Source organism: Galeopterus variegatus, unplaced genomic scaffold, assembly GCF_000696425.1.
Source record: "Galeopterus variegatus unplaced genomic scaffold, G_variegatus-3.0.2 Scaffold1077, whole genome shotgun sequence".
NCBI classification, from domain to species: Eukaryota; Metazoa; Chordata; class Mammalia; order Dermoptera; family Cynocephalidae; genus Galeopterus; species Galeopterus variegatus.
Genome location: NW_007727188.1, coordinates 759,138 through 831,226, shown reverse-complemented (window position 1 = coordinate 831,226; position 72,089 = coordinate 759,138).

Genomic DNA, 72,089 nt, shown 5'->3' with positions numbered 1-72,089 from the left:
CTAAAACCTCTCATCTACTCATTAAATAAATGCATTAGTAGAATATTTGAGGTTTTATTGCTTATGATTTTAAATCTACCTTATATAACATATGGAATATATATATATAACATATATAAACGCACATATATGGTCAAATCTGTGTTTCACGTCAAACATCTACTGTATGTTTCACTTGGGAGACAAGACCCATGTGTTTTGCAGAAGCTTTTAAAGCTGTTTCATTTATTTTATTAGCCTTTAATGAATGTAATTAGAACCCAAGTAATTAAATGCAATTGTGCTCAGTATGTTCCTGTTGTAAATTGCCCTAAACAATGTGCATCGTGTGAACAAATTTGTGGGATTAATCGAGGATAGATAATGTTTTTGGATAGTATTTCACACTAAACGGCCGCAGAGAGAAACAAAGAAGCTGGCGCAGTGTCATTAATCTTAGTCAACTGGCAGCTCTGGTGTAATTTGCATGACTTAGGCAGTGACACAGGATGAGGCTTGCTTGGGATGGGTGTTAGATCACTATGATACGTGTGTATTTATTCTCCTTTAGTCTCCTGATTTATAAGCAGAAAGAAGTTTGCATGTGGAAATGGATAAAAACAACAGTGTTAATAGAAGGAGTTGTACATTACCCGAATTGTTACTGGCAATATACATGTTCCTTTGTTTTCTTATTGAGTATTTCTGTTTTATGGATGTTAAAAAGACATCCGTGAATCCCTGTCAAGATAGGGGGGAAAGCAGATATATTGTGGCTGGATAGTGGGATGCCAGTAGAAGTTTGGCTTTTTTTTCTTTCATCCTTCCATATCTAATGTATGTTGATTCATTGCTTTAGGAACCTATCCCTTTCAGGAGAAGCACTTTTGAATTGCATTACAGAAAACCCTCAAACTCCACTTATGAAAATACCATTTGGAAATAAGCGCTTGGGAACATGGATAGCCAATGCAAATGCTTTCCTTTTTCATCATAAGATGTAGAATGCAACTCTGAATTACAGAAACAATTAGATAAGACATTCTAAGAAAAGCACACAAATCGAGCTTCAAATGTCATAACAGATGACAAATAAAAGGTAAATGAATTTGGGGAGTTTTGAATTGAAATGACCATGCCCTCATGACCTAACGGACATGCTAATCTCAGCTTGCACAAGTGTATCTGACATTTATGAGCAGTTGGCCCAGGCCATTGTGTTCTTTTCATTCTGATCGAGATGAAGTTGCTTTCAAAATTACCTATAATGCAGCCAAATAATTTTGAGGGCAGCACATAAAGCTATATTGTCTTTGCAAGTGCAGTCATTACACACAAGATACATTTAAATATTTGAGAGGAAATCTTATGCACAAAGAAGTGTATCAACTCTAAAGTATTAAAAGAATATTCATTAATCAATGAACTACATTTCACAGTAAATTTTAGATCGAACTTTATACAATCTTTTCTTCTGCACACACCTTCTTTATTTTGATGTTAATTTCTTCTAATTATTCAAAAATTATATAGCTTATCCCTCTAAAATTCAATTAAAACTATATACTTTAGTGAGTTTTACCCTCAGCAAAAAAAGACTTCTCTTGCCTTAGTGAATATATAGCTCTGAATAAAATTTGCTGGACCACAGAAATGTAGTCTCTTTCTCTCTTCATTCCCTTTCTTTCTCTAACATCTACGTAAACACCACGGTATGTGCATGTGAATGCATGTGTAAAAATATCTCATTTTTTGTTATTTCAAGAACACTTAAAACAACAAAATAATAAACAATTTATGAGCATAACTGACTCCTATTAATATGCCATTGACCTGTACACCCCTGTTCAACATTTAAAGACCTATGACAGCAGTATCTATTATGAGGTCAGGCATATTGATATAACATTAAAATGAATCATATTTAATATGGTGTCTAGAAATGGTTGTGTTAATGCAAAAATGTATGGTAGTACAGCTATAGTTAAAATACAGGACATTGTTAAGTCCAAATATTATACAGATGTTTTGGAATTAAAAGAAATACAAGAACAGTTTAATATTGGAGTCACGTTTATTGTTCCAGGCTGGTTGGTCATCGGGATGAGAGGAAGGAAAATGTTGCCTCTGTAGTCAACTTCTCTTTCCATGAATATTATAGTCACTGGAGGACCATTTGATTTAATAGATTAAAAGGCAGTCTTTCCAGCCCTGGAAGAAATATTATTCTAAAAAGGATGTAAACTGGTGGATTCTCGACTGGGCATTGTAACTGATCATCACATGATTCAGTCAGCGTGTTGTCTGAGTGATCACTGCCATTTCTATGTGCTCACTTGTCCAAGTCAAACATACAGAGTTGGCAGAAGTAATTTGTCCAGAGTACTCAGAGGGAAGAATTTCTACTCAGTTGCACAGTATAAATGAAAGTCTTTGCCTGGTATTATTTTGGTATGCAGTCCAGGACATGATTAGAGGCACCTATATATGCCAGTTATGCCATTAATTGCAGTGTCAAGTCCTCAATGGAATCATGATTGATGCTGCAAGGTTGCAGAATCTGACTTCCCTTAGAGCATTCAGGATCTTTTTGTACATATTGCAACATTTGGCTTTAAAATTTATATAGTAATGTATCTGTTATTACATTAAATCTCACAAATTGTTGTCTCTACAACCATAAAATTCTTCTGAAATTAAACCCCCAAAGGTTTGTACATAGAATGCAGACACTTGAAAGAACAAATTTATTTTTTAAAAATCAGAGTTGCATCTACATTAAGACTTATTATGGAGACTTTAAAAACTGTAGACATAATTAAAGCTATCGAAGCATCTGTACTATAAAACTCCTGTTAAGATACTAAGATAAAGAGATAACCCCATAAGAGTTCATGCATTATAAATAAGTGGATTTGTTTGTAAGCGATCACATTTTTAGGAAAAAGTTATTCTGAAATCCATTATTATGTGTGTTCTCTGTAGCTCCTTAAACTTTCTTCTCCTTAATATTTCTGTCTACTAAATAGGTAAAAATTTCTTCAAAATAATTTAGAAGAATGTGTATGAGAATGTGTCCTTCTGGGTGATGTATGGTGGGAGATGCCTTGAACTAAGACTAAAACTGGGGTTCAAATGTTACCTTTGTTGTGTACAAGATGTGTGATCTTAGGCAACTCTTATATTTTCTTATATATCATGAAGGAATGGTAAGACTGAGTCTAAAATAAATTTTTGGACAGGGCATTTTAGCTGGACTCAGAGCCTGAGACTTTGATGCTGTATGTGTGGAAGATGCATAATTTCTCCCCTAACATGCCTATTGCATTTAGAGCTCCAATGCTTTTAAGAGAAACTGAGCAGTATATTAGAGAGGGTAGGACATCTGTGGTGACCAAAAGAGAAAAGCACATAACAGCCGAACACTAAAGGGGTTTGTCAGACCTTGGTAGGTGTTCAGGGAAGCAGGACAGCTCTTCTCCACATGGTTATTCAGGGACCCAGGCTCCTTTTAACTTGTGGCTCTATCATCTGTAATGTCCTCACCGGAACACTAAAGGGGTTTGTCAGACCTTGGTAGGTGTTCAGGGAAGCAGGACAGCTCTTCTCCACAGGGTTATTCAGGGACCCAGGCTCCTTTTAACTTGTGGCTCTATCATCTGTAATGTCCTCACCGTCATCTGAAACTGGCCAGCAAAGGCAAATAGCATGAAGGACAGGACTAAGCCTTCATTACTTCTGCTCAAATTCCACTGGTGAGAACTTGGTCATGAGATCAAACCCTACTTCAAGGAAGGCTGAGAAATGTTGTCTAGCTATATGCTTGAAGAAAAATTAAATGGATTTTAATGGGTAACAATGATCTCTGCATCAAGAAATACTCTTTTCCTACATATCTTTGTACCTGTATTTTCAAATTTACATAGGGATAGAGCAATCTTTTGAATAAAAAGGCACCTTGGATCTGAGCCTGTCGTTCTCTATCCCCAAATGAGTTTAAAGATATTAAAACACATCTAATGAACTGTGGATGCTCAGATCAAGACTGTATTTCAGAAAGGACAAAGACTCTTTCAGAGAAACCTCTGTGAGGAACTCCGATCCAGAAGCCAGAAGTTCTTGCTGTGGGACTCATTCTTACAGGTCTTTACTGGAGCAACTTTTTCCATTTCACATCTGTAGCCCTGGTACTCATGGCATGGCCATGGCACCAATTGGCTGGGTCTAGGTCATTTTTTGATAACAGGCATAAATTGTCTAAATTTAGTCATGCCATGGACCTGTTGGTATAAAGTGAATGGGAAATGGACTCAGGGATCTTGTAATTGGGAGTATTAATGTACATTAATATCACTTGAAACCACACACAAATAAGTGTTGGGTATACATGTTACCATAATAAACCATTATGTAACTGCAAAAAATGTAAATTTTCAGCAAATTATTTGCAATAATGGTGTTTAGCAACACAAGATTTAAAAAATGTGATTTAAGCAACATTTTATAATTTAAGGTGTGTGTGTGCTTGTGTGTGTGACTGTACTGAAAGCTTGTATGAAATTGGTCTCCAGTTTATATGTGAGCCATGTTTTAAAAGTTTGTTACTGCTATGCCACAGCATGAGAGGTAATAAACATTTGCACCTTGCTCTATACATAAGAGTTGCTAAAAAGTAAAAACTCTCTTTTATTGAGCAGCTATTATGCACAAATCACTTTAGATGTATCCTCTCAGGTAAGCCTCTATGCATGTTTATGAAGTAAAGATGAGTACTCTTGTTTTACAGACAAGGAAATAAGCTGAGATATTCAGTAAACACACAAGGTGCCATAGCTGTGAAGCAGCAGAGCCAGGATTCAAATTCTGTCAATGAGATTTTGAAGTCTGCACTTATAACTACATTGCAATGTGGGCTGTTTAATGAATATTGACTTGCATGAGGCCAGGACTGGCTTCCCAGAGAAGGAGACTGAGTCTGGCAGATGCTGTAGGACTAGCTGGGCAAGTGATCAAGTCCGGTAGTGGCCACAGGCCCAGGCAGGCAATACAGAGTAGCGGAAAGGTAGTTACGATGAGATCCAGGCGGAAACACAGCAAGCTTCTTAACCTCTCTGGGCATTAGTGCCCTCATGCAATGGGGATAAGAGGACTATCTGTCTATTAAGGATAAGAGGTTAAATGAATTCTGGGACAATGCTTATTATTAAATAATATTAATCCCCCTTCATGTTCTGTAACTTTCTGATGTAAGACTCTTATGAATTTACAGAGGGGTTTGAGAATTCTAAGGAGGAATGCTAGGCAGAAGTATCATCAAAATTACATTCTAGGACAGTTCTCTGTTTCAGGTAAAACAAAGCCAAATTGGATGGAGATGGAGGTGGTAGTGGACACGGTGGTGGTCCAGCACAGCTGGCCAGGTGTAGGAATCACAATCTCTTTGGGTTGTGATTTCTGGCAGGAGATTTGCACAGAGAAGTAAGAGCAAAGATAGCATCAAGCAAACAAGGCAGGGTCCTGGTATTAGTAGCACCAGGGAAAGCTCCTTGAGTTCCTATAATCCATTGAAGGCTGGAAGCAAATACTTTCCCTTTATCCCTAGGGTACTCTGGTCTTCTTTGGTTAGGTCCACCCTTGAAGCATACACCTAACAGTTGTTTAAGTGCCTATGTCTGTTAAGGAAGTTCCTGATGCAAGAAAAAGACTGCCATTTTTATTAACTTAGGAACACTTAAGACCTATCTGAAATCAAGGCCACATCATCTCCGCGGACTAGAGCTTTGATGGTGTTCATTCCCCATATGAATCCTGTGAGAAGTGAATCCTGAAACTCTGCATTTTCTTTGCTCCTTTATCTTCCTGGAACATGATCAGGAGTCCCAGCAACATAAACACTGACAAACAAGATTGTTCTTTGTCTTCCTCTTTTATGTTTTCTGGAGCATGTGGGCTGCCCTGGGCCCAAAGACACTAACTGGAAAGAGGGTCAGAAGCTTACAGGAGAATTTTGCCCTAAGTGAAGGCAAATTTAGAACACATTTTTGCAGCGAGAAAATAATTTGCATGGTGGTTTTAGTCCCAGGTGATCTCTATAAAACCTATTTGACATACAATCCAGCTTAATGATCGTTTCCCATAATGTTTCTGTCCTGAGTTCCTTACCACCAATGAGGGACAGCAGTGACAGAAGAACCAACTTCCCTTCCCCACCAGCCTCTAGTAAGTAGAACTCTCTCTGCAGCTCTGGTTGGGGAGGGGGCATTTACCCCACACCTTGATTTTCCTGGCATTTTGGGGAGAGTCCTTTCCTACTTCCTCTCATCCCCGAGGGAGAAGCAGTAACAACTTCACAGTGGCCAATTGTGTGGCAGCCATTTCTTTGAAAGGGACAATCAAGAAATCAAGCCTTTCTTTGAAAGGGACAAAAGTATAGAATTCCTCTTTTCAGTACTATTTGACCTTTTTTTTTTTGTTTTTGGTGGCTGGCCAGTATGTGGGTCCGAACCCTTTACTTTGATGTTATCAGCATCGTGCCATAACCAGCTGAGCTAACTGGACAGCTCAGTCCTGTTGAAACTTTTACGCAATATAGTCCACCTTGGGTATAAGAATAAATCAGTATTGTTACTTAAAAATAAGAAAATGACTAGAAGGGAAAGGGAAGCGGAAGGGGGTTAGTGAGAAATAGGTAAAGGGCAACACAAAAATGAATACATTGTATAATGATAAATATAGTAATTATCCTGATTTGAGCATCACATTTTGCACACAGATATTGATATTCAGTGCTGTATCCCACAGATATGTACAATCATGTTTCAATAAGAAAAGAGATAATGTTTTAGTGGCTTGAAGCAATAATTTTGTTATTGTTTGGGTGAGGGAGGTGGTTCTTTTGAGTTAGTTGCTTTGAACTTGGAGAAGTTTGTCAATTATGTTTCAATAAGAAAAGAGATAAAGTTTTAGTGGCTTGAAGCAATAATTTTGTTGTTGTTTGGGTGAGGGAGGTGGTTCTTTTGAGTTAGTTGCTTTGAACTTGGAGAAGTTTGTCAGTAATGGCAGGTTACTTCATGGCCATCAGCCCTTCCTTCTTACAGCTTTCTCTTTTCTTTCTTGACTTGCATAACCCACAGTCCTGATTTTCCTTTTATTACGCAGAACATTATATCTTGGACTCATGTCTAAGCATATATTCTTCTTAGCATTAAGTACTGTGGTTCCTCAAGGCTTTTACAATTATCCTTTTTTTCCGTGTTCCTTCCTGGTGATTTTGTCCACCCCCACGTTACTAAATGCCTTTTTATAACCAAATGTCTCCTATGTTCGTATTTCCTGCTCAAGCGTGTCTTCTAGGCTCAATATCCATATGCCAAACTGTCTACTTACTCTGCTTTCTCAAGTGGTTGTATCAAAAGCACTTCAAACTGAAAGCATCCAACATAATTCAGAATCCGGTCTCCCCCCGGGACCTGTTCCCTCTCCAGTGTCCCCTATCTCAGCGAACCTGTAACCGGTGGGAATAAACAATCAGAGGTCATCCTTGACACCTCGATTTCCCTCACCCTTTATATCTGATTCATCCCTGAGTTCTGTCAATCCGCCCTCCTAAAGATTTCTCAGATCTCCCACTTCTTCCCCTCTCTGTCATCAACCTTCTTATAAATACATACTCTGCCAGCCCTCGCTTCCACCACCAAATCTTACGTAATCATTATTTTTCCACATTAAAGTCAGAATGGACTTTTTGAAGCCCACATCTTCTCAGGACTCTACTCCACTCAGAACCTTTTCACTGCTCATGAGATGAAAAGAAATACCCTAACCAGGTACGTAATCATTATTTTTCCACATTAAAGTCAGACTGGACTTTTTGAAGCCCACATCTTCTCAAGACTCTACTCCACTCAGAACCTTTTCACTGCTCATGAGATGAAAAGAAATACCCTAACCAGGGTTTCCAAGGCTCTGTGTGATCCGGCACCAACCCCACTTCTAGCCTCATCTTGTACCATTTGCCTTCGGTCTTGTTACTCATGGCACACACTGTCTTTTTTATATTTAAGAAGTTCCATTTTTCCACCTGCCTCAGAATATTCTCAAACATAGAATTCCCTCTTTCTCCAGCTCACTCTTTGCCTAATTATCTCCTATTTACTCTTAACATCATGGTTTAAATAACGCTTTCTCATGGAAGTCTTTGTGATATCCTAGTTTAGATACAGTCTCTATAAACTGTATATTCTTTGGTGACAGACATAATATCTATTTGGCTCATCTATTGTGTTTCTAGGAAGAATGGAGTAAGGTAACTGGCGTAAAGTAGTTACTCAATAAATACCTATTGAGAGGACAAAAGTGCTCTGACCAGGATTATCTTCAGCTTTCATAGTTGCATTAATCCTGTAGAGCAAAAGAATAACTTTGTCTTCAAAAGATGCATATCTTTTACTTATTGTCTTCTCTGGAATCATCTTTTTTATATTTTCTTTGACTATTTCTGTATCTTGAAGATTTTTTTTCTTTCAGTTGGTGCATGAACATGCATGTGCTGTGGAGTCTTCATTCAGCATTATTCCTTAAATTTTAGCTGTCTCACCACCATTTTCATCTCAGTTATTATTTCACAGCTTTCTGAAACATCTTCCAGCAGAAGTTCTGTCTAAGTCAGTCTTCACATAACACGATAGCACTCATCTTTCACCCCATGGTACACTTCTTAAATTCATTTAACTGCTTCTAACACATTTACTTCTACCGCAAGCTGTGTGGGAGTATCAAAGATAGTCACTCAAGCAAGTGCATTTCCGACTAGTCATTTTGTGCCCATCACCTTGAATGACTGGATGCTGCTTTTGTTGAAAGGCTGGAGGCATGTGGTGTTTGGTGACAGAATTTTCAGTTTTATGCTAGACCATGCCAGGCAGCAGATGGCATGGGTCATCACAAAATTTATCTTTGATGCTGTTTCATTGTTTGTTAATATCACCATAATATTTGTGAAATGGTTCACTATTATGCTCATTTTTCTGTTTCTTTATTATAAAATCTGTAAATCCCTAGGACGCTCACACAGAGCAAGAATTTATTTCCTCACAGTGTCACTGGTACAATTCCTACTCCATACCTTTTTTCTTTTTTCTGTCAAGGCCTTGAAGAGCATAGCTGGAAAACAAAACAAACAAACAAAAAATACCCAAAACACAAAACCTTGTAATAGATGAGTATCTATCTATCTATTATCTATGTCTGTCTGTCTATCATCATCATCACCATCTAGGATCTCCTCTGCCATTTATTTAGGACAACCCCACCCCTGTTTCTTACTTCCTATTTGTCTGGAACTAACCCTGTGCTCAGTCCTCAGAGAGCATGGTCTAAAGGAATCAATCAATGGGTTTAATGCCCTTGACCACAGACATTGGTTCAAGTAATTTACAGAGCTCTATTCAAGACAATAACGGCGAAGACCAGAATTTTTATTTTTAAAAAAACGTTGGGAAATAGATGGTGTTTGTGTGTTTTGAGAGGTTTGCTGCGAGGAGAGAATTTGGGTCTGGGAGCTGCTCCACTCCTCTTGTCACCACAGCTGAATAGTATGCTTGAGGATGGAGCCCAGACAGAAAGAGGTAGAGCCAAGAAGTGGAGTGAACTCAAGTCCTCATTTTATCATGTGAAGACCTTGTTTTACCAGAGTCAGTTTTACCTCTGGACTTCTCCATGTACGTTTCTTTTGTTTTTTGGTTAAGCCAGTTTGAATTTCTCCCCTATTGCAACCAAAAGAGTCATGGCTACTGTGTTCCTTTTTTTCTTAAGCTAACATGGTTGCTTCCCTAAGGATACCGAGGGAGAAAATACATTCTAGCTGTCAAATCTGTCATAGAGGGAAGCAAGTTTCCTAGAAGATTGTCTAGACCTAGGCAGGGATCAAGTGCTGTACCAGATGGCCGTTTTAGGTTCCCATCAATTCCTGAGAATCTATGATACCAAGGCTTGCACTATTATAATCTTATATATTAGAATGAAGTATCTTGATGACTAGCTTTAGAATATTGCAATGGAGTAGAAACCTAAAGTTTATGGTATCTAAAAAGTCCTGTCATTTTGGCTTTTTCCCTAATTTTATTTCAACAACCATATTCTTCTTTTGGTCTACTTCTTCCTTTTTATTTGGACAATTTCAGTATCATGATCTCATGAAGATGTTACCAGTACCACTCTTGGGCTCTCTGGGTGTCTAGGGTAGTGCAGTTGAATCCATGGGTTTTGTAGCTGTAGTGGATTGAGTTATGTCCCCTCAAAACTCACTGAAACTTGAATTGTATCCACCAAGTTTTATGTATTTGAAACTTAGCCCCAACTGTAACTGTTAAGAGGGTGGGAAATCCACTTATGGTAATTGAAGGGTGGAGCCTTACAGAGGTGATTGGATTGTAGGACCGTGAATGAATTAAAAATGGTGGTCAGGGGTGTGGTTCTGAGGGCTTTAAAAGGAGAGCAAAGTCTGCCTTTTGCTCTCTCTCTCTGCTCTCTCTGCTTCCACTGTCTTGCAATGTGAGACCGCTAGGTCACTGTCGCCACCGCTAGATGGACTTTGGACTTCCCAGCATTAGAAGCTGTAAGCAACAAATTTCATTTTCTTTATAAACCACCCAGTTTCAGGTATTTTGTGCTCTCTCTGCTTCCACTGTCTTGCAATGTGAGACCACTAGGTCACTGTCGCCACCGCTAGATGGACTTTGGACTTCCCAGCGTTAGAAGCTGTAAGCAACAAATTTCATTTTCTTTATAAACCACCCAGTTTCAGGTATTTTGTTATAAGCGACAAAAACAGACTAATATAGTAGCACACTGCTTACATAGCCACATCTTCTTTTAAAGAATTTTAAATCTTAAGAGTATTATAACATTACAGCACCCTTATTTACCATTTAAAGAGCATCTTTGTATTCTAAATTTAAAAGTCATAATGCTCATTAAGGAACATGTTCATCAAAGTTAAAACAAAACACTTATAATCCTTTTACCCAGTAATAGCCACTACTGAAATTTTTTCTACATTTAAATCCAGTACTGTTTGCTATGAGAATAAAACATTATATTTTACTATACATGCAGTTTTTCCTGCTTTTTACACTTAACATTTTATTGTAAATATTTTCCCACATTACAAGCTATTCAGAATTTTAATGGCTGTGTGATTTCCCCTCTCATGTGTTCCACACGTGCTTGGCCAGCACCTTACATTGCACACTACATAAGGCATTTGGTTAGCTCTCAACTAATTTTGTTTAAGAGGTGTTTGTCCACCATCAGTTCACAATTACTCTTTTCAAGTAATTAAATTTGTGCTCAAAATTTTAAAAAAGATGTGTATTTTGTAAGAATTGCTCTCCTAAGCACTCATTTGTTATCAATTTATTTGTTTATATTTTTTGAGTGGCTACTATGGGCACTGCCTTTTGTTTCCAGAGATATTTTACAGACCTAGAAAATTATGCTTTAGAACATTTGTATAATGAGAGCTAAATTTCACACTTGCAAAATTACAAAAAGCTGTGTAAAGATTCAAAGGTCTTTGAAGCCATCTTTGGTTCCACTTACTCGTCATTATTTAATCAGAAAAAGAGTCTTATTGGAACGCATGTGGTGTAAATAGTTCAAAAGATATTTGGATGTCTTCATGACAGAGGGTTTTCTTACACTTCAGTCCTTAAAACACTGCATTTTATTTTTCCACAGCTATGCACTTTTTTTGGAGGTGGTATGTCATTTTCTTTAAACGAGAAATTAACCATTTTTTTTGTCTTTTCATGGGAAAATTTTCTTTTGTATGGAATTATTCTGGTTTGCAGTAAGTAATATATGTGTCTGTAAAAGCAATATGCATGTTTCTGAAAGTTCCATCACACAAGAGAGAACTTGTCTTTTCTGCTGATTTGAATGGAATTGAATTTTACAAGAACAGGTCTATGCACAACCTGGAAATCTCAAAACCCTGTATGAAATGAAAGTGCTGCTTATCCCACCATTTGTCTGCTGAAGAGGCTCAACTGGAGAATGAAGGATAATGACAAAGAACATTTGAACTCAGCTCAACACTTCTGAGCTGTCCCGCATTTATTGAAGGTAAGTGGAACGCAGTTGATTTCATTCTATAGGGAGCTTTATTACTTCTTTATTTATGAGCATAAATTACTATGAATTTAAACTTCAGGTTTGGGGTTTGATACATTCTCAGACTAAAATAAATATTTTCTCTCCCCTAAAAAGTTTCTTTTGCATACTATTTGAAGACTTATGAATTACAGATGCTAAACTAAAAAATAAACGGTGAGACAAGCCCCTTAAAACCCCTAGAGAAATTTTGACTACTCTGAGATATGACTGTATAGAACTTGTTTCTTTTTCATCTGGTATCACTGAAATGAAAATGTTACAAAAACCTGACTGCACTGGCACTAAATTAACATTTGTTAATAGGAAAAATATACTTTCTTACTTTTCTTTCTCTCATCCTTTTAAACTGCTGCTCCTGGACTTATAATGGGCAGTTTAAAAGAAATCCACTTGGCAACCTCACCTGGGGTACTATAAAATGCTGTCCTCATGACCAAAATCCCTTTTATTCTCAGTGGTACTCACCTGGCCCCTGTTGGAAGATAATAAGACCTCTCTATATATTCATTTAGAAGCTAAATTTTGCCCTGATGTTACATTTTATATTGATTATCAATTAACTTTTAACTTGCAGCTAAGCTTAAGTACTTTTTACACATAGGGAATACAGCACACACTGAATTTTTTAAGTAGACACTTCCTTGAGGGCAACATTTCTATCCAGTTGTGTATATCATATGAGCCTTTTATGACATCTTCAGTTTGTGGACAAGTATATTCAATGTCATTAGTCCAACTCCATTTATTATGCTGTAAAGTTTACTTTCACCACTTAAAATGCTGTTCTCAATATCTAGGCATTTAATGTTGAATACCATGCTATCATTGAGAAATCAAATCTTAGTTCTAGGTTCTACATTGAGAGCATGTACTTTCATCACTGGCAGGCTGAAAGACTTTCTTCAAATCAATTAATCACACTATGTATAATATTATTTGAATATAAAGCAATATTATTCTATTTTATAGAGACCTCAAGTCTTTTCTTAGGATCATTACTACCTTTCTAGATTCTCACTGACATCTGCCTCAATTTTAGGCCAACTGCACAGTGTTTTAAGTTTTAGCTTACAGAGTATTCTTATCTCATGGTCTAAAATTAGTGGTAACTCAATTTGGGAACATTTTTTGTTTACTAGTTGTGTCTCTTAACAGCAATGAAATAATGACTAATAAACAGTTAAAAATTTTTGAGTGCTTACAATGTGTTGGTACAGTACTGTTTTTAAAACACGCCATCTCATCTAAGTCTTGCAGCTCTGTAAAATAGAACATGCAAGTAACTTATCCAGGGCCACACTGCTATTAAGTCATGAAGTCAGAATTCAGGTACCAACTGTGGGACAGCAGAGTCCAAGTTCCTTATTGATAGTCTATAACTACTAATGTACCAAGTATATCTACTCATTTATAATTTTTGAAATAATTCTTCATTTCCAAAAAGGATTTGATGCAGCTTACCATGAAACATCAACATATAAGTCACTTAAAAGTAAGATGAAACAAGGGGTCATAAACATTGAAAAATGGAGGTGAGATGATTACAATTAAAAACTAATAAACCTACGCTAAGCTGATTATTGCAAAAGAATAGTAAATTTAGGAAAGCTTCCCACAGACAAAAAAAAAAAAAAGAAAAAGGAGATGGGTTATATGGCTCTGATTAAATAAAGAGAAATATTTAGATGTTCTTCAGTAGGGACAAACTTTAAACTTTGTTTTAATACTAAAATCCAACAATTTATAATATGAATCTGTCCTTCTCTCCTTCCTTCCTTCATTCAACAACTATTTATTGAATGCCTTTTATGGCCCTCATATACTGCTAGTCACTGGGGACTCAATGGTGAGCAAAATAGTTTTCTGCTCATATGGACAGTGCAGTAGTGGAGGAAATAGCCATTAATCCTTTTATTAGTTTGTAATTACAAATTGAGATCATTGCTATGTAGAAAGAAGCACAGTTTATGAGGCCACATTACAAAAGAACGTGACCTAAACTTCAAGTTTAGGAGAGCTTCCCCCAAAGATGTGATGTTAGAGTTGGTCTTAAGGATAAGCAGAAGTTATCTAGGGTTTTTCTTTCCAATTGCTGTCCATAGACCAGCAGCACTGGCACCAGCTGGGAGCTTCTCAGAGACACTTGTCTCAGGCTTCAGTTTAGACCCACTAAATCAGAATCTGCACTTTAACAAACTCCTTAGGTAACTCCTTTGAGCAAAGAAGTTTGAGAGGCACTGATCTAAGGGAAGGGGTGAGATGGAATAAAGGGAGTCATGTGTTCAAGGCTCTGGGGCAGGAAGGAGAAGTGAGGAACTGCAGCTTGAGCAATGTGTCTGGAGTTGAGTAAGAGGAGGGGGATTGGCATGAAGGGATAATGGAGATCTTTGCACACTGGGCCCATGAGGCAGGGCTCTTTGGCCTGAAAGACATGAGGATCTTTGAGGATTTCTAAGCAGAGGAAGAACATCATCGGATTTGTATTTGGAAAACAACACTCTTGCAGTATGTAGACCAAATATAGAGAGTATTCAGAATAGAAGCAGAGGGCCATTTAGGTGGCCATTCTGGTAGATATAATAAAAGATGATAGTGTGGAAACAACCAGAAGTAGAGAGATGTGAGAGATACTTAAAGATTTAAATGAATTGGCCTTAATAATGGATTTATTACGTTGGTGAAGTAGAGTGACAGGTCCAGGATTTTTCCTAAATTTGAAACTTGCCTCTTCTGAATGAATGAAGCTGCTGATATAGAGAATCCCTCACAATCAGATCTGTAGAGAAAATAATTATTTGGGTCTTAGGCATGTTGAATTTCATGTGCTTTTGAGGCAGTGAAGATATCAAAGAGATTGTTAGAAAACTGAATTCAGGCTGGGCTAGATTGGAGATATAAATTTGGGAATGAGATTAAATAACACATTGGATAATTAATTTAGGGAAGATGAAAAAACATTTTTCATAATACCATGTCTTGTATGGAATTCCAATAACACTTGCTAATTTAATGAAAGCATTTTTTAGAATGCCAAATTAATATAGTCCAACTTCATTATTTTCTATTGCTTAAATTAGATTCTGGAATAAAGTGTAGAGAATCTGAGGGAAATGGATAGTCAACATGTTTTTTAACACTTTCTCAAATACTGCTTGTCTTGACCCTGCTTTGGCAGAAGTTGGATGGAATTCATTTAAAATTTGAATTCCATGTGCCTTAAGCATGGGTGTTATATGTTGTCGATTACCTCGTCTACAATACTATTTAGATTGCTGTTTGCTGAAGTGAGGGTGTATATTTTAGATTTCATATTTTCAGGTGGCAAAACTGGTAATCTGTTATGAAAAATTAATGAACCTAATATATTTCTCAGTCAAATATAGTGTCAAAAAGGAAAAAAAAAACAAATATAGTGTCATCCTACTTCAATACAGAGAAGGGCTACAGGAGTGCACCTGAGCTATGTTAAGCTAATTTTTAGAATATCTTTGATTCTGCTCAAATAACTGGAGAAATCTATGTTTGCGTATTCACAGTGTGGAAGAAACAATCTAAGAAATTTAAGTGTAGATTTTATCAATTAACTATATTAGCCATGAAAATATAAATGTGGCTCTTATAAAATAAGTCTCCCAGTACAAAATATACTCTGAAGAGGCTGAATAAATTAATCCACTGGGTGGGGATGGAGCTCGAATCAGGGGTAATTATAAAAATATTTAACAAATGGTATGGTATGGGCACAAACCAATAAGAAAAGATATCAGTCGTATTGCTGAAGGTGTGCCTTGGAAAACCTGTTGCTATAAAAGGCATTACTTGATTTAGCTTGGGTGGGAATATTTTGGAAATAAGGAACCAGGGTGGTAGGAGCACGAACAGTGCTGGGATGGGAGTAAGAGCATTGGTTAGTGGTTAGTGTTTAATGATTATGAAGGGCAGTATTTTGTTGTTTTAATAATCAATATGGCCATTCTGTTACCTACTAGCTGAATACCACCCTGTCTAGAATTATACATTTGAATAAGGAATGATGAAACCAGTAATCTTTAATTTGAGCATGGTTAATGTTCTGCTCTTATTTTTGATAATAGGTACATCTGCTTTTTAAGCCCATACATAATAAAATTTTGTAATCAATAATGGAAGAAATGACTCCCCTACATTGTCATTTGCAGGAGGACGGTAATGCCATGCATCCTAATGGAATGGTTCATTTACAAGTAAGAAAAGAGGGGAAAGGGCAAAATACAGACCAGTTGTGTATCATTGTAATTGGAATACGATCTGCCAAATGACTATTTGAACCTCCTTTGATTCTGGGTAGGGTTTTATGGTACGGGCTCTGAGAAAGCATTAAGTCAGGGATTGTAGCTGAAGTTATGTGACTTGGAGGACAAGGCAGCACAGCTTGAAATGATCCTACAATAGACTGCTGACTTTCCTGACCACCCACTGTCCTGTGGCTGAAAGAACAAGAGTCAAATAATCAAGAAAACACCATCAGCTGGATTCAGGGACGTGAGAAAGTCCAGCTTTCTCTTCCCTGATACTGATGTGCTTCTGAGAACTCACACACTTTCTACCTACTCCATCCTTTTTTCTATGTTCTGTATTCTTGACTGTGTTTCTTACATAATTTTGTGGGTTCAGCTCAGATTCTGAACTGCAATTTATTTCTCTTTGTTGATTAAAACAGTCTCTGATCATTTTGCCCATGTGACGGTGTAAGCCTGTGTCTATCACTCCAAACTCTGCCTGTGCCCTGATCAGTCCTATCAAACCACTTTTCCTAGACTCTTGTCTTAATTACTACTTTGCTACTTCTCCCACCTTTGGGAAGTATCTGTTATAAATGATTCTGTAATATTTTGCATCACCTTTTAAATATTAATTTAATGCCGACTTTAAAGATTATGCTTGTTTGAATTATAGTCTTTTCTAAAATGGCCAGATTCATTCATTCTGAAAATTTGATTTGACTGGTTCATAAATAAAAATGCACTGAATTCTAATTCCCAGAAGCATATATTGGTAAGTGGCATAACATATGATTATCACATCAATTGTAGTTTAGTGTTTTTCTTTCATTTGTTTGATGAGTGGTGTGGGTTCCATGAAGAAGGATAATCTCAGGATAGAGGATTAAGAAAAAAGCAGAATATTATTCTACTTGTTGCACTGAAAAAGATTGGAGGAGTTTGGCTATTTTTTTCCAGTCCATCTTATTTACAATAATAGATAGTAATGATCATACTTACTGAGTGCTTATATGCATATATGTATTTAAAAATATAAACATGTCTTGACTAACATTTGGGAGGTGGTACCCAGGTATACTTTGGTCACCCTCTGGTTACAGTGCTAAGTGTACTTTTAGCATGATCACAAATTAATCAACACTTCAATGTTAGAGTCAATAATATTGACTCACACACTCATCAATAACCTCATAATTTTAATTTCAGACTTCAAGGTTTTAAGATGTGTTTGTTATCATGGGGACTTTTTTTCATTCTTTATTTTTTCCTTTTTGTCTTTTTTTACTGACCGGTAATGGGTTCGCAACCCTCAGTGTTGCGCCTGCACCGCACTCAGCCAGTGAGCGGGAACTGGTCTCCACAGTTTGTTATCATGGGGACTTTTTTTCATTCTTTTTTTTTTCCTTTTTGTCTTTTTTTACTGACCGGTAATGGGTTCGCAACCCTCAGTGTTGCGCCTGCACCGCGCTCAGCCAGTGAGCGGGAACTGGTCTCCACATGGGATCCGAACCCTGGGCGGGAGCGCCCCTGCACTCCCAAGTGGTGCACTCTCCAGTGCGCCACCGGGCCGGCCCCTTCATTCTTTTTTTTTTTTAAGTTAATAAAACTTTAAAAGAGAAAATATACTGTTTCTTGAGAATCAGGAGATAAGAATAATTTCATATGTAACTATATGTAAAATTTAATCTTGGAAGGATTATTCCATTTGTATAGTACATAGTAGGAAATCATGACCTTCAAATAACCTCAAAATTGGCTTAAATTTTACCCTCATCCTCCAAAGAATGGGAATGACCCGAAAGATTCTCTCATTTAATACAGATGTACGAGCCATTTGTTGTTACTAATCTCTTGGAGGGGTGGCTTTAATATTGTCAAATAGTCAATTCAGTTTTGGCTTTAGAGAAAAAAAAAAAAAAAAAAACCTCATGTAAAATCAAAGTGTCAGAAATGTGTGCATACTTTCAATGGGACATTATGTGTTATTTCTCTTACTGTTAGAAACATTTGAGATATAGTCTAATTTATAGCATCCTTAATTCTTGTCAGCTGTAAAAATCCTGTTGTTTCACTTTCCAGATAATTTTCTGTATGAAACTTTCTTTCCTTTGTCTTCTAATAAATATGCCCTTTCTAATTCCTTTTTCTCTTAGAATAAAAAGACTAAAAGGACTACTTTGGTAATTAAAAGTCAGTTTTAAATAACCTCAGAAGATTGTTTCTAGATATCAAAACATCTTTATGGTCCCATTTCTATGGCAAGAAAGACAAGCGACTGGGATCCTGCACATTTTACTGTAGTCTACATTAATTACCTTCTATTAAAAAATGACAAAGACTTTTTTGAAAGAGAATCTGGCACTCTTTCCACAGAAATGATGGCAGACACCCTACTTTGCTGATTTCTTGACACTTCTAATTACCTGTATTCATTTGAAATCGTTTCCTTTGTAGAGAGTTATTGGCATGATTTTCTGAGAACAAGAGGAAAATGGAAAACATTTTAGCAAGTTAAGGGAAAAAAAATCAACAGTATCATTGTTTGCTGCTTTTGTTGAAACTACCTACACAAGTCATTTGAGGGACATGCAGGTAAATGAAAGGTTATACTTTGCCCTGCACGTTGTTACTGGTATTTGTAATGTCAATAACTGTAGAAGGTTGTCAGGAAACTGGAGAGATAAAGGTCAATAGCAATGACAAATATATCATTGTATGTGTTTGAATATGCAATATCAGCCTAATCTGCCAGTAGAGGCTTTCACACCCTGGGAATATCAATCAGGTGCTATATGAAACCCACCTATTGTTCCCCAATCTCCTAGAATGTAATAGGGAGCTCTAACTAGAGACTGAAAACCCATCAGAGAATTTTTGGTGGAGGGGAATGGTGATATTGTGGTCATTCGTGGATATGTATATTAATGCTCACTATGTCTTTTATAGGCTGGATTTAAAAAAATTAAAAGTTATCTGGTTTCTCAGATTGCTTCATTGGTGGGAAATTTAAACATTTTTCTTCCCTTTTTTTTGTCTTTTTTCGTGTCCGGCAACAGATCGCAACCCTCAGTGTCGTGCCCGTATCGGACCGGGACCGGCAACAGGACTGCAACCCTCGGTGTTGCGCCTGCACCCTGCTCAGCCAGTGAGCGGGAACCGGTCTGTATGTGGGATCTGAACCCTCGGCGGGAGTGCCGCCACGTCTGTATGTGGGATCCGAACCCTCCCAAGAGGCGCACTGTAGCAGTGCGCCACCGGGCCGGCCCCTAAACATTTTTCTTTTCACCAAAATAGAAGACACAATTCAGCCTTGTATATCATTGCAATGAGGTTGATGCCAGAGCCTTTCGGTGTTATAAACTAAATTAAATATTAACCATGCCTTTCATACAATCTGGACAAAAATTTAGTTGGGTTAATGGTGAACTCTTACATCAAGTCCTGCCTCCTGTTGATTTTGACACTTTAGAAGGTATGGCCATTTGTATTCAATAATAAATTATTTACAAATGAAATGCACAATAGGTTACTTAAATTGTCTCCACTAAGAACAGACTTGTTAAAATACATTTTCTTGGAGCCAAACTGAAGGATTTAGATTCAGTAGAAAAATGCATCTGTCGTCCTTTTAGTAAATTTTACTGAAGAAATCATTTAAAACCTTTTGGGAAAAGAAAACTAGAAATAAAATTGCAGGAGATCTTTTAAATGAACGTGCTTGTACTTGGTCTTGAAGAACACCTGCAGGATATAAAGGCAGTGTGTTTGAAATATAGAGGGATCATATTTTATGGGTATTACTTTTTAATTTTTGCATCTGTTGGTATATTCTACATTGAAATAAAATATTTTGGAAGATCTACTCTTCCCAAGATATTCTGCATTTTGGGGGTATTATACCCTTTTTCCCTAACCTTGACCCAATGCATAAGTCATCCTCCTCAAACACACACACAGACCACATAGAAAGAGAGGTGGAAAAGAGATTTGCTACTGAAGATTGTACAGAGTGACAGGAAAAAGAGCAGTAAACTCAGTAGCACCCTGAGGTGACAATATAAGAGAAAAGGCTGGAGGGGACAGAGAGGGCCTGAGGAGAAAATAGATGGAGAGAAAGATAGAAATGATTTAGAGAGGGGAAAATAAAGAAGGGACATAATGAAGGTAAATATAAATATAATTTAACATAATAAATATATTTGTTACATTGGAAAAGTGAGACACTGAACCCAGAGAAAGAGAGAGAAAAGGTAGAGTGTAGAGAATGAGAGAGAAAAGGATCCTTACCAGAAAGCTGATCAGAAGAGAAAGTGTTCGAGGGAAAGAAGCAGAAATAGCAAAGGGTTCCTGATGTTTTCTAGCCAAGGGATCAGTCCATTCAAGGGACAATAAGTCAGAGGCTCAGTGTCACCTTTCCTCTGCATACGCCACATGAAATGACCTGTTTAGAAGCTGAATGCCATATCTTTCATTGCAGTGAATCTACAGTGTTCTTGTACATTTCTTTTACTTTTATATATGCTATAGAATTCATTATGGAGATTTTTACATTTCATTTTTTCTAAGGCTGTAATTGTTTCCAGAGAAATAATAATTTTAAAAGTACTCAGACAAAAACTCTTAACGATTTAAGTAGAACATTTCACGTTTGGATTATTTCATTTTTCACTGGTTTCTGTTTGTATTTAGTTAGTTTTTGATTGCATTTCTGACCGCAGATAAGATTCCTACCTAAGGAAACAGTCTGGCTTAATTCACCATGTGCCAAGTGACAGCTATAATACTATCCCAAAGTTTTATTTATTTTTCTTTTTATTTTTTGTAAATCGAATTTATATAAACAGAAATGGAAGGTAGTATTTTCTTCATGAAGTTAACTGAAGGGTTTAAGAAACAGTAGAAGGGCTCATATGCACTAAACATATGTTAAATAGAGGTGACTTTTCTTTGCGATTTCAGCAATTTGGGTGCAGATGCTGGAAACAATAGAGTCCTGAACTGTCTTTGCAAGAGTGTCTGCTCTTTATAGGCCAATGTCTGGGTGAGAATAAAATTTTGAAGGTTTATTTTTTTTCATTTCATCTCTCCTCTCCCCTCCCCTCTTTTTTTTTTTGGTAAAAATGAGTTTGGACATAAACGAATAATACAGTGCAAGCACTTTCATAATATTTTTTGTGATCTCTTTTGCAAAACATTTGTGATATAGCATGAATAACAAATGATTACCATTTTGCACAAAGTAGTACTATTCTTTTATATTAGATGATTGATATTAAAGATCAGTTTATTAAATCATAATTTTTTATTAAATTTATACAATTTTACAATTTTTTCCCTTTGTTTTCACAGTGTAATATTTAGGCAATAACAGAATTACATAGTGACTTTTGCTTTTCTCTCTCCTTTCCTTTGTTCATTGTTATTACTGGTCATTTTGGTCATCAGTGGCCCATAATGGAACTACTCAGAATTTGTAGAATTTTTCCATAGCTTTTTCTCTCCAGACTAGAAACCGAATATACTTTCTAAGCAGAATAACCTATTCTGCAAGGTGAATGTGGCGAAAGAGTACTGTAATCTGCAGGAATTAGGGATGAGAGAGATTAAATATAATTTTATTCATATCTATCTTCTCTATCTCTCTATGTAGATGGATAAAGCATTAGGTATGACAGAGGGTGCAGTTGTGAGGAAAATCATAAATCTCAGGCCCTTTCTGAGGTAAGAAAAGGGTGAAGGCCAATGCTTCCAGTTTTTTAGAAGTTAACTTATGCTTACATATACATACCAACAGCCTCTCTTCTCTTTCTCTCGCACATGCCACATTAACTAAGTCTTCCTGTTTGAAAGAAAAACTTATCTAGTTTTTAGTGTAACATTAATTTTTCCCTTCTTTAAAACTCAGTAATCTTATTTATTAAGAGTCTGCTTGAGGAAATTAAATAGATCTAAGATTATTTTAATTATTTTTTCATTTAAAGAAATTGTTGAGATTTTGATAACTGTCCAAGATTTTGTAGTCTGAATTTAAGCAAGAGAGAACAACCAGAATAAAAAGGAATAGTTAGAGGGGCATGTTAAAAAAAATTAGAGTGAGGGTTATTGGAAGAAAGCAAAAGCAATTCACTGGTGAAGAGAAAAAATACCTTTAATTATAAAGAAGGAAAGTTTTGTTCAATTATAAGGAAGAAAAAAGATACAGAAGGCCACAGTGGATCACAAGATAGTTATGCATTAGAAACATAACCCTGTCGTTCAAATACAAAATACTGACAGATAGCTGCTGAAGAATTTAGGAAATATAAATAATCAGCCATATTATATACATTCTTAATCTGTTCGTAGTTATCCTATTGTGTCCTTTAGGATCCTAATACTTATGCCAAATGTGCAGAATTGGAATAGGTATAGAGGAAGCAAAAAAAAAAGTTTTGGGAAATAGTCCCAGTGAAACAAGGGTAGAGGTGCTGGTCTTGTTTAGTCTGGAGAAGAAAAGACTTGGAGGGAATTAATAGCAGTCTTCAAGTTCGTGAAGGAACACAGTCCTCTGCAGGTAGAGGTGAACAGCTGGACTCTGTTTCCTCTGAGGACAGTACAAGACAGCAGCGTCTTAAATGCAGTAGATGGGATTTAGGCAAGCTGTTAAGAAGATCTTTACATCAGTGAAAATACAGGGAGAGGATGTTCAAGTTTTAGAATGTGTTGAATTATTATTATTATTATTATTATTATTTTTTTTTTTTTTAGAGTCAGCTACTCCAAATTGCAGAATAAAAAGAAAGAAGGAAACAAAGAATGAATAATTGTGATCTAGGGATAAAACCCATCTGGGATGAAAGAAATACTAAATTCTAGAAGTGTGTAAGAGTCAGAATTCTTGACCAGAAAGGAAAAGACATTACAGGAAAAAGAAGGGGGGTTAAACAGGTAAAGATAAAACAATTAAAATATTGAGGGTATGACAGGTATTTAGAAAAAATATACAATTTTAATCAAAATTTTGTTTTGGTGATGGAAGAAGAATTCTAAATATTCATGTGAACAATATATACCAGCCACTAGTAATTAAAAAAAATTCAGAGGTATTGTCATTCTTAAATATTAAAAATAGGACCAACAAACAGATTTGCCATATTTTTGCCCAGTTTTGCAAAAACAAAAACAAAAACAAAAAAAGGGAAAATGAAGTAAATAACTTCTCAAATCTTTTCCAACCTTTTGATTTTATGACACTGGGGAAAACTGTGATTGTGTGGTAAGTAAATGGTATATATACACCACACAAAACAAGAATAAAGAATGTATAGAATTCAAGAAGCAGTACTGTAACGGTAGGCAGAACTCAGAAAAATGATTGCAAAAGTAATCGACATCCTTATCATGAAAGATATTAACTGAGTATTTAGTGATCTAGGTATTATGCAGATCAAACAAAGGAATGTGATCTATGAATTTAAGGAACTGGAAGTCTAAGATTGGTTATCATTAGATGAGAATGTTGCACTATAGGTAAATTGCCTGGGATTGAAAAACCTATTGCTTTTAAAATGATGCTTAGGTACATAAGTATAGAAGCATAAATGACCATTTCAGCAAGCTGGATTGTTAAAGGATGTGCATTAGCTTTTAAAATAATTAAAGAGGTTAAAATTTCCAGTCTGCTTGAACTACGATTGCCACTCCGACCAATAATCAGAATTGTACTTAAAGATTACAAATATATTATATTGTGGGCCTGTGTAAGCAACTTGATTCCTAGATTACTTAAGTTGTATCAATTTTCTAGTTACTTTTATTTCTTCAGTCACTCCACCTATTTGAAAGTGGAAGGAATGGACTCTGCTTATGTCTAGCTCTGTTGAACAAATTCTCAATATTTCACAGCTGTGTTTTGTCACTGATAGATTCAGTCTAATGTGTTTTGCAATGCACTATTTTTTTCTGATGTTTGAAACTTTTCTTCACTCTAAAAAGCAGAAAGTAAAATAGTCCATATTTGAATTTATTTTGCCAAGATAAAAGTTATGTATATTTTATAACATTCTGGTACACAGAGCTTAGGAATCTAAAAATAAATCTTTGAAAATATTTTTTTACTGCTTTTTAAAAATGTACTTACAAATACATCACTTGTAAAATAATTTTGGTTTGGAAATACATCTTAGTGTCTCTCTCTCATTCTCGACAAAGAAAAGCCTTTTGTTCTGGTCTCTCTGGCACTACCTCATTCTGTGACTTTCTGCTGTCCCCTAGTGGCATGTTAATCTTCTTGACTACTGTATGATTGCCCCTGGAATCAATTCTCTACTCTTCTGTGCTTTCTTGTGACTCTCATTAGCAGACATTTAAAATACTATTAAACAACCCATGAGCTTCCTTTTAGAAGCAATAACCCTGTTCTTTAGCCCAAACAGTTTTCCATTTTTGAATTCTTACCTGAGTAAACGTATCCAGGGAATGGATGCTATGTATATACATTTTATTATCCCACCACAGTAAACATTTCAGGTTTTCAGCATTCTAACACAAAACTGATGAAAGCAAAATGTTATCAGTTTTGACTGTTCTATACATAACATACGGTAGCTAATAGGTAATTTTTGACAGGTTAGACTATTTATGTCAATAGGTTTACAAACAAAATTTGTACTTTTCCTTTTTCATTGCTTTTCAAAGTCCTGGTTGGTTACTATCATTGTAATATTTACTCTTTCAATGGTGACATTTTTATAAAATATTTAAAAAGACACAATAACACTATATACATTTAAAACATTAGATGTAATTTCTTTGTGTAAAAGACAGACTCACATCGACATTTACCAGGATGATTAAAATAATGTTCTTAGATTTTTCTGTATGTTGTCTTCCTTTCTACATGAATCAGAACTTTTGAAATTTAAAGATAGATTGATTATTTTATCTCCCTTCTCTGTTTTATGTGCTTGAGTTACAATGTTTAGCTCTATTACAGGGCTGATAAAATTTTCAGTATAGCATTCTAGTTTTCTGGATTAGTCATTTCAAAATGTATGTAATGAAAATGGAATGTGAGAATTTGTCAAAAACCACATTTTCGTTTTTTGAAATATAATTTTAACTGGTAAAGAGTTACTATAAACCTGGAGTACACAATTCTTTTAAAAGATGGCTAAAAACAAACCAAGAAGAATTTACAAGAAAAAAAGGTCTGATGAAACCTAGTCCATTAACTGAACATTACAGAAATCTGAGATGTATACTGAACTAATGATTTCTTGGCACTGTCTTGTTTGGCACTTGTCATGGTTTTGACAATTATCACATGAATAGCAACACTTTTTTCTTTCTGAACTCAGGGTGAAGGGATTTGGGAGGGGGTGAGGGTGAGAAGGAGGCTCAAAGCCCTGGAAACTCCTATTTCTTAGTAATTTAAGTGTACAGTTTGGCCATGTGGAAGAAAAAGAACTAAGCTGTAAGATTCTGTTAAATGACAGTATTCTTGCTTCTTCAAAGAAAAGTTGATGTAGTTTTTGAACTGCCTCTCTTCTAAAAGGTCAGATTGCTGCCCAATTTAGTCATTTTTTCTGTTTATACATGCCTCCGTTGGGATAAGATATCAAAAAACAAAGCCCTAGATTGCAATCAATCTTGGCTTAAGTGCAAAGTCATCCAGCCAATCCAAGAAATCCTATTGACTATCATGAGGAAAGGGAAAAGGAAGAATTTAAACCTCCTAAACTTTATCTCAGGAGAAAAAATAAACCACTTTTCTTGTTTTTCTCGACAAATGAAAGAACTCACGCCCCCTCCTTCAATTTTGTCCCGCCATCCAGTTTCTCAAATTCAAATTACATGGCTTTCTAAAAATACATCCTCCATCAAACATTGTAATTTACAGGAGCTATTTTTCACACAGAAATGTCTGATTTTTTTAGTTGTCTATTCAGACTGTAAATGTTCTAAAAATATTCTTCTGGAGTTATTTTTAAAGCCTCACGGTATGTTGGATAATAAATATTGTTGCTGTGTTACTGGAAACATTGGAAACAACATCTTTGACAGGTTAATAGGACTGAGAATTCCATTTGAAATTTTAATTAATTTCATTTTAGATAAATGTTAATTCTATCAAAATCTTAATTCTAATGACTAAATGGGAAAAAATTCGTTTGCTATTATAGATTCTATGTAGTTAATTATCTTGTAGATTATGTGGAAAATAAGAACAGGAAAAAGTTTCCCTTTAAAAAAATTAAATCTAGAGACACTAATTCGTTTGCTATTATAGATTCTATGTAGTTAATTATCTTGTAAATTATGTGGAAAATAAGAACAGGAAAAAGTTTCCCTTTAAAAAAATTAAATCTAGAGACACTCTTAATAAATCCTCTCTGAAGTAATATAGCATTATCAGTGGCCTATTCTCTACAGAATTAGTTTTTCCAAAACAAATAATAAAGCTGAGCAGTCCTACTTTTTACAACTCTGGAGACTATCTAAACAAAATGAACAGATTTATAGGGCTATTTTTAGTGTGTGTCACTTGCATTACAGTTTACATTTGCTTTTGAACCTTATTTGACATTCTTGGTAGAAAAATACAGGCAGAACACTCATTAAGATCCTTAATAAAGGACAGTCTCCATAGGGCAGTTACCAAAAAACCAAAGTTGAGGCATGCTTAAGAATGTTCTTTTAGATTTTATATTCTGCTGCTTCGTTTTCATTTGTCTAAATAGTAGAGCCCTGAACCAAAATGCAGATTTAGAGGTACTGTTTATGAAAATGGTTAGACATTGATAAAGTGTACTAATAATATCTGAAGCGAAAGCACATTTTTGTTGGTAGAAATGTTCACATGGCAACAGGTAAATACTGCTATGCCTAAATAACTATTATTTTTTCATAAATTGCATATTCACATTAGAGTGAAAATTAACTTGCTGGAGAAGTATAGTACAATGTTGTGATTTTCTGCAAACTGTTCTTCCATGCATAAAAAATGCATGGAGAACCTTATGTAATGTTATGAAATATGTCATCACACATAGATTTATGGAAAAACCATGTTATATTTCAAAATATAGATGTGAGGATTAAATGTTTGCATTTTGTCTAAACCAAGTTTCTCTAGCAGTTTGTTCCATGTGAAGAGAAAGGCCAGTGCCTTCTGCTGTGAAGGGGATGCATCTCACGCTTATACCAAAAAGGAATAAAGAATTCATCTCCTTTTGTTTATTCTGAAAAGATATTATATCAAGAGGAAAATGATAGATAAAGCCAGATACATATTTAATCCCGTTCTCATGTCTTTTTCTTCTATGTAAAGGGGAACACTTTGATAAGGTTAAACTGTGCAGGAAACCTAAATTGACACCCTGTTCAATGCCTGGTGGACTTTCATATTAATCGTGTTCATGTAAAACTCCCTGGTAAGGAAATGCCTTAGCTGTAGACATCATTTAGCTGAGCCTTACAAACAGAGTTCAAACTCAAAGGTAAGAAAACACAAGAATTTTACACCAACCACTCTGATAAGATTATGTTTTCAAAGCAAAAACATGTCTACAAAGTGTTGTGGTGTGGAAATGTCCGATTAAACACTTAAGAAAACATGCTTTCCTACACAGCAGCGTCTTTATTTGCATAAAATAATTCCTTGGAACAACAGAAAAAGCAACTTGCACAACTATTGGAGCTTTTAAAAGTCACTGTCCCACATTGAAACCTGAAAAAGATATTTCTATAAAATTAAGGCTTCACAGATTGCTCTTGATGAACTTCAATAAACAGAAAAGTGAAAATGATACATTTGGATTAATAAAGAGTAATATTTATTGTAAGTGCTGAAAAAAATATAAATTAAGGCACTTCGTGAGATTTCAAATAGACGAGTCATCTAAGAAAATATTTCTATATCTTGATGAGTGTTTTTAACTAGTTAAAGATATTACTACAGCTACCTTAAAACCACATTGTAAACAATGCATCTGATTAAAAGGTTGTTGGAAATTTTTTTTAATTTGAAGCTTTCAATCATCCTATTTCTTTGACTTTGCAGGGTAAAGGAATTGCATTTCTATAGTAAATTTATCAATTANTTGAAACCTGAAAAAGATATTTCTATAAAATTAAGGCTTCACAGATTGCTCTTGATGAACTTAAATAAACAGAAAAGTGAAAATGATACATTTGGATTAATAAAGAGTAATATTTATTGTAAGTGCTGAAAAAAATATAAATTAAGGCACTTCGTGAGATTTCAAATAGACGAGTCATCTAAGAAAATATTTCTATATCTTGATGAGTGTTTTTAACTAGTTAAAGATATTACTACAGCTACCTTAAAACCACATTGTAAACAATGCATCTGATTAAAAGGTTGTTGGAAATTTTTTTTAATTTGAAGCTTTCAATCATCCTATTTCTTTGACTTTGCAGGGTAAAGGAATTGCATTTCTATAGTAAATTTATCAATTACTAATTAGTTTGGTGGTGAGTGCCTAATTTGGGCTTCTGTATAATATAGAGCCAATTTCAATTTCTTCTAGACCTGGTTTATCCTGGCCTGTTTAACATATGAATTAAGTCCAAATATCTTCCAAAATTCAATGCTGTTCTTATTCCTGCCAAAATAATAAAAAATAATTTATTGTTGTAATCTCGATTTATGGTTTAGTTAGGGAGAGTGAAAATATGACCTCTGAAGGAATCCCCATTGCCCCTTAAATTCCAGTTTGCTTTACAATGGGTTTGTGTGCTGGTGAAAGTTGGTGCAGCTAACACTTAATATGTCGATTTAAAAATGAGCTGCTTTTGATTTTTAAATAATATTTAAGCAAGAGAAAAAGAAAACCCTCTTCAAATAAATTATTTATTCCTTGTAACTTTAAAAACAAACAAACAAAAAAAAGATAAAACTAGTCATAAGATAAATATATTGCAAATAGGGACAGATGAGGCATTTTTCAAAATTAAACTGCTATGACAAGCAGTTGTAAGGCAGTCTGTTTTCTTATTTTTTTTTGGGGGGGGGAGGGAGGAAACTAAAGGTATTATAATTGAAAATGCATATCCACAGTAACTAAAATCTTCTTTTAAGATATTCTTTTTTTAAATCAAATTTTAAGTTAAATTTTTTTCTCAAATAGATGTACAATGTTTTATAATTTTGGTGATCTTTGCTTTTCAGTTTTTCTGGTTTTATTTCAAATGTTTACAATATCACTTTATGTGTTATATATTTTTGTTCATAAAGCCATCTCTAAATGATAGTTATTTATGTAAATAATAGAACAAAGCATGAAAATATGGCTTCTCTACTCCATTATTGAAGTGGAATATAATCATTAGCCAGGGCTGTGATTTAATAGCAACATTTTGAAAAATAGCCCAAATAGATAGATGTCGAATTAACCAAGAATGGGACTATTAACATTATTTCCAAAAAATGAATACCATTAGGATTTTTTAGCTGTAAGTAATTGTTATGAAGAAAATAGAAGGTTGCATCTTTTTAAAAAAAAAACAATAACATAGTCTAGATGTTAAAAAGATTCAGTACTTAACTTGGATTTGTGAAAATCGTCATTAAGGGACTGTTCATGATTGTAATAAAGTCACATGATGAAAATCGTCATTAAGGGACTGTTCATGATTGTAATAAAGTCACATGATTAACCCTGAATTTAGACATCGATGATGCAGCAATAGACAACGCTGTGACTGACTTAAACTGTTTGTCTCTGTCTTTTGTAATTTGAAAAATGTGTTTGTGTATCAGCTTCCTCACTGTCTGCAAAGATGACTCACTTCTAAAGCAAAGAAGTTTACTTTATCCCAATTCTTCTAATGTTTTCACTTTGTTACTCAAGTCAGAGACAAAGAATATTTTCTCAGGCGTTGATGTGTTACCTTTTGTGGTTAATAGGAATTTATCAAATAGAGGTCCTGCAGGTTGAAATGTGTATAAAAATCAGTTTTGATTTCCAAAAACCAAGTACAGTGAAAGCAGAAGGAATTTCAATCATTTTATTATGTGGTTCATATATCTAGGTGTACTTTTAATTAAACATTGGTCTATAAATAAGCAAGTAACAGAAGTTGGCAAAGAAGCAGTTGATCTAAATCATGACAGTTGCTCATTTATCTTTGTCCTAACTAGACAATAGGAAATGACACTATGCTGTTATTTTCTATGCATTAAGATTTCCTTCTTAAACAAACGCAGTTGAGGTGGTTTGTTTTCCGACAGCCCAGCATGCACTGCCAGTGGCCAGAGTTTTGTCTCGTCTTCATCCAGAGGAGGATTAATCTTGGTGATGGTGCAAACAAAATGTATGTCTGGGGTCAAAGTGCAGACTGCCTTTTGGGATCTGCATTACATTAATGTCATTTTTGGGTTCCTGACGTTAATCAAAACCAACACCATAAAGCGTCACTTAGCTAATTTGTGTATTATTGTCAATGTTACCATTAATTATGCGTTTGTGAGGAAAAAGAGGATTAATGAGATGTCACAGGTAATTTACAATGATCAGGCTCCCCAGGACATTAAGAAAACACTAGCTGGGTAAGATTACCATGCAATCATAATAGTATGCAAGAAGCAAAAGTCTTTGTTAAGGCAGCACACTAATATTGTCCATTATTATCAAAATCCTTCTTCACTAGAGTAATTCCTCACTTTTAAATATGTCGTTCAAATTAAATGTTTGTGTTGGCTTAAAACATCAGACAGTAATGTATTAATCGTGAGACTTTTGTTGAGGTGTCTTTCTCTCTAGTTCTGAGAATAAACTATTGTTTCTCTTGAAAGTAGGCAGAGTTGCAGAGGAGTGGTTCTTTATTGTGCCCCGTGAACTCGAGTTCACGTTTGATATCCCTATGAGACCATTTTAGGTGGTTTGGGAGGTTGAATTTAAATCAGACTGATAACAAGTTCTCTTACATCACTACATTTTCTCCAGCCTACTCTCACTCAGAGTCATGTAAATAAATGCCTTTTGCTTTTTCTCATTTCATTTCTTGAATTCCGTGAGGAGGGATAGAATAACCTAATGTAAGAATTACATCAGCACAATACATGAGGGGCAGAAGCACTGAAGTCTAGTCCTGTACTGTGGTCTGAAAGGTCACGGAGAAACAGGAGCTCTGTTGCCCACTCACTGTGCCACGTGGTAAGTTGAGGATCTGCTCAAAGAACAATGTGGAGCTCCAAGGGGGAAATCAGAGAGTGGTCGGTTCGTCTGAGATTGGAGAATCAAGCCTGATGTAAGTACTCACTAGGAACCTGAGAACCTGCTAGCAGAGCTTCTGAGAGCTGAGTCAAAGAGAAGCTGGAGCTGGGCACCCGGAAGCACTTTGAAGACAGAAACATGACAACTGATGAGAAAGCAGCTACTAAATCTGTGACATTAATTTATTTAACAGATATTTGTTGATCTCCCATCATGCACTAAGTAATGTGACAGGGACAAGGATACCCTGAGCAGCAAAACCAGACATGATCCCATGGAATTCAGAGCTCAGGGCCTTGGTAGCTCTATCAGATTGCCTTCTGAAGTGATACTGTGCTGTAGGGTGGGGAATACATTGGAGGAGGGTCAGAGTGAATCATGGAAGACTGTGTAGAAGGAGTTTGAGGAGACCCATCATTTGCTATTTTAATTTAAATTTTCATGAACTCATTTTAGTTTTGTCTTGGCCTTATATTTATTTATTCGAGGAATTATATGATAAAAATTCAGAATTATGTATCTGCTTTCACACACCAATGTGCAATCTAGATTTGAATCACAGCTCTGGGACACCTTGAATAAGTTATTTAATCTTACTCTATGTCAGTATCTACATCTGTGAAGAGGAGGTGATAAAACTTACCCAACATGGTCATGAGCGTTAAATGAGATAATGAACATAAATCACATAGCACAAGGCTCATCACACAGTGATGGTTAAATAAGTCAGTGGTTTCCAATCTTAAATGTGTATTAGAAGCACCTGTGGAACTTCACTAACTAGAGCTGCCTGGGCCATACTCCAAACTTGTTGAATCTGAGTACCTGAGTGTGATTCAGTGTATAGCTTAGATGAAAATCACTGTAATAAAGATTAAATAGTTGTTTATTATTAGCAATTGTTATTAACATTAATATTACAGTGAAACATCTAACAAAATTTTATCTGATGCCATAGTCTACAGGCTATATATGTGGGATTATGAATTTTATCATCTTCTTATACATGTGATTGTAATGTTCAGGGCCATATGATTTGAACTGTGGTATATAAAAATCTATAAAATAATATTACATTGCAATTACTGCTTTCGTGTGTGTGTGTGTGTGCAGATCTATTTCCCTGGGGTGACTGCAGAAGTTTGAGATGGCTGGTGTTATATGAAAGTTGTATTTAAGAAAAATTGTCCATGTACTAGAATAAGGTCAAACCACAAGTGAGCTGAACTTCACCATCTATTAACAAATGAAAATAAAACATTTATTATATTGTCCACTCTCACTTTTTTATATTTATGGTGTATTGCAAGAAGATTTCCCTGTTGGGATAAAATTTCACAAGCAGAGAAAGGAGGGAGAAGTTTAAATAAAAATGTTTTATTATTGATTTGGCATTGTTGGGGCTGACCGTACAGATTGTGGAAATAATATGGTTTATTTATTTTTTTATTGGCTCTGCAAGTAATGACTTAGCATAGCTATTAATTTATCTTGTAACTAACCTTTGAACTACTTTCTGAGTTGGTTTTTTTCCAGAAAGCAGTATACTTAAAAAAATAAACACTGAAAGATTTTTAATAGCATTAAGTGTTCTGAAGGAGAAGATCTTAAAGAGATCTGTTTTCCTCTGATCTATGGCATTTTATGGATTTAGAGATTTTTACTTTATTATCATGGTTCTTGTAGTGACAAAAACCTTGCTCTGACTAAAATTAGGGATCTACTCATTTACTCTGAAATTAAATGGCCAATGTGCTTTATCTATTCTCCACAATGGTACAACATGAAGAAAATCTTTATCAAAACATTCTGAATGAAAAGTAATTTATCAAGGGATTAGATATTATACATAAAAGATAATCATTCCTGATTTTTTAAAAATGTGAATGATGATGTGTGGAACTGTGTATAAGATCCACTAAAATTATTATTCAAGATATAAGATATGCGTATATGTTCATAAGTTATATATAAATGCATTATAATGATCAGAGGAGACCAGGATTACTAAGGTATCTAAGTGAAAAGTAAAAAGTTGCTTAGGTGATCACAAAAATTTCTCTTCGACATAATCATAAGCAAACTTCTCAAGATTAGGAAGCTTTCATTTTCATGTCAAGAAAGCTGAGTAATTATCATAGCATTTCTATCTTTCCACCTGCTGGCCAAAACATCCTATAAACTTCCAGATCATTATGCTCTTATATTGTCAATTAAGTGACACCAAACCCATAATATTCTTAAGACATATAAACCACACACGATCAACATTTCCAAAACAAGAATCCTTTCACTTATGACGTATAAACCACACACGATCAACATTTCCAAAACAAGAATCCTTTCAACACCACAAGTCCCCTAAAAAAGGGGGTGTCCTCATGTTAAATACCTTTGGAAAATAATGCACTTATATTTTCCTCTTTGGGATTCATAATGTGCATTGACATATTAAATGCTCATGTTGTAAATAAATATTTAAAACATATATTTAGTTATTTAATCCATTTTGACTTGATTTTAGTATATGGTGAGAAGTTCAGGTCTAGCTTCATTCTCCTACACATGAATGTCCAATTTTCCCAGCACCATTTACTGAAGAGGCAGTCTCTTCTCCAAAGTGTAGACTTGGTGTCTTTGTCAATGACCAGATGGCTGTAGGTGTATGGGTTGATTTCTGGATTCTCTATTCTGTTCCATTGGTCCATGTGTAATTTTTATACCAGTACCATGCTGTTTGGGTACTATAGCTTTGTAGTAAAGTTTTAAGTCAGGTAGTGTTATGCCTCCAGCTTTATTTATTTATTTATTGCTTAGAATTACTTTGGCTATTCATGGTCTTTTGTTATTCTACATGAAGTAAGGATTGTTATTTTTTTTCATTTCTGAGAAAAATGTCATTGGAATTTAGAGGGGGATTGCATTGAATCTGTAGATCACTTCAGGTAGTATGTGTTGGGTCCGCCCGAACAGCCCTAGCCTCGTTCCTATTGGTGGGCGAGCAAATGGCCCGGATTCCTCTTTCCCTCCTGTCCCCTTTTGAAGGAGACTGGGGAAGAGAGCTGTGAAGAGAGGTGAGCACACCGCTGGCCCCAAACAGCCAGGTTAAAGGACACTCAGACCTGGCAGGGGTTCTGTCAGGCAGTTCCTTTTATTCTCACACAAGCACTTGCTTTTAAAGGCAAATGGGGAAGGGAGGTTTTTACATAATCTTATCAGCTTAAAGGTCAAGGGCATGCATCCTGTCTCAATGCCTAGCTATTGCAACCACGCAGTTTTCATGAACGTGGAAGCGCATATTTGGCCCATAAGGGCTAAGGCAAGGTTCCCGCAGACACTCCCACCCTACTTCCTCCTGGTGCCATCTTAGGCTGCCACATTAATATGCCCTTGTGGGCCCATAATGGCGCCGCTTGTAATGTCACTTTAGGTGGCATTAGTAAGGCCCGACAAGTATGGAAATTTTCATAATGTTAATTCTTCCAATTCAAGAGCATGGGATATCTTTCCCTTCTCTTGTGTCCTCTTTAATTTCTCTCAACAGTGGTTTGTAGTTCTTGTCATGGAGACTTTTCACATCCTTTTTTAACTTTATTCATAGGTATTTTATTTTTTTGGTAACTATTGTAAATGGGCTAGCTTTCCCAACTTCTTTTTCTGTTAGTTCATTGTTGGAGTATAGAAATGCTACTGATTTTTGTGTGTTGATTTTATAACCTGCAACTTTGCTGAAATCATTTATAAACTCTAAGAGTTTTTTTGTAGAGTCTTTAGGCTACTCTCTGTACAGGATCATAACTTCTGCAAACAGGGACAGTTTGACTTCATCTTTTCCAATCTGGATGCCCTTTATTTCCTTCTCTTCCCTGATTGCTCTGGCTAGTACTTCCAACACTATGTTGAATAGGAGTCTCAAGAGTGAACATCCTTGTCTTGTTCCTGTTCTTAAGGGAAAAGCTTAAACTTTTCCCCATTCAGGATGATATTTGAGTGGGTTTGTCTTATGTGGCTTTAATTGTGTTGAGATACTTTCCTTCTATACCCAACTTACAGAGAGTCTTTATCATGAACAAATATTGAATTTTGTCAAATGTTATTTCAGCATCTGTAGAGATTATCACGTGGGTTTGCCTTTCATATTGTTGATGTGTATCACATTTATTGATTTGTGTATGATGAACCAACCTTGCATCTCTGGGATGAATCCCACTTGATCATGGTATATAATTTTATGTATGTTTTGCTATATTCTATGAGCTAGTATTTTATTGAGGATTTTTGTGTTTATATTCATCAAAGACATTGGCCTGTAGTTTTATTTTTTAGTTGCATTTTTGTCTGGTTTGGGTATGAGGATGATGCTGGTCTCATAGAATGAATTTGGGAGAATGGCCTTTGTATCAATTTTTTGGAATAGTTTGAAGAGAATTGGTATTAATTCCTCTTTAAAGATTTGGTAGAATTCAGCAGTACAGCCATCTGGTCTGGGGCTTTTCTTTGTTGGGAGACTGCTAATTACTGCTTCAATCTGTTTCTTGTTATTGGTCTATTCAGGTTTTCTGTCTTCCTGTTTCAGTCTTGGTAATTCGTATGTGTCAGAAACTTATCCATTTCCTTCAGGTTTTCAAATTTGTTGGCATGTAGTTGTTTATAATAGTCTCTAGTAATTTTTTTGTATTTCTGTGGTATCAGTTAATGTCTCCTCCTTCATTTCTGATGTTTATTATCTGGGTCTTCTCTCTTCTTCTTTAATAGTTAGCCTTGCTAATGGTTTGTCTATTTTGTTTTTCTTCTCAAAAACCAACTTTTTTTTCATTGATATTTTGTATCATTTTTGGGGGGTCTCTATTTCATTTAATTCTGCCCTGATCTTAATTATTTCTTTCTATCCACTAATTTTGCAGTGGATTGTTTTTATTTTCCTAATTCTTTGTGATATAGCATTAGGTTATTTATTTGAAAACTTTCTATTCTTTGGAAGTAAGCATTTATTGCAATAAGCTTTCCTCTTAGCACTGGTTTTGCTGTATCTCATAGTTTTTGGTATGATGTGCTTTTATTTTCTTTAGTGTTAAAATTTTTTTAATTTTCCTGTTTAATTTTTTCTTGGACCCATGCGTCATTCAGGAACACATTGTGTAATTTCCACATGTTTGTATAGTTTCGAGATATAGCATTAGGTTATTTATTTGAAAACTTTCTATTCTTTGGAAGTAAGCATTTATTGCAATAAGCTTTCCTCTTAGCACTGATTTTGCTGTATCTCATAGTTTTTGGTATGATGTGCTTTTATTTTCTTTAGTGTTAAATTTTTTTTAATTTTCCTGTTTAATTTCTTCTTGGACCCATGCGTCATTCAGGAACACATTGTGTAATTTCCACATGTTTGTATAGTTTCCAGGGGTTTATTTGTTACTGATTTCTAGTTTTAATCCATTGTGGTCTGAAAAAATACTCAAAATGATTTCAAGTTTTTAAAATTTGTTGAGACTTGATTTGTGACGTAACATGTGGTCTATCCCAGAGAATGTTCAATGTGCTAAGAAGAATGTATATTCTGTATCTGTTGGAAGAAATGTTCTGTATATGTCTGTCAAGTCCAATTGGTCTAAAGTGTAGTTTAAATCCTGTGTTTCTCTATTTGATTATGTTGCCATGATGATCTGTCCAATGCTGAGAGAGGTGTGTTCAGCTCCTCAACTATTATTGTTTTGGGATCTGTCTCTTTCTTTAGGTCTAATAGTGTTTGCTTTATATATGAGGGTGCTCTGGCGTTGAGTGCATTAATTTTATGATTGTTATGTCTTCTTAATGAATAGATCCCTTTATCGTTATACAATTGCATTCTTTGTCTACTTTTATAGTTTTTGGTTTAAGGACTATTTTATCTGATATAAGAATAGCTACTCCTCTCATTTTTGGTTTCCATTTGCATGGTATAATTTATCGTTATACAATGGCATTCTTTGTCTACTTTTATAGTTTTTGGTTTAAGGTCTATTTTATCTGATATAAGAATAGCTACTCCTCTCATTTTTGGTTTCCATTTGCATGGTATATGTTTTTCCATCCCTTCACTATTAGTCTATATGTGTTTTTATGGGTGAGGTGAATCTCTTGTAGACAGCATATAGTTGGGTCTAGCTTTTTAATCCAATCAGTCAGTTTGTGTCTTTTGAGTGGGGAATTTAATCCATTTACATTTAGGGTTGCTATTGAGAGGTATTGTCTTACTTCTGTCATTTAATTGCTTTTTCTATGGTTGATTTAAATATCTTTTGTTACTTTCTTCCCCTTTTATTGTTTGTCTTTGGTTTTCATTGGTTTTTTTGAGGAGGCATGGTACAGTTTCTTTTTCTTTTTTGTTTGCATATCTGCTCTACCAGTGGTGTTCATTCTTTTAGTGTATTCATGGTGGTGATTATCATTTTTTGGGTTCCAGTTACAGGACTCCCTTAAGGATTTATTGTAGAGCTGGTCATGTGATGGTGAACTCTTACAGTTTTATTTATCAGGGAAATACACTATTTCCTCTTTGTTTCTGACGAATAGCCTTGCTCAGTGTAGTATTCTTGGATAGCAGATTTTTCTTTTAGTACTTTGAATATATCATCCCATTCTCTTCTGGCCTGTAGGGCTTCTGCTGAGAAGTCTGCTGTTAGTCTGATGGGGACTCCCTTATAGCTAACTTGATGCTTTTCTCTTGCTCTTTTTGCATCTCCTTGTCTTTAACTTTCGGCAGTTTGACTACAATGTGCCTCTGAGAGCACCTTTTTTGTATTAAATCTGGGGACTTTTGAGCCTTCTGGATCTGGAAGACTGTACCTCAACCAATACCTGCAAAGTTTTCTGCTATTATTTCATTGAATATATTTTCAATGCCTTTCTCCTCCCCCTTTGGAATACCCATGATTTGGCTGTTTGTGCACTTCGGTTGGTCTGCTATCTCTCGAAGATCTTTTTCATTTTTAAAAATTCTTTTCTTTTTCTTTTTTTGGTTGTTTGGGTTATTTCAAAAAACTGTGTTCAAGACCAGAAATTCTTTTTTCCACTTGTTCTAGCCTGCTGTTTATGCTATCAATTGTAGTTTTTATTTCATTGAGTGAATCTTCAGTTCCAGGAGTTCTGTTACATTCTTTTTTATGGAATTTGTCACTTCGTAAATTTCCTCCTTGAAGTCTTTGATTGTTTTTCTCATTTTACTGTGTTATCTGAGTTTTCTTGTATCTCACTAAGTTTTTTAAGATTATTACTCAAAATTCCTCTTCAGTCATTTCAAGTGTTTCTGCTCTATGGGGTCTGGTACTTGAGAATTATTTTATTCCTTTGGTGATGTCATATTTCCTTGTTTTTCATATTTCTAGTCTCCCTGCATTGATTTCCAATCATCCTATTGAGCAGTTGCTTCTTGTATTACTCTGAAGTTGGCTTTGAGGAGAGAGATATCCTCCAGTAGATGTGTTTAATATTGACGGTTGAGTAGGCTGTAAGTATTGGTTCCAGGTAGACTAAGTAGTGTAGACTCTGTGGGTACTTCTGCTGTATTCAATGTCTGAGTTGTGTGTGAGTGCCTCTATGGTGTAGGCACTGGGGCACTTAGTGATTACTTACTAAGGTTAATTAGGACGTTGAGGATGTGGGCTAGCTCTCAAGGTCTCGGGTGAAGTGCCTGGGTTCCTTGTCACTCTTTGGCTAGAGTGGGTTACCCCAGGTGGACATGTTGGCTTCCTGGCTAGTGTCCCATGACCTTAATGGGTGAACTGGAGTACACTGGATCTCCTCAGCTTGAATGAGTGATCCTGGGAAAGGTTTCTCTTTCCTTGTTCCTATGCCAAGGCTTCTCCTGGGTCTTTGCTTCCCTTGGTTGGGGGATGAGTTGGTGGTGGCTGGAAAATTTCTTCTGTACATTATTTGGATATCCTCGGTTTCTGTATTATTGGGGTTCTCTGTGTGTGACTCTCCCTGGATGGTGTTGGAAAAATTCAAGGTTAATTCTTGCAGTAGCTTGTTTTGCCTTTAGATCAGAACCTGCTTATTGAATCAGCTTTACTGATAATCAACTGCTCACACATCCACTTTTGTAAATGTACTTGCTTATTGCAATAACTACTGCAATAGCTACATGAATGCTGAGAAATGAAACATATTACTGTACTAGCTACATGAATGCTGAGAAAGTGGAACCTAAAACCTGGAGGACTTTGCCTATATAAACCCTGTGAAACTTAAACTCAGGGCTCAGGTTTGGGAAGCGCTAGCTCATCTGGGCCCACTGGCATAATAAAGTACCTGATTCTCCAACCCTCTGAGTGCTGACCACTACTCTGTTGAAGTCTGTTCCATAACATTTTTGGTGCACTGGTCAGGAAGTGATTGGACTGGCCCCTTGAGCCCCAGTTTGGATATGTAGCATGGCTGGATTGGTGATGCTATGGAGGACTGAGGGAGGTGCCACCTGGCTATTTTGTTGGGGCTTCAGTTCCATTGGGACCTTGCCAATCCTATGCCTGCTTGACCAGACTCAGCAGACGGAAGGACCAACCAGAACCCCCCCTGCCTTCTGCAGGACAGGTAGGCACTCTCCCTCATCAGTTCAGTACAGGCCCACCTTCAGGAAGAAGGGGAGCTTGATCACCTCCCAGAAGGGTCTCCTTGAGAGCCTGATTGATCCCTGAGTGTTTGTGCAGACCATGTAGTAAGGTCCATCTGATTGGGGCCCTTCTGTGGTGGGGTCCTTCTGTTCGGCTCAGGTCATGGTTTGGGGGAGGAAAATGTTTAACCTCTGAGTGATTGTGTGAGTGAGTGTGTGATATTTGTGGCACCAAGATTTCCAAGTCACGGTGTCTGAGTGGGTTCTAACCTGCTGTTCTGTGGTCACATCATGTAGCATAATGGTGATTCCAGATCAGGCCTGGGGGTTTTATGGGTACACCTTAGATAAGATGGACCTAAAGCCTCAAGGGATGCAGCCAGATGGATGCCTATGTGGTCTTCCCTTTCCTCTGGGAGAGGGTGAGCTCCCTACTCTTTCTCTGCTTGCACCTCTGCTGCAGGGAGGGATGTGGGAGGGGTCCCACATGTAGTGGAGGGAAAGGCCTTTGTTTATGTCTGAGTGCCCTCTAGTGCCTCCAAAACAGAGGCAAACATATCTTTTCAGACCTATGTGATGTTTATTTGACTCCTGAGGAGTGACACGCCCTTTCGTGCTGCTTACTCTGGGAGATCCATTGCCCATTCTGCCATAGAGTTCCCCTCCCCATGCATGAGTTCCATACATCCCCGGGGGTGAAGCCCCCACTCAGCCACTAAGGAGGGAACCCCCCCTTATGCTTAAATCTATCTCCTCTTTTAATAAATCATTGCTTGCTTTACTGCTGGGTACATTTTTCATTTCTGTGACTTTGGAATCCAAGAGCCTAATTTAATTACTGGTGAAAGTTGGAAAGCTTTGGGCACCAGAGAAAAATTAGCTGCAAGAGTCAAGTGGCCACTAGGACTATTTTGCTACCAGGTCTCTGCTGCTGGTAAGTCCCTCCTGGAGTCCCCAACCTAAATTCTGACAAGGCAATGCTTTATTCTCTTTTACTCTCCTTTCTTCCCCTTTTCTTCCTCTTTAAAATGATGCCCAGAAAACTCTGGATGCTATGTGAGTTGGAATGGCCCACCTTTGGTCTTGGGTGGCCTTAAGAAAGGACCCTAGACCTCCCCAAATTTCAAGCAGTTTATACAGTTTATAAGGTTATAACAAGGGATGCTGGCCACCCAGACCAGTTCCCACATATAGACTGTGCTCCAAATTGCCCGAGAAATGCCCCTATGGATCCAGTTCTGCATCCACAAAGGACAATGTGGGACCCTAGACCTCCCCAAATTTCAAACAGTTTATACAGTTTATAAGGTTATAACAAGGGATGCTGGCCACCCAGACCAGTTCCCACATATAGACTGCTCCAAATTGCCCGAGAAATGCCCCTATGGATCCAGTTCTGCATCCACAAAGGACAATGTAAGGTCCTAGCAGCCCAGTTGTTCAAGCCCAAACCCCTTCAACTAGGTCAAAATCCCAAGCTCATCTTGCAAGGAGATGCAGAGGAAGAACTCTTGCCACCAGCATATCTCACTACTTTGGGGACACTTGGCCCCAGACACCCCTTGCCAGACAGCCTCCCAGCTTCAGTTCCATCGGCTCTGCTGGCATCATCACCTGAGAATCCTGAGAGTCCAGAGGGTCCTGAGCTGGCGGGAAGGTGACTCCACTCCACCCAACAGGTTTCAGCCCCCCAGATGCCCCTACAGGAGACCTGAGACCCAGAGCAGATCAATCCAGATGGCAGCATAGAGCCAGGGAACCCCCTTTACTACTATCAGCCCTTTACAACAACAGACCTCCTAAATTGGAAACACCATACTCTGTCATATTCAGAAAATCCCCAGGCTCTCATTATTCTCTTGGAGTCTATTTTCCTCCCCATCAGCCCACTTGGGAAGACTGTCATCAGCTACTCCCTACCCTCTTCAACACCGAGGGATGGTGATGCATCCTGGCAAGAGCCAGAGGGTGGTTGTAAGCACAGGCACTTGCTGATGCCCTGGATCCTGAGAACCGGGCAAGAGAAGCTGCACCAGACACTGTGCTGAACTGAGACTTCAATGACAAAGAATGGAGAAATCAACTTCACTGATATAGAGAGGTCCTCTTCCAAGGGCTGAGAGTGGGGGCCAGGAAACCCACTAATAGGTCCAAGAAGACCATTATGACCCAGAAACCAGATGAGCCACCTGTGGAATTTTATGAAGGGCTATGTGAGGCCTTCTGGATCTACACATCATTTGATTCCAAGGCAGCTGAGAACCAATGGATGGTCAACACAACCTTTGTGGCCCAGTCCTGTGCTGACATCTGTTGCAAGCTTCAAAAGCTGGAAGGGTTTGCTGGGATGAATGCCATGCAGCTCCTGGAGGTGGCCAACAAGGTATTCATTAATCAAGACTGAGAGGCCCAGAAGGAAGTGGATAGATACTTGAGACAGAGGGTGGCACTCTTGGCAGCAGCACTCAATCCAGACTGGACCCCAGCTGAGGAGGAGGATGGGTGCCCTTACAGTCCAACAAGTGTGCTTTCTGTAGAGAGTTTGGCCATTGGAAAAATGAGTGCCCCCAAAGGGGGGAGAACACCCATCCAACATTCCAAGATGGGACACAGTCTGAAAAGAAAAAGTATGAGCCTGAACCAGAGAGCTAAGAGTTCCAGAACCTCATTTGCCTTGCAGGGATAGACTCAGATTAGGGGAGACTGGGCTCCCTGTTCCTGGGCCCCCAGGAGCCTATGGTCAAAATGACAGTAGGGGGCCCACCAATGACTTTCATGGTGGACACTGTAGCAGAACACTCTGTAGTCACCAGCCCAGTGGCTCCATTCTCAGGCCAAAAAGTCACCATTATTGGTGCTACAGGGACACAAGCAGACCATCTATTCTTCAGGGCCTGGGATTGCCACCTTGGGGGTCACGGGGAATTCATAAATTCCTATATCTGCCTGACCAGTACCCCTACTAGGAAGAGATTTGCTGGGAAAACCAGGGGTACAAATAACCTTCACACCTGGGGAGTGGCTTGTTTAACCTTAAAGAACCAAAAAACCTTAGTGATGGCTGTAATGGTGCCCTGGGAAGAGGAATGGTGCCTATACACCAAAGCCAAGATTTGCTGGGAAAACCAGGGGTACAAATAACCTTCACACCTGGGGAGTGGCTTGTTTAACCTTAAAGAATCAAAAGACCTTAGTGATGGCTGTAATGGTGCCCTGGGAAGAGGAATGGTGCCTATACACCAAAGCCAAAGAAGACACAAACACAGGACCATCAGACCTGCTCAGAGATTGCTTCTTTAGACACTTTCCCTCCATCTAGGCAGAATTGGGACCCCTGGGTATGGCAAAGAACCATGCCCCTATAATGACAGAGCTGAAACCAGGGGCCATACTGGTCAAGATAAAACAGTACCTTGTCCCTTGGGAAGCCCAACTAGGAAACCAAGAACACATCCACCTGTTACAAGAAGCAGGGATCCTGTTGGAATGTCAGTTGCCTTGGAATACACCACTCCTGCTGGTCAAAAAGCCCAGCGGGAAGGGGTACAGTCCAGTCCAGGATCGGCACACTCTGAACAAGGCAGCTGTCACTTTCCACCCTATGGTGCCCAATCCTTACACATTTCTGAGGCTGCTCCCTGTACAGGCTAGATGGTTCTCTTATCTTAACATCCAAGATGCTTTCTTCTCCCTGACTGCCAACCAGAAGTCAGCTGCTGTTTGCCTTTGAATGGTAGAATCCCTGCACAGGGAGAAAATCTCAATTGACCTGGACTAGATTGCCACAGGTGTTCAAAAACTTATCTACACTCTTTGGAGAAATGCTAGCCTCAGATTTAGCTCCCTTCCCAGGAGAGAGGTTGAATTGCCCCCTGCTTCAATATGTTGACAACATCCTCCTGGCTAGTCCCATACAGAAAAACTGCTAGGAAAGAACAAGAACCCTACTGAGCCTTCTTTCTGAATTAGGATATAAAGTGTCCTGGGAAAAAGCTCAGATATGTCAACAGAAGGTCAAATACCTAGGGTACAACATCTCTGAAGGATGCTGCTTGCTGGGAATAGAAAGAAAACAAGCCGTTTGAGCCATACCTCAACCAGACACCAAGAGGAAAGTCCAGGAGTTCCTCAGGGCTGCCAGCATCTGCCATATCTGGATACTGGGATACTTGGAAAAGGCTAAATCTCTGTATTGTTTGAGCCATACCTCAACCAGACACCAAGAGGAAAGTCCAGGAGTTCCTCGGGGCTGCCAGCATCTGCCATATCTGGATACTGGGATACTTGGAAAAGGCTAAATCTCTGTATGAGGTAATCAAAGGAGCTGAGAGGAACCCCTAGAGTGGGGTCCAAAACAAGAACATGCATCTTTAGAAATCAAAACTCTGTTAAGGCAGGCTCCTGTCCTGAAGAAGACACCAAAAGGGGACTGATAAGATCATGCTGGTGCCAGAGATGGCACAACTAAAGTACACCAAGGAAGAGACACAACGAGCAGAAAAAGAAGGTGGAATTGAAACCCTCAAAGGATGGTGGAAGCTAGCAGACCATAGACTAATGATTCCTCAATGACTGGCCTACTGACTACTCCTGGAGTATCACCAACTGAGTTATTGGAGAAAACATGGCCCTGGAAACCATGCTGAGTTGCTACTATTTCATTCCATGATTGGCTTCCCTTTGCACCCACATCAGCTCCCAATGCTCAAACTGTATTCAAAACAATGCCAAGCAAGGACCCTCGCCAGCCCCCAGAGTCCAGCCAGTTGGGACATCGCCCTTTGAGGATCTGGTAATAGATTTCACCAAAGGAAAGTCCTGCAGGCACTACAAGTAATTGTTAGTAATGATATGTACATTCACCGGATGGACAGAGGGAACTGCCCATGCACTCTGAGCAAGACTGGGAGGTCACTAAGACACTTTTAAGGGAAATTGTCCCAAGATACTGACTCCCTCTACCAATGGGTCAGACAATGGGCCAGCATTTGTTGCAGAGGTCATTCAAGGACTGGCCAAAATGCTGGGGATATGATGGAAGCTTCACACAACATATTGGCCACAGAGCTCAGGGAAAGTGGAATGCATGACCCAGACCCTAAAGACTGCTTTAGTCAGCTTTGCTAGGATATGGGGCTACACTGGGTAGATATGCTTCCCTTAGCCTTGTTGCTGGTCCAGTGTATGATGGGGCCAACAGGATATTCCCCTTTTGAGATCATGTATGGGAGACCAACCCTGCTTATAGCTAGACTGCAGAGGGATCCTCACCAGTTGAAACATCACAGTACTTACAGTCACTGGCCAGGACTCTCCAACAGATAACTAAGACAGTTTTGGAACAAGCTCCCATTCCTTTAGGAAGTTGGACACATCAGTTCCAACATGGTGACACAGTATGGGTAAAAGACTGGAAAAAGGCTCCCTTAAAGCCAGCTTGGACAGGGACACACATAGTTGTACTAATTACCCCTACTGCAGTTAAAGTTGCAGGCTTAATCCCCTGTATCCATCATATGCAGGTGAAGCAGGTGGCTTCTCCTGAAGATACCACCTCATGATCCATGAAGGCTGACTCCTCTGAACTGCTCAAGGTCCAGTCCCAGAGATGCCCTGCCAATTGTCACCACCCTGCTCTGGTCACACTGGAAGTTGACCAGCCTGCACATGGCTGAAGCCTGAGGATTTCACTGCCATGGGACATAACAAGTGTATTGATTTATTTTTATGAAATGATAAGCACATGTCACCCCTTGCCTTTAGTTTTTGTCATATTGCTTGCCTTGCTATTTGTCATAAGACTGACAGCAGTTGCTCCCAAAGATTGGAATAGAATAGAAAAGCTATTACTAGCTTTCCTTTATCTCCTGTCAACAGGGTGTTTCTTAGGCATCTCATGGTGGCAATGTGCCTTTTAAATTAACACTTTCTTTGCTCCATTTGCCTGTTGAGACTGTTAGGTATCATTTTAGGATTAATGATATTTTTCTTTGCCTTGTTTATCATTGTGTAAATCATATTATCATCCTTGTTAGTATAGCCAGGAGCACCAAAACAGGCTATATTTCCCTTCTCCCACAAAGCACGGATTTAAGTTACTATTGTTCTTGATCCTGACTATCTGGAAATCTGAGGAGAGTCTCCCCTGACACCGTTAATGGTCCTGTTCATTTTAGGCATCTGCCTGATTGTACCCTGCCTACTTCCTTTGTTGATGCATAGCATTCATGCCACCATAGAAACTTTGGTCAAGAAAAAACAGCCAGTAGTCTGCTAGCTCTAACAGACTATGTCTCCCTCAAACCACTCTTAGACCCCGACAGTGATGTTGAATGAGATGATGATCATTCCAATGTTTAGAGAGAGCATCAAAGGAAGGAAATGTTGAAAAAATTCAAAATTAATTCTTTCAGTAGCTTGCTTTGCCTTTAGAACAGAACCTGCTTATTGTATCAGCTTGACTGATAATCAACTGCTTGCACTCCTGCTTTTGTAAATATGCTTGCTTATCACAATGATTACTGCAATAGCTACATGAATGCTGAGAAATGAAACATATTACTGTACTAGCTACATGAATGCTAAGAAGGTGAAACCTAAAACCCGGAAGAGTTTGCCTGTATAAACCTTATGAGACCTAAACTCAGGGCTCAGATTTTGGAAGCACTAGCTCATCTGGGCCCGCTGGTGTAATAAGTACCTGACTCTGCAACCCTCTGAGTGCCAACTGCTTCTTTGTTGAAGTCCATTCTGTAACAAAGGCTCACTGTACAGGGGTTGAAACTCCCCCTGTGAGTTGTATCACTGTGGTGTGGGTCTGTACCTCTTTCTGGTGTCTCCATTTATGTCCCTTGTGTCAATGAGTGGTAGCAGTGGAGGGTCCTGCCCTTGCCCGGTCTGACTGATACTTTGGAGGTGGTCACAGCACTGGCAGTGGCAGAAGCAGTGGTGCAGGTGATAGCATCTTGGGCCCCACACCCAGATGAGCTGACCCTTCATTGTCAGCCGGCTGTCCTGCCTGCTGCCAGTCTGGCTGATGTGGTGGCATGTGTGGGAGCTCTGTGCCCAGTCAATCCAGCTGATGTGATGGCTATGGCAGCAGCAGCCACACTGTACACAACTATAGCAGCGGTCCCAAGAGTAGCAGAACCAGCTGGTGAGGTGGCTTGGGCAGGGGTCCTGTGCATGGCCATGCTGACTGGTGCAGTAATGTGGGCAGGGACCCTGTGTGTGGCTGGCTTGGTCAGAGCTATAATACAGGTTTGGATGGCTACTGGCAGCAACAGTGGCTGGAGCTGTGCTGCAGGTGACAGCAGAATGGGATGGGGCAAAACTCACAGTGGGAAGGTGGGTAATGGTCCTGGGTCCTGACAATGTCACTGGCAAGTGCCATGCTGGTAGTGGTGGGCTTGATTTGCTCTTCTGTGAGAGAAATGTGCCCCAGGTTTCTCTAGTCTGCCATCTTCCCACAATTCTCCTACACATTTTGATGGCAAGCTTGGAGATCTTAAACTTGGTGGTGCTTCTGTTGCCACTTCTCAAGATATGACTTTTGGCAAATGATATAGTAAGGGATGTGGAAGCCTTTCTGAAAATACGCCAACCAGAAAACTTTCCCTCAATAGCTGAATGAATACCAGTGAAAATAATCTAAATGGCTACCTATAAACAACTATTTAGTGGGGACAATGCTCTTGTAGCATATGTCCCAGGGTTATTGAAGACTTAGATCATTTTGGCCACTGGCACAACTCCACTGAGATTGGTAGATAAAAAAACAACAACAACAACAACAAAATCCCGGCTCCCAAACAATAAATTACTGGTTATTTCCACTATGAGAAAATGGTCTGATTTTAAGGACATGGTCTGCACCCAATTTATCTTTATAGTTTAAGAATTTAACATTCCCAGCACACAATAAGCATGAGCTCAATAAATGTTTTTGGATGAATGAGTATTTAACTTGTAAGGTGATCTGAAGTAATACAATCACAAGCAGTAAGGGAAAAACATGTATTAAGAATATATTAAGACTACATTTTAAACCATATAGCAAAATTGTGATGACCAGGTACACACGAAATCAGACAGGTCAGCTTGAGAGCTTTATGTACATTGATCAAAAAATTGGACAGTGTTCTCTTTTTCAAATAACTGGCCTTGATTCTGAGAGGCAGAAACAATATAAGTTCCCATAGATAGTGACTATAACAGCAAATTAAAGAGCAACACTAATGAGTCTATAACGTGATAAAGACCATTTTTTTACCTGTTAGTCTTTTCCATATATGTAAAAATTGACTAGTTCCATCTTTAATAATGAAAACCCACAATTAAGCAAATATGTCCATATCCTTTATGCTTCACGAAGGCCTATGTCAGTAGGAATGAAAAGACTTTCAAGCATACACATTCCCTTTCTAACTATATGGCCTGTTCATACAGAAATCTCTTTATTTCAGAACTTTGTGAGTAAATAGTTATTCCATGCTGGAAGGATTTCACTTGTGAAATGTATTCAGATGGAGGCAGAGATACCAGCAACACCTAAAATATAAAAAGCTGGTGCAGAAAACGGTGTATGAGGCCCTCAGACACTCTGTTCATCTCCAAGGAGCTATAATCACTGGGCTTTCCTTACCCTATATGCATTAATCAGTTTTTGTTGCTTATAACAGAACATGTGAAACAGGGTAATTTATTTATTTATTTTTGGAGGCAGGCTGGTAGTGAAACTGGGTAATTTATAAAGAAAAGAGGTTGATTTCTTACAGTGTTGGAGGCTGGGAAGTCCAAAGTTGAGGGAGTGCATCTGCCGAGGACCATCTTGGTGGTAGCTCCCTGCAGAGTGCCAAGGCAGCTCAGCGTATCACATGGCAAAGGGGGTAAGAGCATCAGCGTGTGTTAATGTGCTCACTTGCTATTCTTATAAAGTCATCTGTGCTACTCCTGTGACAAGTCACTTATCCATTAACCTATGAATAGATTAATCCATTCATAGATTCAATCACTTCCTAAAGGCTCTCTCAACACTGCCACATTGGGAATCAAACTTCCACATGAGCTTTGGAGGGGACAAATATTCAGACCATAGTATTGTGTAAATTGTCCTGTATTTTTGTCACCTCAGATTCTTCCCTACCCTTCCTCACCCCAACCCCCATTCTGGATGCTGGCCAGTCTTCATGTTTGTTCTGTTTTGTATTATTTTAAATTCCATTTGGGGGTTCTGATTCTGATTTCCAACAGCTCCCTTATTTGATAGATTGGTTTTGTATTATTGACCATGAATTGAACTCAGATTTGCTTAACCCCACGATGACTTTTCGCCATGAAAGATTCTCGTGCTTCTCCCTGCAGAGACTCACTCATCTACCCGTATAGTATTTTTCAGAAGCAAAGATGAAGGAAGACATTGAAACATTCTTTCCTATCTTGTCCCTCTGTGTCATCACTCTTCCTGCCCCTTGTCTTCCTCCCTTCTCCCCTCAGTCTCCTCCTTCTTCTTCCTCATATTCTTCTTCAAATCACTAGGCTCCAAGCTCATTTAATTTTAGGTTCTTCAAGTGAATACATCTGTTCTAATGATCAGTTGAAAGATCACAGTACAAAAGATGGACACAAGGAAGAAAAATTGTTAACCAAGAAAGAGATGGAGTTCTGAATATTATTCTTTTCTCCTCTGTTTTCTCAATTTAGCTCTTTCTTTCTGCATCTGGATCTCCATGCATGCATTGCTAAAGATCACAGTACAAAAGATGGACACAAGGAAGAAAAATTGTTAACCAAGAAAGAGATGAAGTTCTGAATATTATTCTTTTTTCCTCTGTTTTCTCAATTTAGCTCTTTCTTTCTGCATCTGGATCTCCATGCATGCATTGCTAAATGCACTATCCTTCAGGTCATAGTTTAAAAGCCATTTCTCAGAGACATCATCCCTTACCTTCCAGACATAGATCCCCCTTTACCTGGTCTCATTACCCTCTAAAGATAGAATGTCTTCAATTTAATTAACAATCTAGATGTAAGTAAAACACTGGGATCAAATGCTATCCATCCAGAAATTTTGTACCATTCCCTGGCAATTAGAAATGTGTGACAAACTCCTGTGGTACAGGAAGATCTTTGTGGAAGGCAGCCTGTAAAATGGCTCCTTAAGATCCCAACCTCCTGGAATACATACCCTTGAGTAATGGGCCCTATTCACCTCCAGTGTGAGAGGGACTTCGTGACTCACTTCTGATGACCAGAATATTGCAAAAGTGATGAGATGGCACTTTCAGGATTCAGTTATGAAGAGACTGTGACCTTCATCTTTCTGGTTCTCTCATGCTCCCTCTCTCTCTGAACCCTTATCCTGACAGAAGAGAGCTGCCATTTTGTGAGCAGCCCTGTGGACAGGACAACATGGCAAAGAACTGGTGCTCTGGCCAATGGACAGCAAAGACCTGACGGCCACCACCAGCCACTCACCAGTGAGTGAGCTTGAAAGCAGATTTCCTCCAGTTTAGCCTTGAGATGCAGTTCTAATGACACTTTGTAACATTGTGAGAAACCTTGAGCTAGAGGACCCACTAGCCAAGCCTGGATTTCTAACCACAGAACCAATGAGATAATACATGTTTTTTAAGCCACTAAGTTTACTTTTGTAGTAAATTTTTTATGCAGCCATAGATAACTAATACAGGTAACTTTGGTACATGGAAGGTGCTACTGTAATTGGGTAAGGCTTTAAGGATATTGAGGAGTGTGTTAGAGAAAGCCTAAAATTTTCTAAGTATCACCGGAACAATTTCGTCTCATCTCCTATATATTAGAACTAACAAGAAAGTTTTAACAATAAACTCTAGAGTTACATTTGACAGTGTTCTCACCAAAAATACTGAGATTAAAGTGTCTTACATATTGTGGATATGCAGGCTAGTGAATATCTGTAATTTAACATGGTAGTGGCCTTTTATATGCTTAATTTCCATCCTCTCAGACATATAATGTATACCACACAGTGGATGTGTATGGTGATTTGATATGGGACAGAATGCTCTTCTACAGCTTTTTATGAGGTTCTGAATTCTCCCATTAACTTTTTATAGGTACCTGCCTCAATCTGTGCCTGTGAATAAATGATCACACTTTCTTTTTTCTCTTGCAGAAGCAATGCATGACCATCCCACTTCAAACCTTGGTTCCGTTTGCTAAGAAATTCCTACTATAAAAATATTCTTGGGTTGTGCATAACTTTCTGAAGCTTCTGACTATCTGAATGTAGTGCAAAGATAAATTCCCTTTTACAAGTCTTGAATTAAATCTATTTAGTATTTTTGCATTACATAAATCCGAAAAACATTTGTTACCTACCCTGAAGGAATTCTTTCTCATGCTTAATGGAGAAAGGGATACTCATGGTTAAAGTGCCTAAAGACATTTGAGTTGAGACAGCTAAGAGTATAGTATTGTGTTGTTCTTTAGATGGCATTCCCTTGAAAATGAATATAATTAAGTCTTTTCACATGTTATCAGATAATGTGCCTGTATATATCTGTATCTGTAATCTATAGATATACAGTATTCAGTTCTCATTTCATTGTACAGAGTAAGAAAAAAATGCAAGACCAATCAATCTATATTTTAAAATAATGTTTTATCTAAATTTAGACGTGTTTAGATAAGGCATATTTATTCAGTATGACCTTTCCTTTCCCATGTCACCTGCGAAACAGGGTTTTGGCACATCCTTCAATTAAGACCCAATGGGAAAATGTTCTTGGTTGCACTGGCATGTGATTACTTAAGAGTATTGAAGCAATTTAGTAGTGATATGGCCTAGCCTCCTAGAATCAATCATTTTGGTATCCATCACCACCTAGGACTTATATACATACTTTAAAAGTTACCTTTATAAATGAAAATTACCTACATGGCAAATCTTAGATGCAATTAAGGTAGTGTGCTCTTTCGGTGGTGTGCTTTGAAGAAAAGTCTCTGATATCTTCTTCCATGTCATGCCAAAGAATCCCAAATTCCAAAACTTTGTGTAAACTTAAGGGTCTTTTAAGAAGCTATACAATCAGATTAAATCGTAACTCTAAGAGGACTTAACCAGTAGCTAGTTTGTTAGCAACGATTAATTAATCTATTTGAATAACTGCTATTCATCGTTATGCAGCAGCAGAAGGGCCTTGGTATGACACAGACTAGGTCAGGTTTGACGGCAATGGTTAGAACCAACAAATTGATCCCTCTATCCCCACTCTCTGTAGACAAGAGCACTGATAATCTAGGAATAGGGTAACAAAGGGGAGCAGGATGGTACCAAAAAAGTGTCATGACAAGGTCCTGAAGACACATTTTATTTTTATGAATCTGCCTAGGACTGGAATTTGTTACATTTTCCCTTTTTTATTAAGTATAAATAACTCGTAGACAAAGATTGCATAATAAATTTGTAAAAAAAGTTCTTATTTTCTTAATAACCTAATTATAATGAAGAAATATTATTTTTTCAAATGATTCTGATGATAGTTTTTAGGAGCATATTCTATGATGTTACTATTTGAATCTTTATAATTTTTTAATGGACATTAGGTACATAAATGGGGTACCCATAATTCTTGGTCATCATTTGTTCATCCGTTAACTCTGTGGTGGAGCGTGATGATTTGCATTTTGAGCAAGTTCACAGGAGATGCTGATGCTGCTGATTTGGGAACCATACTTTGAGAACTACTGGTATATTAAAATCATTTTTTTGAAGTGCTATATGCCCAAAACCTCACATTAGTCTCATAGGATAAAGCACCTTTAGAGATGGGTTTGGAAACTGATCTTGAGTGTGCCCATGGCCAATAATCAGGCTAATAATCCAATAATCTTTTAATTATAGAAGAAAAAAATATTGATTTCTTTCCTTAAAATCTATTTGCAAACTTAAATTAATACTTGCCTTTCTTGTATACTGGCCAAGGGTATTTTCTGAAATTCAAAAATAAACAAGTTTTCAGGTAGTTTCATTCATTTTTGTGTTGGAACACATTCTACTTTAAGTTCTACTTACTGGTATACCTCAATTTACCTAATAGATGTGACTTTGATAGATTGCATGTAGGCCACAGTTCTGTATACCAAATAATATTTTAAATGCACCACAGGAGCTACCTGTTAAAAAAACCCTTATGTTAAAAATCCTTTTGGATTGTGCATAATGATCCTACAATTTATAACCTCTGGGAATTTAGGATTCTGCATATAATTTTTTTGAACAACAGCATACATGCACAAGAGATACAGCACTATTTTATAGATGAACCAGGAAGGCATGCTGTAAAGGAAATGATAACTTTCCTTAGACATACATGTTCAATTTTAATGGCAAAAGTTGTACATTTTCGTTGTACGTCATGCACAACTTCAGCCTGCCTATCTTTTTCCAGCTCATAAATGCTACCGATTTGCATATGCTAGGCTGCTTCAGTATCCCCATAAACCTCTCTTAGAAGAAACAGTGCGTCCATCAAAACAAGTCTTTAAAAATATTTACCAAGCTGTAATAAACAACACTTCTCAAATGTGCTGTACATATAAAAAAAAAACCTCTTGAGGGGCAATGCCAGTTTTATTTTTACTCATTAGGTATGCACCTTTGCCAACATTAGTAAATGATGTGGTCAACATAGCTATGACAATAAAGCTTTAAAAAAAATCTGAGGAGGCGATCTGTATTCTCCTTCCTGGTTATTCAGGTATATAAAAATATCATTTTTTTAAAAAAACTGTTCCTGGCAGACAGGGAGATATTTATATTTGGCACTGTGAATGAGGATCTATAGTTAAGTAAATGGAAATGTACCAGATCAAATTATATTGTCTTTAGCAAATAATAGCAGTGTCAGCCCCTTGGTACTGACTAGATTGTTCAATCAATACATTTATTAACTTAATTTACTTAAAGTAAAAATTGAAATAGCATAATGAAAATTTTGGCTGGAATTGGAAATGGGTTTCTTCAGCACCAGGACTGAGGACTACATGGAAACCTGCACAGCATTAGGCTAGAGGCAGCTGTGAGCCTACAGGAATCTTCCTGTTTGGGAAATCTGTTTGCCGACTGATCCACGCCACAAAAGCAAAAGAAATAGAGACGAAGACGAACAGAAGGAAGAAACCTAATACGAATTAAAGGCAAATCATAGGAATAACCACAAGTGAAAAATTTCTGATAGTTTGCTTTCCGTGAGTACACACTGTTTCAGTTATGGGTGTCTTAAAAATTTCTCATCTCTTTTCATTATCCATAAAAGTATTTCCTATGTATTTTTCCCACTTGTTTATTTCCTGCCTGTCTTTCTTCTTTCTCATTTTTTTCTCTCTTCTCTCTTTCTCTACCTTTCTCTTTCCTGTCTTGACTTTCTTCTTTCTTTTCCTTACTAGCTCCCTCTCTGCACCTCTTTCTTATTTATTTTCTCTGCCCTTATGCCAAGCATTTCCTAGGTACTGAACAGATAAAACAAATGATTTGCTGGTTTCTGTCCTAGATTCCCTCAGAGAAGAATAATGGGAAATATACAATAGTAATAAAGTAGAGGCACCATAAACGAGCTAGGGGATTAATATAATAATCTGACTTTCAACATGTGGCAGATTCACTGACTTAACCTCTTAGCTCTATTCATTCTTACACAAAGTGGGCTTCACCCTTTACATGTAGTACCTGCTCAATAGACTCCTAATATCTCTTCATCATTTTCCCTTCCAGTCCATGCTTCCCAGCATTGCTGTTGTCAGCATTCTTTTTTTTTTCCATTAAATTTTTATTTTGTCAATATACAATGTATATGATTATTATGGCCCATCACCGACGCCTAAATTTTTTTTTTTCCTTTTTTTGTCTTTTTTACTGACCGGTAATGGGATCGCAACCCTCGGTGTTGTGCCCGCACCGCGCTCAGCCAGTGAATGGGAACCGGTCTCCACGTGGGATCCGAACCCTCGGTGGGAGCGCCTACGCACTCCCAAGCGACGCACTCTCCAGTGCGCCACCGGGCTGAGCATTCTTATCATATTTCTTACCAATTTAAAATCCTTAATTTCACTCAATTCATTCATTCATTCATTCATTCATTCATATATTTACCCGGTGATGAATGTATTGCTCCCTACTGCCTGCAGGAGGAAGCAAAAAACCCTTAACTTGGCAAATAAGTCCATCACCCTCTAGTCCACCCCAGCTTTCATCTATATGCCTTGCATGTGGTGTGGTGGCTTTCTCCCTTCAGTCTTTCCCCTTCTTATTCATTCTTTAAGAATTAGCCCAGACTTACTTTTTTCTCTGAAGCCTTTTCTGAGTTCTTGCTCATCTTGGAAGAGTTAGGTGCTTCTTGCTCCTGAAACTTAAAAAAAATTTTTTTTAAAAAATTTTTATGCTTCTTTTAAAGCCTACACTTGCCCTCAGTATAAGGTGGCTATTTTATTTTGTTTTATTTTTCAAAATAATTTTTTCATCATAAAGTGTATATTGTAACATTTCTGGAAAATGCAGAAAAGTTGAATAAAAGAAAGGATAATTCATAGTTTCACTATCTGAAGACGATTGTTAATATTTGAATCTGTTTTCTTCACAATCTTTTTCTATGCATAAATTTTATAATTTATTGTATCACTTTTAAGGTAAAAAGTCTCTATCACAGAGATTTGATAAATTTGAGTCTATATTTCCCTTTCTATGGTTTATTTCTCTTTCCTTATTTTTTAATTTTTAATTTTTATAATTGTTTGGTAATATTCAGTCTTTATATACAGCTAATATTTATTTTGAATTTAATTATAATCTCCAAAGAACTAAACAATAACCTCAAAAACAAATACTGAATTTTTCTTCATTGTCTGGACATTATGCTACATTCTTCAAGTGGGTTGCTTGGAATCCTCACATAGCCCTGCAAGACATGTATTTTCATGTTTATTTTATAGATGAGGGTGCTGAAACTCTGATAAGTTAAATCAGTCTTCAGAGATCTAACAAGTTGTAGTGATGAAATTGGACTCAACTTTTGTGCTAATGTTAGTATTTATGTTCTCTAGTTCACTAGGAAGCCTAAATGTGGGATTAATCTTCTTTCTTTATTTCCTTTTAAAACTGTATTTTTGATTCTTGCCTTATCTTTTGTATGATTACCATTAGGAAGATTTTAAGTTTTTTAAAATATCAAAATACAATTCTGATTGGATTTTGTATGATAAATACATATAGATTATTTTGGGAAAAATGGTAGTTTTATTATGTGTTATCTTCTACCCTGGAATATAGTCTGTCTTTTATATATTTCAGTAATGTTTTCATAGTTTTACTCATTTAGGTTCAGCATATCTCTCAATAAGGTTATGAATTGCTGTAGTCTGAATGTTTGTGTCCTCCCAAAATTCATATACTGAAATCCTAACCCTCAAAGTGATAGCATTTGGAGGTGGGCCTTTTGGGTGGGAGGTGATTAGGTCATGAAGTCTGAGCCTTCATCAGTGGGATTAGTGCTCTTATAAAGCAGGCCCTAGAAAAGCTGCCTTGCTCTTCCATCATGTGAGGACACAAGAAGAAGTTCCCATTCGTGGACCAGGAAATGGGCCCTCACCAGACACTGAATCTGTTGGTGCCTTCATCTTGGACTTCCCAGCCTCCAGAACCAAGAGAAAGAAATCTTTCTTGTTTATGAGCTACCCAGTTTATGATATTTTGTTAGCATCCCTAATGGACTTAGACATTAATTTTTTGTTGTAATTGCAAAGGATGCATTTTTCATTATATCTTCTAACTAGTTATTGCTTACCTATGAGAAGGTATTGACTTTAAAAATACTCTATACATGCTGAAGTTTTAAGGATGAACTATTGAAATGTCTGCAACTTTCTCCCAAATGACTTAGTCCAAAAATAAAAGAGAGAGAGAGAGAGAGAGAAAGATATACAAACATACAGACACATAGATAAAATGAGAGTAAAAGCAAATGTGGCAAAATTTTAACAACTGATGAATCTTAGTTTAAAAAAATTGCAGGTGTTCATTGTACGACTCTTTCAACTCTCTTGTAGATGTAAAAGTTTCTAAAATAAGGGCTGGCTGATTATCTCGGTTGATTAGGGTGCTGTCTTGTAACAACAAGGTCAAGGCTTCAGATCCCCATACTGGCCTGTCACCAGAAAAAAAAAAAATCCAAAATAAACAGCTGGAAAAAAAATCTTATCTCTCATTATTTTGTTGAGCTGTCTTATTAATTCTAACTTTTTTTTGTTGATTCTTTTGAGTGGTGAGGTTCGAGGTATACAATCATGTTGATTGCAAATTATCACTATTTTGTCTTATCTTTTCTAATAGTAACATCTCATTACTGCTTTATATCTTCCTGAAATTAGCCAAAATTTCAAGAACAATGTTAAATAAAAATTCCAGATACAATTATGGTGTTATTATTGCCATGTTTAATAGTCATGACTCTAAATTTAGTTTCCCTTTTAGGTATAAGATTAATATCCATCTATCATTATTATTATTATTTATTTTGTTAAGAAAGTATTTCTATACTTTGTTCCCAATAAATTTTTAATCTGCATTACTGGTGAATTTCATCAATGTATTGAATAATACATTCTTTTATAATATTACCAATATTTAATTTTTACTGGTTTCTCTTACCAGAGACTAGCAAATGGTCCCAGTAAAATTCCAGGGATATGGTAAATGCACAACAATATTTGTTAAATGAGTAAGAAGCAAGGAGTAGAGAATGATTACAATGAAGAAAAGGGGGATCAAAAATAATCTGCATCTGTCACTCACAGTGCTGCCATAGTTTTGATTTAAAATCGATTTGTTTGACTAGAATTCTGAATATTCAGAATCAGTTACATTGAAGATTGAAGGTGACTTTTCCTCCTAATCCTGTGCTAAAAAAAATAAAGATCTAGGGTTTCTTAGACCACAGAGAAGGGCTGCAGGTCAATCTTGTTCCTCTTGTCCTGTGCTAATGTATGGTATATCGTGACCCTAAAAGTAAACCGTAGGTTGTGAAGAGAAACTTAATGTCATAGTGTTTTAAGTGTTCTGAAACAGGCAACTTAAGGCTCAAAAGAAAAAGCACCATCATTAAGATTAATGTCATTTGTTTTAATCACAGTGATAATGGGAATATGTAATTATGTCTTCCATAAAAATGCTTTTAAATGCTTTAAGATGTTTAACAATACCTTCTCAACAGTTTTTAGTTTGCTTCATGAAAGACTGAAGGGCAGTCAGCTACAGGGAGCTGAAACACAACGTGGCAAATAAGAAAGAGCTTCGACTTTGAGCTGGGCTGTGCAGGTTACTACCTCCGAGGTCATGGGAAAGCAGCTCAACTCCTCTGAGCTTCTAGTTCTAACCACTTCACAGAATTTCATGAAAATTAAAAGTGATGATAACTGTGTAAATGCTGGCACATAGTAGGTACTCAATACATGTAGTTTATTGCCTTAACTTTTCTTCTTTTCTTCATGTATGATGTTACTTCAAAAAGTTCATGGAACAGTGGAAATAAAAGAATATGAATCTTTCCATGAACTTTTTGAAGCCCCCTTGTACAGCTTCTTCACGGTGTGTACATGCTTGTTTACCCTGTCGTAGATATTTAGGTTGAGTGAGGGTTTTTATTGGATCTTCTCTTTATTTAAAGCTCTGCAGTTCTTTTTAACACCAAGTTTCTATAATTTAGTTATATTTTATATCCCTTAATTCTTATTTTTCCATGTTCTTCACACATATATCAGTTAAGGAGTGCATCTTTTCCTCTACTGATTTATTTTCAATGCAGGCACATATTATTGGAATGGAATGAATGTTCCCTTTACCTCAGCTAGAAACTTATTATTGTGGTTTGGGTTTCAAGTGCCCATTAGAAATAAATCTGAGTTTTGGATGAACCTGATAAGGTGGATCTTGTCCAAAGATATCAAATATGATCTCCTTTCCATGAGATGGGGCAGGTGGTGTCTCAGAGGCCTGGTCTGGGCAATGATTTGGAATTTGGAGCCAAAGAAGGCGGATGCAATTAGCAGAAGCAAATCTTAGGGGTTTCCAAGGTCAGTACACAAGGTAAACAGTCTGGGAACAGTTGCCAAAACCAAATGGAATAAAACAAGGAGGTTGAACCAATTCTCAAAGCCAAGAGGGTAGAAAGCAAGAGCCGATGATTCCTGAAATGGATGAGAGCAATGGAATGAAGGCGAGAGTGGAGGAATTCTCTAATCTGGATTCCAGACAGTGCCATTTCCATTTTAGCCTCAGTGAACACGGCAGTGGCTGGGAGGGGCAGACACCAGAGTTCACCCTACAGTGATACCCTCAGGCAACATTAATTTATTAAAAAATATTTAATGAATGCATGTCATGAGCAAAGCACTTTGCTAAGTACAATGAAAAGTACAAAAAAGAAGTAGGCATGGATCTTGTTCTCGAAGAGCTTACTTTCTAATGGAGTGGAAAGCTAGAAATAGAAATAGAACAAAAAGTGCAAAAAATATGTAATTGTGTATAAATTAAATGGTAGGATTTAATAAACTTATTTATTACCTGGTTAGGTAAATATGTAAGAGGACAAATATGAGAGGAAGAATGAAAATAATTTGCAAAACGTTTCTGCAACTTCTTAAAACACATCACACCATTTTAAAATTTTCTAGTTCAGTACAATTTTACTCTCAAACGTAGCTTAATTTGTGAAAGGAAACACAAAATAATAACAGTTCATAAAGCTTTAGTTAAGAAAAAACTGGCAATCAACCAATCCATAACCTCCACTTTATAGATGAAGTTACTGCAGCCCAGAGTGGTTGAAGGACTTGCCCAAATCATGCAGCAGTTCTATTGGTTGACTTTCTATTTGTGTGATTAATAGGCATTCACAAGACATGACTGTTTATGTGAGTCTGTACCAACCAGTGGTAAACCACTTTTTGTTGAACATTTTTGTATCTTCATTACATTACACATGAATGCATTTGGTAAATCCTGTGTAGTTCAACAGCTGAAAGCATTAAGACCAATATACTTGTTCAAATTGATGCATGAAAATTTATACAATTCCCAAGCCATGTGATGGTTGACTGACGTATATACTAACAACGTGTGAAAATGCCTTTTGGATTTCATATTATTTCTTCTGGTACTTCCTCAGAATGCATTATTACAAATACTATGTCTATCTAATCAAACACTTATGTGGATCGTGCCAGCCAGCTCCTCTCCACTGCCTTTAGACCAAGTCATTACCAAAAAACAAATCCCTAAATGTTTTCTATTGTGATTTAATGCTAGCTCTACAAAATGATCCTGAAGCTTGTATTTGTCTATGATATTGCTTACTTTTTCTTTTAAGTCACTGAGGGAACCAAAAATGTAAAATAGGATTGATAATGTTGAATGGTTTTTATTTTTTAATATCTATTCCAATTTGTAAAAATTTTGTAATTAACTTAGAGGACAAATAGCACCATTTTGCCTGGGTTTATATGAGAAGTCTCAGATACAGAAAGGTCAGAGCGTGTTAGTGATAGAAACACCCAAAAGAAAAAATACCCGAAACCAAAAAACAAAAAACCCATATCTGTATATTAAAGAAAAGCTTTTCATTTTTTTTTTTTAAAAGCTTCTTCTTTCTAGTAAGTATAATATGGGTAAAGTTCAACAAAGACATAAATTCTTTGTAGCCTTCATTTTAATTACATAAATAACTATATGCAGATCCAGCAAGGTGTTAAAGGAAAAGGATTATTAATATTTTGGACATATCTGCCAATTCAAAATAATTTTGGCATTAAAGTTGTTTTTTTTTTTCCAATAATTTTTTTGAACATAAATAACTATATGCAGATCCAGCAAGGTGTTAAAGGAAAAGGATTATTAATATTTTGGGCATATCTGCCAATTCAAAATAATTTTGGCATTAAAGTTGTTTTTTTTTCCAATAATTTTTTTGGACAACATCTGATATTCAAAAACATATGGTGTTGACAATTTCACCCAGAGGCTATTTTTCCAAAATGACTTCGCTGATGGACAATCACAAGATTTTTAGAATAGACTTTCATTTCTTAATTTTACTGCCTCCTCCTCTTTCCTGAATCTTAACCCTTTGCTACTGTCATATCATCCACTCAGCGAGATGAGTAATAAATTTATTATGAGGTGGGAGTAAAAACTGCACATTTTCTTTAACAGCCTATGCCAAACAGAAATGAGTTAATTATATTATTTATATATTTAAATGAATAAACACATGTGTGGGTATTATGTATATGTGTATATTTGTTCTCTCTCTCTCCCCCCCATACATACGTGTTCTACATAAATGTATAAGTTGATACTTGTTCAAGGATACAGAACCAATTTTACTTAATGTGAAAAGACTAGCACAGCATTTTAGCCACGACAACTACTCAAGCAACAGAGAGATGTAAAATATTAGTCCCGTTTTCACATACTTTGAGCAATAGGACATTTACAGTGCTGAGCAGGAGTACAGGGCATTCTAATCAGTTAGTATGTGTAGAATAATTGCTCTTCCGACAACTAGGAAGTAGTAACTTCTAGCTATGCTTTGTGGGCATGTGCTATATCCCAGGTGCTTGAAATAGACCGTCATTAATTTTTATGATTTTGCAAGTTGGACATTGTTGAGAACTAAGCCACGTGGAAGTAAAGCCATTTGTCCCATGTGATACAAATATGAAGTGTTGAACCAGAATTTGAACCTAGATCTGTCTGGCTCGAAAGATCTAATAAAGAAGACAGGGAATGACAAGCTTGTGATGGGGTATGGAGGTAATCTGTTAAGGTACAATGTTGATCATGTTTATTAAACTATCATGGATGATTAGAATGCCACCCTAGCCTATTGGTGATAAGAGAGTTGACAAACATGTACAGTTCTATGTGTATGGGCTGTCCAATTGTCAGCAAAGTGGAAGGGAGTAGAGTGTAGTTATTAAGTGCACTAGTTCTGGAGTCATTCAGATGTAGGTTAGGGCTCAGGTTATGTTGTGATCACGGGCAAATTATTTACCTTCAATAAGGTTCAATGTTCTCATTACTATAGCACCTAACAAGTATAATTGAAATTCATTGAGATAGTATATGTGAAATCTGCTGTAAAGATTGCTTGGTGTACATTAAGCACTCAAAGGTGTATTGCTAATTCTTCCCACAAAATGTAAAAGGTAACAATATTCACTTATATATTTGTTTAGTTGTTTTATTATAACATGCAAACTATTGGTCTGATATATTCATAACTAATGCAGACATGCACCAAATTGTCATGAAAGATAATAGAATAACAGTGGTTAGGGTTGGAATGCCATAAATGGCAAGTGATAGACGATAGCTTAAGTTCACATTTTGTGCTCTACTCAAATGATAGAAAACAGTAGGCTTCTGCTTGTAGCAGCTCTGCCTAGTGACCTGGCACAATGGCAAATTGCTTGATATTCTAAGGTGGTTGGAAGGAAATTAATACTTAATGAAAGTGTCCATATTAAATATATACAGTATTCTTCCCTTTTTCAATGAGAAACCTGAGTTTCAGATAGATTGAATAGCATGCCCAACATTTTGTAGGCGGCAGAGATGGGCTTCACCCTCATGTCCAATCTACCTCAAACCCTATGACTTCAGGTATGTGGCTTAAGAATTGGACAGGGCCAGGAAACTAGGATTAATCTAGTCCTGCTTCTGCCACTAGTAAGTCATGTGGCCTTGGCTAAGTCATTTGATGTCCCTGAACCTCAATTTCCTTTCCTTTTGAAAAAGAAAGACATGAAATTGACAGTGGTGTTTAAATCTTCTGTTAGCCATACTTTTTAAGTGAACTCTTATGTGCTTGTTGAAGGCTACCTTTGTCTTTCAGCCCAGGACAGTTTCCAGAAGTGTGCTTAGCCTAGGTAGGGAGCAAGAGCAGGTGAGTCAGCTATTAATGACCCTTCAGTCTGTGTAGGTCAGGAATTGCAGATGAACCAGCTTTCTTGCTTGCAGTGAAACAATTATAAGGTATGTTGTGCAATCTATCAGAGGGTCCCAGCCAGATGGACTGTTTGTCCACAGTGGTAACCTTCTCACTAACACCTTTATGATTTTTTTTTCTTTTCCCTGTTCCTTCCTTTCTATTTTCACACAGTGCTTCCTGGGTTTACTTCTCAAATAAAATACTTGCACCTAAATCCTGGTCTTCTTTTGGAGGAATCTAAACTGAGCTAAGACTCACCATAAAAAACAGATTAAAATGGCACTGCTCTGGTGGAAGCAGCCTCTCCTGCTCAGTGATCTCGCTCCCCTGCAGAGGCCCTGGGAGCTACTGCCAAACTGGCCTCCATTGAACATGGTATGGACATCTCTAGGACGAATGGTCCCTGGGGCCCATCCAATTCAAATGCTCTCATTTTGTAGGTCTTTATTAACATTATTTATCTAAATTCTTTAAAATTTGTCCTTGATAACCAGAAGAAACCTGGAAGGTGATGGTGGTGAATAAAGCTCTTTGAAATAGCACTTTCGGATTTTCTTATATGTAAATTGTAATTTTTTTCAATTAAAAGTAGGAGGAATCTTTTATACGTACAAGTTATTCCCTTAGATAAGTCAATTAAGATCTCTGAGCCTCATCTGAAAAATACATTAACGTTTTAATAAAAAACTAGGCCAGATGGATTTCTTTCAGCTGCAAGATGAATGATTTTAAAATTCTTCAGGATATCCAATTTAAACATTTTAAATATACTTTTAAAACTTTTAATCTAATTTAAACATCAATCTATGTTCACTGTAGAAAATTTGGGAATTATGGGCAATGTTGAAGAAACAAAAACTATATTTTTCCATCTATTTTTAGATTCTATTTGTATACATAGGTATAAATCTGCACATATATAGATATATAAACACATACATATATAAATACATTCTTAAAACATTAGGATCATATTTATAAATAGTTTTGTATCATTTGAAAAACATAACATTGTCTCACAGCATTTTATAATAATAATAATTATTCTTCAAACCATTCTATGCCATAATTGATTTAATTCTGTTGTCCACTTTTTGACACTGACACTGTTTCTTATGTATCAGCATTATATGAGAAAAATTGCAGAAATACTTGCTTAAATCTCTGATTTAGAATAAATTCCTAGATATAGAATTACTGTTTCCAAGGGTAGGAGCAACTTTAGGTCTCTCAGTACGTCTTGTTTGACAGAAAGTCAGCATATTCCAACTGGACACATAGGAAAGTGGCTTTCTTCTTCTTACTTCTCTTCCTCCTCATCATTTTAAAAGCATCGAAGAATATGATTTAAAAAGTGAAACTTGTGATTACCTGGGTTTTAGAAGCTATGCACAGTATTTTTAAGAACTATATATTCTAAAACAGTCACTGTGAACACTGCTCAGAGCTCAGCTTTGCTTTTGCTGTTGATGTAGGACACGATTTAGAGTTTGTGTTCTTTAGTACAGAGGGCCCAATTAGGTTACACATCATGACAGCACCGTGGGCTGATAAAATCATGGTGAAGATTTTCTTATTCACAGTTTTGTTTGTTCTAGGCTAAGGCTGAGTTGGCACGAATGCTTTGTGACGTGGAAGAAAGAAAAGGAGGAATGGAAATTTGACATTTGCTTTTGACAAAAAAACAAAAAACAAAAAAAACCCCAAAACAACAACAACAACAAAAATCTCAAAAAAACAACTGCATATTTCAATAGCAGGTGTCTGAACATAAAGCACAACTATGGAGTTAAAAAAATTTCCTCCACTCTTTAGAAAAAACACTGATATCTCATTTGGATGTTTTCTTTTTTTATTGCAGTATTATGCAAAGAAAGTGGTACTTAAGCACCCATAATCCATTGCTAAAAGCATTAGTTTCTCTTTACAGTTCAGGTGCAAATGCAATATGCTATGAAAGACATGTTACATTCTTTAATGTTTCTTCTAATAAACAGGGTAGATTCGTGGTCCATGTAAATTTTGAATCCTAGAAATTTTCAGCTAGGAACTGCTGTGAAGATATTTAAAAGCACAGCAGGAACTCAAAACCCAGCTAATGCAGTCCTTTATTAAAGGACACACTTTCCTACATGAGAATAAACTTTCTAATTGATGCTCTCCTTTCAGTTAGGTATTTAATGAACAGTTTATGTGCACACACAATACATTTGTGGTATCTAAAAGCATTTGATGAGAAATTTAATTGCCACCTTTTTTAGAGATAGGGATTTTCAGCAATTGGGTTAAGACCCATTGGTGGATGTCATGTGGTTAGGCGGACTTTGCAGGCTCCAAGTAGTACCCTCTAAACCTCAGTATTTTGTTTCTCCACCCTCTTTCCTTCTGTCTGCTCTGTTTATGTGTGTGGGAGAAGGCTTGTTGAGTGTGGCTGATCTCTCCCAGCTGTGGCCTCTCCATTCACCCTAATTTCTTTCTCCATAGCTCATTTGGACCCAAGCAGTGGTGAAATTGCTGACTGGCGAGTGTGTCCTGCCACAAAAACCATAGGCAAGATGTGGCCACACCAAAAGAGCATGACGGATGGAAAACACCATCTGGACCGTGCAATTTAAATAGCATAAACTTCTCTTTTTTCATTTAAGAAAAATCATCCATGCAGCCTTTTGTTGCTTTCCACTGTGGCCAGAAACCACTTAGGTTGCAATCCTCTGTTAGTGAGAGAAAATCCAAAGGGATTCCAGAATATGCACTGCCCTCTTTCCAAGTTTTATGCACAGGTTTTGTTTGTTTTTGTTTTTGTTTTTTGGAACACATCTCTGTGGCTCTTTCTCCAGCTCAAAACTTAGAAAGTAGCTCCCAACTGTACATCTGTCATCCATCACCCTGAGAGAGCTCACTGTACAGCCTGGAGATATGTTTTCCTGTTGTTAGTAGACAAGGAGAGTTTGTTTTCTGTTTAGATAAAACCAATACCCTAAGAATGAGCAGGAAGTTCCAGAGAGTCCATGTTCATATACGTTTGGGAAAAAATATAATCATACCTCTTTCTGATTCTTATCAGATTTAGTCAATCTTTGGCTTTTACTCTGCAATGAATATCCATAAAATTATGTTGACTTATTTTGATAGAACTATTTAATAACAAACAAGTGATCTGGTTGCTTTTAATTTAATCAACCATCAAGACCTATTCTCTAGCCGTGAAAGTAATTTCAGTTTGTCACAAATAGCATTCATCTCTGAGGGATAACAGGAAAGTATTGCTATATGGTGAGAACAATACTGGACTAAGGATCAGAGACCCAACCTTGTCACTAACTAGGTGTGTGACCTTACTGAAGTCATCTAACCTGTTCTGCCTCAGTGTCCTCATCTGTGATAGGATTGAGATTGTTTCCTTCTCTGCAAACCCAAATAACTTCTTCCTAAATCTTCAGAATGCAAGTTTGGGAAGGAAAGTAAAAAATAGCTGCCATTTAATGATGTCTTCTAGGTGCCAGCACATGGAAGAACACATGACCTGTCCTACATGTATTAGTCATTGCAATCATTAGAGGGAGTAGGTACTATTATTATGTTCATTTTGTACATGATAAAATTGAGACTTAAAACATTTAAGATATTTCCCAAAGCTACAGTTATTTAAAGGTGGAGCTAGAATAAAAGCCTAGGTATCCCTGGTACCAACACCTGTCCTCTTTATAATTGTCGAGCATTTATTATGATCACAGAAATTTCCATACATCAGCTGATTTAATCTTCAAAAAACACTGTCAGGTTGATATCATTCCCATTATGCAGAAAAAGAAATTTCAGCTTAGAAAATTAAGAAACCTATGAAGACTGGCATAAGAGATATAGAACAGGAGAGCAAAGATTCGTTCCTATGTTAGCCTAAGTCTGGCAATCAAGACCTTTCTATTACACCAGTTAGAGGCCTGGTATACCCAACTTTGCTGAATAATTAGGTAGTATTTTGTTTACTTTTAAATTTTGGATTTGACTTTAGTTTGGCAAGATCAAATTCATTGGGCCAAATGACAGGTAATAGCATGCAAAATGTTATTTATTTTTATAATCTCTGCACGTGGCCCATTCAAGCCAGACAAGGCAATAAGACAAGTTTAGGTTCATCGCCAGACTCCAAACAAAACCTTGGGGAATCTGAGGGAGTAAGGGGCGTCTGGTTGGGGAGGGAGATGTCACTGAGACCAGATCCATGCTATTCATTTTGTGAAGTGGTCTTTTAAAAGTGAGATAATCTAAGAGTTCAAAGGTCTCTTTGGAAAAGGTAAGTAGATGCTATCCTGAAATCTGGGGAGTATCATAGAACATCTGAATTCTCTTTTTCTTTACCTTCCCAACATACTTTTTTTAATGAAGGCATGACTGTAAGTAGGTTGTGCATATTGGAATCTTATCAACTGAAAGCTACCGAAGAGAGAATTTGCAGGAGTGGACAAAATCAATTAGTATCAAACATGGCTAGTTTGTCAATAAGTGGAGTAGTACTCATCTAGTACTCATGTAGATGGGTTCCAAATCTGGTTGATCAGAATCCCTTGGGAAACTTAAAAATTCAGATTCCCGGGCATCCTATCTGGTTATGTCACATAAGAATCACCACGGAGTAGGATCAGGGCTTCTGCACTTTTAAAAAGCTCCCCAGATGGTTCTGATGCGTGGCCAGGTTTAGGGAACCAATGAGCTCATCTGAAGTCTGGCATCTTAGCAGTCCCTTGAGGGTAGTCTATGAACAGGGGTGATGGTACTGTTTTCACCTGTGTTTCTAGAAGTACTTTGGTGTCCTACAGAGGCATAAGAGAAACATCATCTAGAAACTCACTTAGGTGCTACTTGATGAGCTGAGGCCTCAATCACAGAAAATCTCTGAAAATTTACTTGTGAATTTTTGCCTTACTCAAATGTAATTTTCCTCTGTCCCTTTTTTTTTCAGGGAGTAGACACTGTAACAATTCAGTCAAAGCTTTGTATTTTCTGTGCCTAGAGGAGAACTGAAATAAACAAAACCTCTTGCTTTTGTTCTGAAAGTATGGCAGGCTCCCTTTGTGAAGAAACTTGGGTCAGAATGCAGTGTAAGGAAGATTAAACATTCGCTTTCATAAATTTCCTTGAGAATATGTCTTAGAAATGTATGCACCACATATCAGAATATTTTATTTCCTTTTAAGTCATATCTTATACTTTGACATGTCCTTAATTTGACAAAATGCATTAATTCTAAAGGACAAACACTTCAGTATTGTTAATTTGCTTTAGATTTTTTAATGCCTTTTTAAAACTGTATATATGTTTTAGGTGATTTTTCCCCACAGCCTTCTTTTAGCTGCAATTAAATAGGTTTGCATATGAGGTATTTATTTAATTATTATTTTGAGATGATGGAAAGGACAAGAATTATATTTGTGTCAGTGTGTGCAAAGAAAGAACAGGAATTTCCTATGGATTATAAAAAGATGAGCTGATTTTAACAAAATGAGATGACCAACCAATAGTGGTGATGTTCAGAGCTATAACAGATTCTGGGAAAAAAAACTTAAATAAAAAATTGTTAAATTCTGTAAAATTTTGAAAAAATAATATACTTCATTTATAGTAAAACTTTTTTTCTCTAGCTTTTTATTTATAATAAAACATTTTTTTCTGTAGGGTTTTTCTTATCAATTAAATTGGTCAGTCATAGAAGTACTAAAGGAAGATCTAAGAAAAAAAATTTTCCCATCACTTTCCCTGTTGTGAATAATTTGGTTTAGTTGATGTGTAGTTCTCTAATAGCTGCATATTCCAAGATCAGTATCTAATTTATGTGCAGGAAACATACCGTAGGTTTTTGTTTGTTTGTTTGTTTCTTAAAGGCAAAGAGAAAATCAGATGGCATGGGTCTATTCCATTGATTTCAGAAAAATAAACATATCTGCAACACAAAATGCCACCACAAGGATGAGGGCTAATGACTGTGGGTCTGTTTGCTTTTAATCATTTAAATTTCATTAGGGAAAAGTCCACTGGAAGGAATGTTAAAATCCAAAGTGAAATTGTTATATCAAATCATGTTCTTGGGGAAAGGGGCAGGGTATAGATTGAGGTGTAAGTGGTGAATCATGTAAAATTGATTTAAGATTCAACTATATTTTATACTTTCCATGAAGCCACTTGAATCAGAGCCTGCCTTTGGATGGATTGTGCTCTGTTTCCAAGGCCTGTATCTGCTCACACTTGGATTGTGTGGCAATCACAGTGCTGCCTGGGGCATTCTTCCCTGTGTGTGTGTGAGAAGTGTTGCACCACTAGCTGCTCCTTGCCTTCCAGCCAGCCACAAATGTGTCACTGCAGGGCTCAGAGTGAGGAAAGACACTTTTACTCTGCTCAGAGCAATTCACTCTTCTATACCCCAAGCAAAGTGACCCAAAGATAACAATCTTTAGCTTGGGCAAAGTATGTCCCTTTATATTAAGGAATTTTTGTTCCCTGATCTTAATCAAAATACTTTTTGATATGAGTTCCCATTCAATCTAACTGGCCTCCCTCTGTCTTAGGATCTCATCCACATCTAACCATGGCTGGTCTAAAAAATATATATATTTACCACTGATCTGTAAAGAGAATCATGCTAGAGAGTGTGTTAGGCTAAGGAAAAATTCATCTTAGTGCCCAGTAAAACAACTCATTAGTTTATGTTCTGTGGCTGCAAACGATACTTCCACATTAGGAGGGTGACATGGAAAATGAACAGGGTTACTACCTGATTAATTCTGATCAACCTTATAATGAATTGTTTACTGTAAGGAAGAACACTGAATACATAGAATTTGGGGTTTCTTGAACTTTTTGGGGAATATCTTTCCTTTGCATTGCGGTTGGAATGCCCAAATACCTAATCAAAGTTCAGCCACAAGTGAACAATCAGCACTTTCCAAATTTAACCCACACCCTTTGGATATGGTCAAAATCACTAATGAGAACATGGTCATTAAGATAATCCATCAGTCAAATAAATAAGCCAATAGGTTTGTGGAATGGCAAAATCAAGTCACAATCCACCAAACTTTGGGGTGAGCTTCTATAATTGAGTCATTATGCACATTAAGAATTCTCTGGAATGCAGTTGTAGTAGTGGTTCTTTAAGTTTTCTGGGCATTGACATTCCTGACAAAATAATTAAAATTTTATTTTTGCTAAAAACTATCATATAAGTTCAATTGCATTAATGGAAATATATGTAGATGGAAGTCTACATGGCTCTCTAGAGAGTTAATTATTTATTGAAAAAGAAAAAAGAAAGTACCTCCATTTTGTCTCTCACTTAGAACCCTCTAGGATTTTAGGCAGTAAGTCAGAGAGTAAAGCATTTTGAATGTCACTGTCCTGTCTCTATAATTTATTATTTCAGTCTCAGTTTGTTCTAAACCATGTGTTCTTTATCTTCTGCAAGGCAAGACATGAAGGGAGTTACTGTGCCTATGTTGCATGTGTTAATATGCACCTCTGTGCCTGTGTGTGTGCCTGTGTGCAGGTGTACGAGTGTGCCTCTGTGCCTGTGTGTGTGTGCCTATGTGCATGTGTACGAGTGTGCCTCTGTGCCTGTGTGTAGAATTAAGTATATTAAGAAAGAAGTCAGCTATTAGTAGGTGAATGAGTCTGAAAAGTGGCTCTTAAACTTAGTGATTACGAAAAGTTTTTTAAAAAAGTAAAAGACCACAGAAATAAAGTTAGAACGTTCTATTAAGGAGGTTTGAGGTTTGTGCAAAATTTAGAAATTGGTAATGCTTTAGAAAATCCTACCTCTTTAATGGAAACAAAAATGAAGCAGGTGGCCAGAGATTCAGGACTATATTTTCTACTTTCAGCATTTTGATTTCCTTAATTTCAGTGTAGCAAATTGTTGTGGATAATGTTTGAGTGTTGGTATTAACGTTTAATGGAAGTTATAATGTTTTTTTAAATATGTGATTTAAAAAAATTTGCTGGATTCAGGACTATATTTTCTACTTTCAGCATTTTGATTTCCTTAATTTCAGTGTAGCAAATTATTGTGGATAATGTTTGAGTGTTGGTATTAACGTTTAATGGAAGTTATAATGTTTTTTTAAATATGTGATTTAAAAAAATTTGCTTGGGAAAAAAATTTTAAAAATTAAAAATTTGCTGCATGCTTAGGCATAATTTTATTATATTGAGGTGCCAAAATTTTTTTCCAACAGACTACATCTGTGATCAGTATATAATGGGAAATAGTTCATGGAGAAATTGTGTTCCCTTAACAGGCCTTTGCTGTATAGACCTTCTGCTTGTATAACCTCTGCTTTGTTAAGTAAGGTGTTCCTGCCTGAAATGATATTCACAAAGATTGCCTATATACTTAAGAGAAAGTAGGTGTGAAACAAATCTTCCGTCCTGGGTCTGCACATGCTTGCCATGTATATATATGCCATAGTCATATGATACCACCCATAATAACTGTAATTTCCCTTGTACCTGCAACACAAATGCATTTGTTTAGGAGCAAAAAAAGGTTAACAACAACTTAACTTTCTTTTTTGGGTCTTGTACATTTGGAAGTATTCTTCAGGTCCCACTTAGTTTCTATGAAAAAATGGCTAACTGTCTTCTTAATCATCAGTTTCTCTTTTACCTGAAAAGCTATTTTATGATTCCCAAATATTCTGAAATAAAAAATCAGGTTGAAAATGAAATAATTATGTCCCTTTATACAGGGCATCAGAGATGAGGTGGAGCAGCATGTAGGTCTTTTCGGGGTTTGAGTTAAACAAAATTTTATATCTCCTTTTGAAGAGTAAATAGATATACCAGA